Source organism: Vigna unguiculata, chromosome 7 (assembly GCF_004118075.2).
Source record: "Vigna unguiculata cultivar IT97K-499-35 chromosome 7, ASM411807v1, whole genome shotgun sequence".
Taxonomy (NCBI): Eukaryota; Viridiplantae; Streptophyta; class Magnoliopsida; order Fabales; family Fabaceae; genus Vigna; species Vigna unguiculata.
Window position 1 is genome coordinate 13,650,485 of NC_040285.1, and position 72,089 is coordinate 13,722,573.

The window sequence follows — 72,089 nt, forward strand, 5'->3', positions numbered from 1 at the left end:
ATGATATGTGTGGGCCATTTGAGAAGCCTTTGCTAGGAAGAATAAATACTTTGTGACTTTTGTTGATCAATTCGGCAGAATGGTCTATTTATGTTTGATTAAGGCTAAAAGTGATGTATTTCTTGTCTTTAAGAAGTTCAAGGAGATGGTTGAAAGACAATGTGGAAAGAAGTTGCAGATCCTCATAATTGATGGAGGAGGAGAGTATATGTCCAAAGAATTCAGAGAGTATTGCACAAAATTTAGCATACAACACGAATCGGCAACACCCTATACATAACAACACAATGGACTGGCTGAGAGGAGAAACATGACCATACTTGACATGGCCTGAAGTATGTTGAAACAAAAAAGTTTGCCTCAGTCTCTAGGGTGAAGCAGTGTCAACTGTTGTGTATATTCTTAATAAGTGTCCTACAAAGAAGCTTGAAACTAAGGTTCCATAAGAGATATGGTCTGACATGAAACTAGTGGTGAGTAATTTAAAATTTTTTGGGTCTGACCATGTGCCTTATGTAACATCATGGTCGGATATTACTAATTTAAATAAAATAAAATAGAAATAAATACAAATTTGCATTTATTATTATTGTCTTTCCCAAAATCGCAGGAAATTTTAAACATTTATTAAACTCATCCAATTAAACCACAGTGTGCCAATAATCCATACTAGTTCATTTCTAGTAAAAATACGGTTTACAAAAATCTGAAAATAAAATGATAGTAAATTTCCATAAAAAGCTTTCCCACGCTAGCCACTCTCTGGCTCTATGCCTCACTAGTTGCACGTAGAACATCATCTACTCCCGTGTGACTAGTCACACGAGCATCGTCAAACACACACAAAAAGGGTGACCTCATAACAATACAAATATATAATTAATAAAAATAGAGATTCATCCCAAACTACTTTATTTTCTCTAAATTTCTTAATCTTAACAATCAATACCCAAGGATTTCAGATCATTGTCTCATTATACAAATGAAACTACTAATTCATTTACCCATACAATTACTTGGCCATGGACTCATGATATATCATGCTTCCACAAACCTACCCGCTTGTGGTCCAACCTTTACGAACATCGCCGCCCGTAGTCCAACACACGTGCTCCAACAGCTACGAACATTCTCGCTTGTTACAGTCCTCAAGTATGAGCACAGAACATACGAACATCCCTGCTCGTATCCTCACACGAGAGCATCATAATATGAACCACCTCACTCATATTATCACATGTTCAATACCAGTCATGAACCTACCCACTCATGACACTATTAAGCATCTCCTGGTCCAAGTCCACATCTCAACACATCAACACAAAATTAAGAAAAGTACACTACACTACACAAGATACATACTCAAGCCAATCTTAGGGATTCCAATGCTTTCACGAACCTGTCCGTTCGTGGTCCAACTCTATGAACCTCCATGCTCGTAGTCCAACTCTACGGACCTCCCTGCTTGTAGTCCAACACGCATGATCCATCTAGCTACGAACCTCCCCGCTCGCAGCAACACTCAAGTGTGAGCATGAAACATATGAACCTCCCCGCTCGTATCCTCACATGAGAGTATCATTAATATGAACCTCCCCGCTCATATTAAGCACGTGTTCCATCAACAATCACGAACCTACCTATTCGTGATACAATCAAGCATATCCCATACCAGGACCAACACAATAAGCCATGCAAGACACAATAAAAATAACCATTGTCCCTACGTTATCTCGCTTGGCGCTGCCTAAGCACCGTCAGGCAAATTTCGTTGTAGACCGCCTAACAGTCACCTTTCGCTGCCAAGTGCCAAGCAATTCCATACCCAATGATTTAGTGGTTGTCGTCTGGCGGTTCACTACTCACCACCAGGCACTACGTGCTCCAAGGACTTCCCTGGTTACTTCTATGGCCTGACGGTCCAATCTGTGCCGCCAAACGCTACGCTAGTAGCGTGATCAGTTCTAGTTTAGCACTTCCCCATAGGTATTAAAATCCTGTGAATTGCATGCGCAATCTCGTTAGCCCCGACGTTATTTCTACACCTCTTGTTAGCCATAGCCTACGCACGCCACATATTTCAATTGTTCACATTAAACAACTTAAGTTAAGACTTAGAAATTCAAATGCTAGCAATCAATAACATACAATAATTTCACAAAGGAAACACGATAAGCTCACTCCCCATAGTCCCCAAAAATCTTAAAACATTTGCTCTGATACCAAATGTAACGTCCCTACTAGAAATTACTTAATTAAAATAAATATATAAAATCTGAAAATCAAAACATCGTAATTTTATTATTCCCATACGCGGGAAAATTTAAAACATTCATCAGTGCATCATAATTCATTTAACAAAAGTAATATAGTTATTACAAATTCCAAAATCCAATAAAGATAGTAGAAAACATGAATAATTTCCTAGCTTAAAGTCTCCAAGCTAGCCCTATCTTCGTCACTGTGTGTCAATAGCATCACCTGTAATATCATCTGCTCTCATGTGACAAGTCACACGATCATTGACAAACAAAAACAGAAAGGGTGAGCTTATAAGTAATTAACAAAAATAAGTTAATAAAATTAACAATACACCCAACTGTTTGATTCTAATTAGTTCTTGGCCAAGACCTTAAAACTCCAAGGCTTTTCAACCTTCAATTCAAATAAGTAGTTAGCCATGGACTCAGTATTTATAATGCTCACACGAACATGCCCGCTCGTGGTCCTGCCTCTACGAACCTCCCTGTTCGTAGTTCTGCTCTACGAACCTCCTCACTCGTAGTCCTGCTCTACGAACCTCCCCGCTCGTAGTCTTACTCTACGAACCTACTCGCCCGTAGTCCAACACATATGATCCACCAACTACGTACCTCCCCGCACGCAGCATCTTTCAAGTGTGAGCACGGAATATACGAACCTACCTCGCTCATATCCCCACACGAGAGTAACAGGATATGAACCTCCCCGCTCATATCATCATGTGTTTACCACCATCCATGAACCTACCTGCTCATGGCACAACATCTCTTGATCCACGTTCGCATCACTGTGTACAAATAACACACGTGGCCCAATACCTACAACATTATCGCTTGGCGCAGCCTAAGCGTCGCCAGGCAAAATTTCTGTACAGACCGCCTGGCAGAACACCATTGCTGCCAGGCGCCAAGCCTCTCCTAGACCATTGTTTCAGTGACTATTGGCTAGCGGAGTATACCGTACCGCTAGGTGCCATGCAGTGTAGGGATACCCCTGGTGATCCTATCGCCTGGCGCACACACCTGTGCCGCCAAGTGCTATATCAACAGCACATTTCTGCTAGTTTTGGTCCCTAAACAGACCATATTCCACCCTGAAGTGTCCTCAACCTACACTTCTAATTCTCATTAATTATCTAAGTCTATATACTTTGCCTTCACATCCATACTTCAATACTTTAGCTTGATTACTCAACTCCTGATTGAAATCTTATTACTCATTAGTCACTCTAGCCCACCCTTGTCAACTTATCGATAAGACCTCCACTCCATCATTCCTTCATTCAACAACTGATAACCCATTTTGGACACAACATACACTTACCATGAATAATCCCTTACCTCTTCTGCCACTATAGCTCACTCATTCCTCAATCTTATACTTAAGCAATTTAATATCTTATCTCTTCATTCAATTATTATTCATTGACTTCCAAATCCATGGTCATGGAAACCCACCATTTCCATTTAGTGATTCTCTATTCCTACTGTTCCTTGATATTAGGTTTTTAATCACCACTAGAGGTTCATTACCCATTTTGGCATCAAATCATTCCAAGTACACCCTTCCGATCAATACTTTGCCAATATCATCACTAACCCCCTGTTTTCTTTATCTTTATCATTTAGTAACACTAAATTTTCTCTCAACTCATTATTATAGTAATCACTCTCACAGCCAATATGCTAATTTTTCCAAAAACAACCCTCACCCACTGCTATCGCCTAGCGGCCAATGAGATGCCGCCATGTGGCGTATCAGTTCCTGGAAAATTCCAGGTTTCTCTACGCCTTGGGTCACTATTTTGTTTTAACCTTCAAAGTCCAGTCATTCATGCACGAACCAATGACTCACAATCAAATTATTTCTAGTTGTGTACTCAACCAATCACATTATACTAAACACACCAAATTCGTAATTGACCCCTATCTCTCTAATCCTGATTCATTCATCACTTTAACACAATTGCTTCATGTTTAAATTCCCAATTCAGTTCCCACACATCATAATTATAACAATACGATGGCATAATGAATTTCCCAGAATTAGAAACCCAACTAGGAAGTCCAGTACCACGAAAATTCGTGAAACACACAAAACAGGGATAACCATCACGCGTCGCCTAGTGGGTCCACCTTCACCATCAGGCGGTTCATAGTAGAACCTAGAAAACTGGACAGAAAATGATGCATCCCCTGGCGGCATACTCATGACCGCCAAACGGTTTTTGGGCAGAAACCCATAAACTATGAAAAACAGCATAATTGATAAGTGAATTTCATGCAATTGATCAGAGTAGAATACAATCTATCAAACAAGAATAAAACATACAACAATAGCTCCCCTTACCTGGATTCCTTGCTCAAATTTGAATTTGAAGTGTGTGTCCTTCAACCAAAACTCTCTTAACCTTTGTTTCCACTCCAATAACAACTTTCATCCTCAATTCTCTCTACAAGCCAGCACGAATCCTCTAGATAACCTTTGCTCAATGCTCATACGAAAATACACAGTGCTTAATTCCCCCTCTAATTCTCTTCTCTCTCAAAGTTAATGTTCCCATTAATCACCCCTTACTACTAAAATGAAAATTTACTTAAAATTGGTATTCAAGGATCATTATTTGGTTGTCTCCAACCCATTAGGCTGCCTCTCTTGGCAGCTAGGATTACTCTGCCTTTTCATCTCCATGCAAAAAGAAATTTTGGCAAAAATAAAGTTAAATTCGTTCTTAACAAGGTTTGAACACACAACCACTTAATTACAAAGCCAATGTACAACCAATTCAACTAATACATGTTTCGTGATAATTCTTATAATTTTAGGATTAAATTATCACTAATCACATTCCAACATATCATTAAAATAATACACATTTTAAAATAACATACAAATGGCATACATAGGACTCAAACCCAAGTCCTTTCACACAATGAAGTACTCTCAACCACATGAGCGAGGACTTATTAAATAATTCTTTACTTAATTATTTAAATTTCTCAGGTCTTGAGCTAGTATTGTTCTTTATCTTCTCTTTCCACATTAATTACCTTACGCATTCCTGCCCTCACATTTATTAAATAAATATTTATTTATTTAATTTTTCGGGTCTTACACCTTATGCAAGGAGAAGGAAGTTACAAGATGAAAGTTCAATTATGATAATGGTGGGATCCTACTAGAGCTTATAGGCTATATAATCCAGCAATAAATGAAATTTGTATAAGTAAACATGTAGTGATGGATGAGAAAAATTTATGGGACTCGACAAATCTGAATGGTGGTTTGGGAAGTCAGAATGTCTTAGTGGTCATTGGAAATGGAGAAGAAAACTCTAGTGTTTGTCAAGAAAATCTTGGTGGTAGTCAAAGTAATGAAACAATGTATGTGCAACAACAAGTGTAGAGAGAGACGAGACAACTAAGACAAAGAAGCTTGCTAAGGTCGTTGGTTGATTTTGAAGTATATCCTGATAATGCAGTAAATGATAATGGTGATTTGGTTGATTTTACTTTACTCGTAGAAGTTGAACCTATTTGTTATGAAGAGTTAGTAAAGCATGAACTATTTAAGATTGTTAGAGGAACTACATTCAATTGAGAAAAGTCAAACCTAGATGTTGACTGGTTTGCCATTAAATAAAAGCCCCATTAATGTTAAGTGAGTGTATAAATTGAAGCTAAATCTGAATGGAATCCTTAACAAGAGAAAATCAAGACTGGTGGCACGTGGTTTTTTGTGGAAAGAAGGTCAAGACTACATAAAGGTGTTTGCTCATGTAGCTAGAGAAACTATAAGTGATACGATCCTATTCAGGAAAGAGTACAATCATTTTTTAATTTGAATCCTCAAGAGGCACGACATGAATAAATCATAGAAGAACGCAGAATAAGACAAAGATGGAGGACGTCACAATCTAACAGATTGGTAAGTCAAGTGAAGATTCACCACAAAGATGTTAATCTTCGATAAGAATCAGTATAATTCAAGAACCAAGAGAATCCTCTCTCAAATAATGCAAATGCATATAATATAACTCAAAAGTGTCTACATCAATTTTTGGTACCTTTATATATAGGCACCTAAGTTTAAGAAAACCTGAAAACCATACAAGAAGGCCCGAGCTCAAAAACATAAAAACATAAACTAATTTACAAAAGAAAGCCCAAAACCCAAAAACATATAAACATGACTGTCAACATATAAACATATAAACATGACTGTCAACACACATATATGGTTAATTAATTTGTTTCTGTTCTTTTAAATAAGTTAATCAAAAATAATTTTGGTGAAAATTGCGGAATTTATTTTCAAAGAAAAAAATAATAAATAGAAAATAGAAAATAACAAAAAAAAAACACAAAAAGAAAGAGAAAAAAATGAGAGAGAAGAGAATGAGCTGAGGCGTTTTCAAATTGGTCCAACTTTCTAATATATATATATATATATATATATATATATGTGTGTGTGTGTGTGTGTGTTGTTTGCCGCCATATTTTACTTTTTTTTTTTAAATTTCATCATTCAGTTTTCTATTTTCACCCCTCCTTTCAACTAAGTCCAGTTAGTTTGCCTATCCACACTATCCCACTTTGTTCATAACCTTTTTTACATTAAGATTAGAGAATAACTCATTCAATGGCCCATCTCACCAATATTCCACCCTAAAACTCGTTCTACTCATTTGATGACATCTATCACTGACTTTCTCTCTTTCTACACGCCAACTCCATTTGCACGCGCAAGGCCGAAGGGGAAGTAATTAACTATTGCCATCACCACCTTCATTCGGCCAATCCACTAAATTTCTTTCCATTTCTACTAAAAAGTTGCAGAACCCATCATTATGGTTTTGCACCCTTTCCCATGGTATCATGATTACAAGATTCCAACTTCATTTTCTTCCAGGAGGGATAAAAGGGGAGGGGGCAACGGGACTAGGGGTTACTCTCATCTTCATGATCTAGGTTTTTTTCATTTCATAGTGCCTCTGTTTGTTATGATCCACATCCAATCTGCCACAAAAAAAAAACAATGGTGTTGTCCCTTCATCAGCTCACGCCTCAACCAACATAGGGAACCTTCATGTTCATTAGCTTAAACTTTTCCATCTATCCATCTTCTTCTGAAATCCCTAATAACCAACTTCTAGTTTCGGTTCAGGCTAACCATTACCACTTGCGTTAATAGCTAAGCCTCCACCATGGGAATCCCGCTGCTCCAGAAATCGTGATGGTGTTGTGACAAATCTAAAACACTTAAGCGGTTAGGAGCTGCTATGAAAAGCCTTATATTAAATCCCTTCCAGGAGCGATTGGAACTAGTGGGGATTGTTCAAAGAGAAGAAGAAAAAGTGTAACAAGAGGTTAGAAACATACAAGCTAATCCGAGGGAAAAGGGGAGTGACACTGAAAGCACTATAGCCATACTAGCAGTGGGTATGCTTCATGCACTAAGTTTTGCTATGTTCCTGCATATGTGGGTTTATTGTTTTACTTTCACATGATGATCAATGCATGATCTTGGATTTCATACATTTTATTAAAGGGACAAGAGAAGAAAAAGGAGAAGAATTTAGTTGGGTGGTGTCAGGCACGGGTACATCTCATGATATTCATTGCATGTGATTGTTTATCTAAAAACTGCATTTGAATGGTGTTTTCTGGGACATACTTAGAACATGTTGGGTTTGCAAAGCTTTTATGCCATGTGAAAATCAATGCTTAACCGTGGGCTTTAACTTTTACATGATGGTTTTGATTGCATGCATCAAAGAAATATATGTATGTACCCCTTTGCCTTTTCGGTATTTGTATATGCTTAAATGGGATTCATTTGCTTTTCTTTAAAATGGGATGATATAGCCATACGGGTTCACGTTTTGAGTTCGAGTTGGCGAGTATGGTGCAGCACATTATGCAAGGTTTCTCATTCATATGTATGTGTAGTAAAGTGTCATTTGAATCATATGTGAAGTGCGTAGCCCACCTTAATATTTAATGCATTAAAACACTTTTGTGTGCATTATGGCAATCACGTAAATGTATATGTATATAAACTGAAGGTGCATGGTAATTGGAGGTTCCTTTTTTCCATGTCAAATCAATGAGTATGATGCGGGCCCCATCTTGAATTTGATATTTGGATTCAATATAATATGTGTACATTGATGTCTTTGTCTATAACGTTTCCCAGTTTTGTTTTTAGGTGTTTTTAATTTATTTTATATTTCAGTTTAAATTATATCTGAAAACTAGTAGTAAAAATAAAAATAATTGTGCATATCACTTTTATGTAAATATCCTTTTTCTAGAAAAAATAAAAATCTAAAATAATATTTTTCATAAGCTTTTTCTCATTTCGGGGTATTTGAAAGGCTGCTCACGTCCTCTAATATCTCACAAATAAAGGTATAAGTACTCGTGTGGCCGCTCGCGTCCTCCTAGTACTTAATACCTTTCTTTTTCTAAAAAGTTTCATTTCAAAAAAAATTCCAAAAAATACGTCTTTCTTCCGGATGTTTCTTTGGTGATTTGTCGTTTGACACTTTATAATAAAGGTTTAAGTACTTGTGTGACCGTTTGTGTCGTCCTAGTACAAAGCATCCTTTCTTTTAAAAATAATACAAAAGATTTCATATTCTAAAGTTAAAACATCGATGTTTTCAAACAAACAGTTTTTTTAAAGGACTATGTAACCCTGATTTCTCATTTTGAATGAGAATACGTAGGACTAAGGTCAATCCTTGTCGGGCCCAAAAAATTAAAAAGTATTTTTGTTTCTTTTTAGCATTTTTGTCTTATTATTTTTGGAGAAAATTAACATTTTGAAAATCACATCAACTTTGCATGTTTAATTAAAGGTATCGCCTTTGGGTAGGCGTTGAAGGGTTTTTTGCATGTTCGCTATATTTTTATGGTTTTCCATAGTTTTCCAGAAATAACTATGGTGGCGACTCCAAATCTCTTTTCAAACCCGTCTTTTTTTTTGGTTCGTCGTCTCGTCGCGATTTCGGTTGTGACATATGGCGACTCCACTAGGGATGCTAGAAATTCATGCCTATTTAATTTAATGTGCAAAAGTTTATTGGTTCTTGTTAAATGTTTTCTTTCCCTTTTGTTGTTATGTATATTTTTCTTATCTCTTTTGATGTTTGTCATTGTAGTTTGAATATGTTCCTATTTATTTTTGAAGATTATATTTGTGTGTCTATTTTATGTGTGGAATAATTGTCCGATTCGATGATGAAACCTATGGTAGACAACATTATTTTATATCTGCTTGGGATTTTTTTGTCTATTTTGCAAGTGAGGGCTTGTGGTATGCATTGCATTTTCCCTTCACACATACACATCTCATGCATATCATGAGTGAGGCCCTATACCCAAGTCTGAGTGAAATTTAGAACTAGAGGGGTTGTGTAGCGGTTCCACTTGGGACATACTTCTTGTTTGGCTATCGTAAGAACCCCACCCAGAGTTTGTTCTCTTCATTAGTATTTTCACACCTAATTGCACCTCAATTGTTGTGGAAATGCTATGAGGAGGGTCATAGCTCTGGTGACTTTGGTCTTTAGGTTTTGGGAACCATCCTTATGAGATTACATATACTTAACCTTAGATCCTTGTAGGTATGAAACCTTCGTTAAGGCACAAAGGGAGATGTGTGTATTTTTATGACTCTAATCCTATTTTGAATTTTTATGATGTCATTTTATTTGGTATATGCATTTTGGTAATTATGTTATGTCCCCACATCTACATGCATTGCACCCATTCATGTCAAGTGTTGATTTGTTTTAGGGGAAAATCACACAGTCATTGGATTGATCCAATAAAAGATGGAAATTAACATGGGACTTAAGACTGTACAACAATTTAATTTTGTCATGTTGAGAAAGAAGCCGCGTTTAAAGATTAAGGGAGAGAATCTAGCAGGTCTGATAGAGTTGGGGAGAAAATTGAAGACTATTAAGATAGAAGCTTTTGGGAAGAGGTACGAAAACTTACTGAACTTAATGGAGGTTAAGGTACAACGGCCTTCTATCACTTCTCTTGCCCAATATTACGACTCTCCACTTAGATGTTTTACATTTCAAGATTTCCAGCTAGCACCGATTGTTGATGAGTTTGAAATATATTGGGTTTACCGTTACAAGGAACGACTCCTTATCGACATTTGGAGCATCATACATTTGTTTCCACTATTGTTGCCATTATGAAATTACATCCAAAAGAATTAGAAGATAGGCTAGTGACAAGGAACCAAGTTCGAGGGCTTACACAAGGGTATTTGGAACAATATCTACATCATTTGGCTGGTAAAGAAGAATGGGAGACCTTTATGGATGTGCTAGCCCTTACCTTGTATGGCATTATGTTGTTTCCCAAGATAGATGATTTTGTGGACTATGCTGCAATGGACGTCTTTATAGCAAGTAAAACAAGATCAGAGAATCCTGTAACCGCATTCCTTGCTGATGTTTATGGGACTATGAGTTTCTGCCATGAAAGGAAAGGAAAGAAGATTCTTTGTTGTTTGCCAGCAGTCTATGTGTGGTTATTCACTCGTGTATTTAAAGGGTCAGTTGATGTCAGGTGCTCGGTAGAGCAAATGTCGCAGCATAAGCCTAAGGTCAAGGGGGGAAATGAATGGGCTCAATTCTTTGCTGGTTTGAATGGAGGAAAGGTAAGGTGGCGTCCTTCTTGGCTTAAGAGCAATCATTTCATCCATTATTGTGGCAATTTCCCTAATGTGCCACTCATAGGTGCTCGATGCTGTATCAATTATAATCCTATCTTGGTCCAAAGACAATTTGGACATCCTATGAAAGGGGCACCTTTGCCAGATTTTTTCACCCCATTATTCGTTCATTATGAAGACGGACATTTCATTAAAGTGCTAAGAGAGATTAGAACTGCTTGGGAGAATGTTGTGCGACTAGAAATGGATCCTAGAGTAGGAGTGGTGGATGGGAGAGTCAGTTATTACACTTGGATAGCATAAAGGGTAAAGGAAATTAAATTACCTTTCAAACCAACTATTGCTCGGCCGACAAATGAAGGACAATCCCAATATGTAGAGACCGATGAGGTAAGGCAATTGAAGGCAAAAATGAAAGAAATGAAAGAGAAAAAAATGTTAGATTAATGAAGGAATTACAAAGCTCACGTAATGATTTTGTAGACATAAGGAAAGAAAAAGAGGAAAAGGCACAAGCGTATGAGGAGCTCATTATAAGCCAAAGGGCCGAGAGAAATCATGCATTACGAGTAAAACAAGATCTTGTAGCTGCGAACACGGAGTTATCCATGAGGGGAAAGGAAAAAAACGCACCATTGGAAGCAGAAAAATATTGGAAGCATCTTTACGAGGAAGCCAAGAGGGAGAAATAAGAGGCTTGGAAGAGGCTGAGGGAAGTACAAATTCAAGTCAAGGAGATGAGACATCAGATGAAAGAAAGGGCTACGTCATTTTAAGTGGAAATGAGTCAAGAGCGATGGCGGTTGACTGAAGCTGAAGAAAGGCATCAAGCTATGGAGAAGCAAATGAAGGACTATATTATGGAGCAAGAGGAGGTTGTGAGACACTGGAAGATAACTTTTTCCCAATTGGCCGCTTTAGCTAATGAAGCCATTGTGAATGTCCCAAGAATGGTGTATGATGCTGATATGATGGCACAATTTTGCAACCCCCCTGAAGAGATCAGAATTTTTATTAATCATTGTAAATGGCTAGTGGGCGAAATGAAAACATTGATTGCATGTGCTAGGGATTGATGTAAAAATGGGATGCCTTTATCTGCTCCCAAATCTTTGATATTACGTTGTGAAACTATGTCTCTTTGAATGAAAAGATTTGGATTGTTGTGGTTGGTATCAATATGTATTAATTTCCATCGATGAATTTCCCAATAACGCTATTATGACCCTGTGATTTCCATCATTATTAGCATGCATCATTATTTTTTTTCTTTCTTCTTTTATTTTTTATATTTTATATTTTTTTTTCTTTCTCTTTTATTCTTTTCTACATGTTCATTTCATCTAATTTAGGTTAATTAAAATAATAAAACAATGTGAAAGAAATAAAAAATACAACGATAAGACTTCCACGACACTTTTATAGGACTCGTGCCACTGTAAAGAAGATGGAGAATCTAGAGCAATCTCACGAGGTTCTAAAGGCTGATATGAATTCTATGAAGGAGCAAGTGGTTGCTATGATGGAAGCTCTTAATGCGATAAAGAACAAGTTGGAAAGTTTGAATTCTATGACGGAACAAGGGGTTCCTTCCTATCCCCTGATTTTTCACAAGGTGGAATGAGAGTGCAAAACAGTAACACACAGGGGAATGTGGTGCCTCTAGTGTTTCCATAGTATGGTCTTCCTCCAGGATATACTCCCCCGACAGAAGAATATTAAGAAGGAGTTCCAATAATGTCTGGTACTGTTCACGCCAATGTTGTTACGACACAAGAAAATATTAACGGAGAACCGATTGGTGTCTGGTACTGCAAGTCATAGATCGTTGGCACATAATATGGATGGAAATGTGGTAGGGGTGAACACTATGGCAAACCCGCAAGCAACTATCCTGTCAAAAGCATTACATACAATAACTACAAATGGAGCTCAAATAAAACCATCTTCTCATATTGTAAAGCCTGAAGGATCAGTTGAAGATACCAAGGCAAGGGATAAGTTGGAGATCTTAGAAGAAAGGGTAAGAGAGTTTGAGGGAGTGAGGAATTATGGCCTGAGTAATGCTGCTGGATTATGCTTAGCCCTAGATGTGGTAGGAAAATGGCAGCTAATGCTCATGATGATAGAATGTTGATTCATTTCTTCCAGGATAACTTGGCTGGAATGGCATGGAATTGGTACATACACCTTGAGCCTACTCGTATTCGCTCTTGGAAAGATCTAGTGGATGCATTTGTAAAGCAGTACTAGTACAATCTTGATATGGCACTAGACAGATTATAGTTGCAAAATATGGCCAAGAGGGAGGATGAAACCTTTAAGGGGTACGCACAGAGATGGAGAGAGGTAGCTGCCCAGGTGGAACAGCCTTTGTATCACAAGTAGATGGTGGCTATGTTTATAGACACTCTATCATCTCCTTTCTATGATCATATGATAGGCAATGTCTCATCAAATTTTGCAGATATCATTGTGATTGGAGAGAGGGTTGAAGTAGGTCTGAAGCATGGGAAGATTACTCATGGCCCGTCTGTAGGCTCGCAAGTGAAAAAGCCTTATAGAAAGAAGAAAGAAGGAGAAACTTATGCAACATCATCTGCGCCTTTGTGGGAAACTCATGATCAACCTCGTTATAAGAATCATCAACAACACACCACTCAATTGCCATATGTTGCTAATACTATGCCAACTTATCAGGCTCTGAATTCTTATCAAGCACGACCTGTTCGTGATAATACTTATCAACCCAAGCAGATTTGGAAGAATGATGTTAGCCAAGGTCAAAATGCAAAGAAGAATTTCGTTCATTTTACTCCCCTTCTAGTAACTTACACAGAGTTGTTGTCGGATCTTCTCCACCATAAGTTAGTAGCAATTTGTCCTGCAACCTCCTTATCCCAAAAATTATGATGTCGATGCTAAATGTGATTATCACGGAGGGGCAATGGGCATTCAACTAAGAGATGTTTGGCCCTCAAATACAAGGTACAATCCTTGCTTGATTCAGGATGGTTGACTTTTCAAGAGGATAAACCTAGTATCGAGAGCAACTTTATGTAAAGCTTTAATGTTGGAATCTGAAGCAAAGTCCAATGATAAGTGTGGTATCCATCCAGGTGTTGAGCATTCTATTGATAATTGTCTAGAATTCAAGCAAGTGCTGCAATGGTTGATAGACAGACATATAATGCATGTGTGTTGTCAAGATTGAGAAGAATAAGTATTTGCTCAAACAAATGAAGAACGAAATATAACTGGACCAAGATCTTTGGTGGTTCATTTCTCCAAAACTTTGCATCGACCGCAAGAGAGACAACCTGTGGTGATACAAACTCTTACCCCCTTTCGTTACAAAAATGACAAAGCGGTTCCCTGGAAATATGGTGTTCATGTTGTGAAAGGAGTAGAACAATTTGTCGTGGCTTCGACACCAACAATTGATAATATTGTTGGAATTGGAGGCATGACAAGAAGTGGTCGTATATTTGCACCATAAGACTTGAGGAAAGAAGAAAATCATCAAGAAAAGCAAAGAAATGAAGAGGTTATGGTAGAAAAGACAAAAGAGTTTTTGAAAGGGAAGGTGGTGCAAGCTGAGGGAAAGCCCAAGAAGGATGAAAATATAGGAAAGAAAGAGAAGAATGAGATATCTGATAAAGAAGCAAGCGAGTTTTTGAAATTCATTCGACAAAGTGAGTATAAGGTGGTAGACCAGTGGAATCGTATGCCAGCTAGGATTTCTTTGTTGGAATTGCTAATGCATTCAAACACACACCGAAAACTATTGATGAAGATTTTAAGTGGTGCACATGTAGAGAAGGACATATCGTTGGATAATTTCGAGGGAATTGTTAGCCACATTACTGCTAATAATTACCTTGTCTTCACTGATGATGAAATCCCGGCTGAGGGAAGGGGTCATAATAAAGCTTTGCATGTCTCTGTGAAATGCATGGATTATGCTATAGCACGTGTGCTAATTGATAATGGATCATCTTTGAATGTGATGCCAAAGTCCACCTTGGATAAGTTGCCCTATGATAAGAATCACAAGCGCGCAAGTGCCATGGTCGTAAGGGCTTTTGATGGAAGTAGGAGAGAAGTCATAGGAGAAATAGAATTGCTAGTCCAAGTTGGGCCCTGCACGTTTCAAGTGGTGTTTCAAGTAATGGATATATTTCCAACATACAGTTGTTTGCTAGGAAGACCTTGGATACACTCAGCTGGTGTGGTACCCTCTATTTTACATCAGAAACTAAAATTCATAATAGAAGATAAGTTAGTTATAGTTTTTGGAGAAGAAGATTTATTGGTGAGTGGGCCATCATCTACCTGTTACGTTGAGGCTACTGAAGAGGCTCTGGAAACTTCTTTCCAATCTCTAGAAACTGTGGGGACTGCTTATGTCGAATCATTCCCTATAAACCTTTACTTGTCAAGTGCGTCCTTAATGTTAGCAAAAGTTTTGTTAAGAGAAGGATATAAATATGGGAATGAACTAGGTACGAGTGGACAAGGGTTGTTTTTTCCGCTGGAGATTGTTGAGAATAAGAGTAGATATGGTTTGGGGTACAAGCCAACTAGGGAGGACAAAAGAAGGCTAATGAAAGAAAAGAAGGAACAAAGTCTGGCTCGCATGCAAGGACGAGAACTGAGGGTAGGAAGGATTCACATTTGTGACATCAAGGAGAGCTTTCGTAGTGCTAGGTGGATCGACACCAATTAGATAGCAACCATCAAGGAAGTGTGTGGGACTGAATGCTCAAATTTTGTGTGGCCCTGTCCTCCAAACGCACAACTCAACAACTCGAAGTTAGTGGATTTGCCTATGATGTTTGATTTGAATAAAATGTAATGTTTTTTAGTTAATCCTATTATTTTGCCCAAAGCGTTAGGATCAATGACTTTATGGGTTGATGCTTTTTTCTTTTATGCTCAGTGTGATAATCAAATCGTGTTTTCTTCTCTTCGTGTCTTAGCTTTAATATTGTGGTTTATTTATCCTTTTTAAACTCGAATAATGCAGACACGATAATGAATGTTTTTAAAATAATAATGTTGATATCCCTAGATTTGAGCACCCTATCGATAATACGGAAAATGATTGTGAAGATGATTGGGAACCCTCCCCTGAACTTTTGAGATTGGTAGAACAAGAATCTAAAGAAATAAAACCCTATCAGGAAGAGGTTGAAATACTTGACTTCGGAGATGGAGATGAGAAAAGAAAGGTAAAAATCGGTACCAGTGTGAATAAAGAAACACGAGAAAAGTTGTTTGATCTACTGAAGGAGTTTAGAGATGTGTTCGCTTGGTCATATAGTGATATGCCCGATTTGGATACTGATATAGTACAACATAAGCTCCCACTCAAGCTGGAGTGTCCCCCAGTTAGACAAAAGTTAAGAAGAATGAAACCTGAAATGTCCTTGAAGATTAAAGATGAAGTGAAAAGGCAGTTTGACGCGGGATTTTTAGCCGTGGCAAGATATCCCTAATGGGTAACGAACATTGTACTACTACCTAAGAAGGATGGTAAAGTTTGAATGTGTGTTGATTATTGATTATCGGGACTTGAATCGCGCGAGTCCAAAAGACAATTTTCCATTGCCACACATTGACACTTTAGTGGACAATACACCTAGATTCTCACTATTTTCATTTATGGATGGCTTCTCGGGATATAACCAAATCAAGATGGCACCGGAGGATATGGAAAAGACCACCTTTATCACATTGTGGGGCACATTTTGCTATAAAGTTATGTCTTTTGGGCTTAAGAACGCTGGGGCAACCTACCAAAGGGCGATGGTGGCTCTTTTTCACGATATGATGCACAAAGAGATTGAAGTTTATGTGGAAGACATGATTGCTAAATCAAAATCTGAAGAAGAACACATCATTAACTTGAGAAAACTATTTGAGAGATTGAGAAAATTTAAACTCAGACTAAACCCAGCTAAGTGCACTTTCGGTGTGAAATCTGGAAAATTGTTAGGTTTTGTTGTCAGCCAAAAGGGGATAGAAGTTGATCCTGAGAAGATTCGTGCGATAGTAGAAATGCCTACTCCAGTATAGAAAAATAGGTGTGAGTTTTTCTGGGCAGACTGAACTACATTGCTAGATTCATCTCCCAATTAACCGCAACCTGTGAACCAATTTTCAAGTTGTTGCGCAAGAATCATGTTGTTGAGTGGGATGAGGATTGTCAAATCACTTTTGATAAAAATCAAGCAATATTTACAAGATCCTCTGATACTGCGCCCACCTGAGCCTATGAGACACCTAATTTTATATTTGATTGTGCTAAATGATTCAATGGGTTGTGTGTTGGGTCAGCATGACGAGACTGGTAAAAGAGAGAGCGCCATATATTACCTTAGTAAGAAATTCACAGAGTGTGAACGAAGATATTCTTTGCTAGAACGAACCTGTTGTGCACTAGCATGGACTACTCATCGTCTAAGACAATACATGCTGAATCATACCACCTGGTTGATATCTAAGATGGACCCAATCAAGTATGTTTTTGAAAAGCCTGCTCTCATCGGAAGGATAGCACGGTGGCAAATGCTATTATCAGAATATGATATGGTATATGTAACTCAGAAATCTATTAAGGGAAGTGCTTTAGCTGAATATTTGGCTCAACAACCATTGAAGATTATCAACCAATGCATCCTGAATTTCCCGATGAAGATATCATGGCTCTATTTGGGGAGGATAAGGAGGGTCGAGATGAAAGGGCGTGGACCTTATTGTTTGATGGAGCCTCCAATGCACTAGGGCGTGGAATAGGGGCGGTGCTTATCTCTCCAGAGAATCAATACATACCAATAATAGCGAGGTTGTGTTTTAATTGCACGAACAATATCGTAGAGTATGAAGCGTGTGCTATGGGCGTTCGAGCAATAATTCAGTCAAAGGTGAAATTTTTGGATGTGTATGGAGATTCAACTCTAGTTATCCATCAGATGAAGGGGGAATGGGAGACTAGGGATTAAAAACTGATTTCCTACCAAGCTTACATTAAGGGATTGTGGAAGCATTTCGATTTTATTGTGTTTCATCACATCCCACGAGAGGATAATCAACTGGCAGATGCCTTAGCTACCCTATCATCAATGTTTGAGATTGATCAGGATGGAGAATTGCCAATGATCAAAATGAAGAGTTATGAGGAGCCAACATATTGCAATTTCATTGAGTAAGAGTCAGATGACAAACCTTGGTATTTTGATATTAAACATTATCTCACAACTCGAGAATATCTAGAAAATGCGACCAAGAATGACAAAAGAACATTAAGGAGATTGGCGGCTAGTTTTATCTTAAACGGGGATGTCTTGTACAAAAGGAATCATGACATGGTTCTCCTTAGATGTGTGGATGCAAAAGAGGTCAAGTGGATATCGAAGGAAGTCCATGAGGGTACCTTCGGCACATACATGAACGGGTACTCAATGGCCAGAAAGATTTTAAGGGCTGGTTACTTTTGGTCGACCGTGAAAAATGATTGTTGTATACATGTAAAAAATTACGAGAAATGTCAGACGTACGCAGATAATATTAATGTGGCACCCACGACTTTAAATGTATTAATCGCACCATGGCCATTTTCAATGTGGGGAATAGATGTCATTGGAGCTATAGAGCCGAAAGCGTCAAATGGGCATCGTTTCATTATAGTCGCAATTGATTACTTAACTAAGTGGGTGGAAGCGGCTTCTTATGCTAATGTGACTAGAAAGGTGGTGACAAGATTCATAAAGAGAGAGTTGATATATAGATATGGGCTACCTAGCAAGATCATTACCGATAACACCACTAACCTGAACAATCAAATGATGGTTGAGCTATGTGAAGAGTTCAAAATTCAGCATCATAACTTTTCTCCTTATCGCCCAAAGATGAATGAAGCAGTCGAGGCCGCTAAAAAAAATATCAAGAAGATCGTACAAAAGATGGTGGTCACATATAAAGATTAGCATGAAATGCTTCCTTATGCTTTACATGGATATCGTACGTCAATACGTACATCAACTAGGGCAATGCCTTTTTCTTTGGTATACGGAATGGAGGCAGTACTTCCCTTCGAGGTGGAGATCCCATCTTTGTGGGTATTAATGGAAACCCAATTAGACAAAGCAGAATGGGTTCAAGCTAGGTTTGATCAGCTTAATCTCATTGAAGAAAAGAGGCTAGCAGCGACATGCCATGGAAAACTTTATCAAAGGAGAATGAAAAAAGCCTTTGACAAAAGGGTGCACCCTAGGGAGTTCCACGAAGGGGAGATGGTCTTGAAAAAGATTTTGCATATTCAGAAAGATTATAAAGGGAAGTGGACTCCAAATTATGAAGGCTCGTTTATGGTGAAGAGAGCATTTTCTAGTGGAGCATTAATTCTCACGAGGATGGATGGGGAGGAGTTACCTTTGCCAGTTAATTCTGATGTAGTCTAAAAGTTTTATGCATGATGATTCCATGATAGGGGATGCTACTAAGGGATATCAGCGTTGTTTCCAAAAATTTGTTGTATTTTGCTTTATTTCATTCAATAAAAATCATTTGGGTTTTTCATAAATTTCATTTTTTTTGAAGCACTTTGGGCCATGCTATGCTTGTAATTAAAAAATAAAAAGAAAAAATATAACAGAAATGAAAGAAAGGCGCGTGCAAGACAAAGAAACATCACAGGTATATTCGCTAAACACAGACTCGTTCCTGAGGGGTGTCGTGGAAGCAAAAAAAAAAAGCAAAGTAAAAGATAGTGAAAATGAGAATACAAAGGTCTAACAAAAATTTCATCCATGCATACATTCATTCATGCACCCTCATTTGCTTACACCATCCATCATACTTCACAAAAAGCAATAAAAATCAATTCAAAGAAAATCTTCCAAAAAGAAAAATATAGAGGCCAACAAGGTTAAACATAACATTTCATATGCGTCCCACTTGGGCACTCTAAGTTCAACTAGGCATTCAAGTTGTATTTGCTTGCATCAAAATCAAACTTCAGGTTCTCCTTTTGAATAACGATCCTCTCCTTGCGATTGGTCTAATCCTTCTATTAAAAAGGTTTAAGTTTCAAAAAGAAAAAGTTTTTGCGATCGGAACCCTCTACTTGGTAATGGTCATTGAATCTTTTCAAATATAGGCCCTCTCCATGGGAATGGTCTAATTTTTTTTTCATAAAGGTTAAAATTCCAAAAAAAAAGGGTTTTTTTTTGGATCGGGATCCTCTACTTGGTAATGGTCACTGAATCCTTCCAAATATAGGCTCTCTCCTAAGGAAAGGTCTAATTTGTCCTTCATAAAGGTTAAAATTTAAAAAAAAAAATAAAAAATTTTATCGGGATCCTCTACTTGGTAATGGTCACTGAATCCTTCCAAATATATGCCCTCTCCAAAGGAAAGGTCTAATTTGTCCTTCATAAAAGTTAAAATTTCAAAAAGAAAGGTTTTTCAGATTGGGACCCTCCACTTAGTAATGGTCACCAAATCCTTTCAAATATAGGCCTTCTCCTTGGGAACATTTTAATTTGTCTTTCAAAAAGGTTAAAGTTTCAAATAAAAAAAAAAGTTTTTTGATTGGGACCCTCTACTTGGTAATTGTCACCGTATCCTCTTAAATATCATTATTCCTTACTCATCTTCCTCGATCTTTATTTCTTTTTGCAATCTAGACAAAATTAGTGTTTTTATCTTTACTTATCTTTTACTCTAATAATACGAAATTATAATATTATCATATTATCCAGTAAAATCTAAGTAAAGAGTGACAGCTGTCAACCCCCAATTTCGTCCCAGGACAATAAATTTTAATTAAAAAAAGTGCTTGAAGAATATATGGTTAATTAATTTGTTTCTTTTCTTTTAAATAAGTTAATCAAATATAATTTTGGTGAAAATTACGGAATTTCTTTTCGAAGAAAAAAAATGATAAATAGAAAATAACAAAAAAAATAACAAAAAAAGAACACAAAAAGAAAAAGAAAAAAAGGAGAGAAAAGAGAATCAACTGAGGCCTTTTCAAATTGGTCTAACTTTCTAATATATATATATATATATATATATATATATATATATATATATATATATATATATATATATATATATATATATATATTTGTTATTTGCCGCCCTATTTTACGTTTTTTTTAAATTTCATCATTCAGTTTTCTATTTTCACCCCTCCTTTCAACTAAGTCCAGTTTGTTTGCCTATCCACACTACCCCACCTTGCTCATAACCTTTTATACATTTAGATTAGAGAATAACTCATTCAATGGCCCATCTCACCAATAATCCACCTAAACCTCGTTCCACTCATTTGATGACACCTATCACTAACTTTCTCTCTTTCTACACGCCAACTCCATTTTCATGCGCAAGGCCGAAGGAGAAGTAATTAACTACTGCCATCACCACCTTCATTCGGCCAATCCTCTAAATTTCTTTCCATTTCTACTAAAAAATGGCAGAACCCATCATTATGGTTTTGCACCCTTTCCCACGGTATCATGATTACAAGATTCAAACTTCATTTTCTTCCAAGAGGGATAAAAGGGGAGGGGGCAACGGGACTAGGGGTTACTCTCATCTTCATGATCTAGGATTTTTTTCATTTCACAGTGCCTCTGTTTTTTATGATCCCCATCCAATGCGCCAGCCAAAAAAAAAGAAATGGTGTTGTCCCTTCATCAGCTCACACCTCAACCAACATAGGGAACCTTCATGTTCATTAGCTTAAACTTTTCAATCTATCCATCTTCTTCCAAAATCCCTAATAACCAACTTCTATTTTCGGTTCAGGCCAACCATTACTACTTGCATTAATAGCTAAGCCTTCACCGTGGGAATCCCGCTGCTCCAGAAATCGTGATAGTGTTGTGACAAATCTAAAACACTTAAGCGGATAGGAGTTGTTCCGAAAAGCCTTATATTAAATCTCTTCCAGGAGCGATTGGAACCAATGGGGATTGTTCAAAGAGAAGAAGAAAAAGTGTAACAAGAGGTTAGAAACATACAAGTTAATCCGAGGGAAAAGGTGAGTGACACTGAAAGCATTGCAGCCATACCAGGTAAGTCCACGAAAATATGCAAGTTATTTGGTCTTAAGAGTATTAGTAATGAACTTGTATGCTTCGTGCACTAACTTTTGCTATGTTCCTACATATGTGGGTTTATTGTTTTACTTTCACATAATGATCAACGCATGATCTTGGATTTCATACATTTACTTAAAGGGACAAGAGAAGAAAAAGGAGAAGAATTTAGTTGGGTGGTGTCAGGCACGGGTACATCTCATGATATTCATTGCATGCGATTGTTTATCTAAAAACTGCATTTGAATGGTGTTTTCTAGGACATACTTAGAACATGCAGGGTTTCAAAGCTTTTAGGCCATGTGAAAATCAATGCTTAACCGTGGGCTTTAACTTTTGCATGATGGTTTTGATTGCATGCATCAAAGAAATATATGTATGTACCCCTTTGCCTTTTCGGCATCTATATATATATATATATATATATATATATATATATATATATATATATATATATATATATATGCTTAAATGGGATTCATTTACTTTTCTTTAAAATGGGATGATATAGCCATACGAGTTCATGTTTTGAGTTCGGGTTGGCGAGTATGGTGCAGCACATTATGCAAGGTTTCTTATTCATATGTATGTGTAGTAATGTGTCATTTGAAGCATATGTGAAGTGCGAAGCCCACCTTAATATTTAATGCATTAAAACACTTTTGTGTACATTATGGCATTCACGTAAATGTATATGTATATAAACTGAAGGTGCATGGTATTTGTGTGTTCTTTTTTCCATGTCAAATTGATGAGTATGATGTGGGCCCATCTTAAATTTGATATTTGGATTCAATATAATATGTGTACATTGATTTGTCTTTAACGTTTCCTAGTTTTGTTTTTAGGTGTTTTTAATTTATTTTATATTTCATTTTAAATTATATTTGAAAACTAGTAGTAACAATAAAAATAATTGTGCATATCGATTTTTAGTAAATATCCTTTTTTTAGAAAAAATAAAAATCTAAAAGAATATTTTTCATAAGCTTTTTCTCATTTCGGGGTATTTGTACGGCCACTCGCATTGTCTAATATCTCACAAATAAAGGTATAAGTACTCGTGTGGTCGCTTGCGTTGTCCTAGTACTTAATACCTTTCTTTTTTTCTAAAAAGTTTTATTTCAAAAAAAATTCCAAAAAATACATTTTTCTTCCGGATATTTCTTTGGTCATTTGTCGTTTGACACTTTATAATAAAGGTTTAAGTACTCGTGTGACCGTTTGCATCGTCCTAGTACTTAACATCCTTTCTTGTTTTAAAAAAAATAAAAATAAAATAAATACAAAAGATTTCATATTCTAAAGTTAAAAACATCGACATTTTCAAACAAACAGTTTTTTTTAAAGAACCACGTAACCTTGATTTCTCATTTTGAATGAGAATATGTAGGACCAAGGTCAATCCTTGTCAGGCCTAAAAAATTACAAAATATTTTTGTTTCTTTTTGGCATTTTTGTCTCATTATTTTTGGGGAAAATCAACATTTTGAAAATCACATCAACTTTGCATGTTTAATTAAAGGTTGCCACCTTTGTGCGGGTGTTGTAGGGTGTTAAAACTTTCCCTACGCGTAACTGACTCATGGATCCAAAAATTTGGTTTTTTGCATGCTTGCTCTATTTTTATGGTTTTTCATAGTTTTTCAGAAATAACTATTGTGGCGACTCCAAATCTCTTTTCAAACCTGTCTCTTTCTTTGGTTCGTCATCCCGTCACGATTTCGGTTGCGACAATGACTAATTTCTAAAAGAAAACCCAAAGTCCAAGAACATAAACTAATTTTCCTAAAAATTATCCTTCAAATATGCTTCAAACCATAATCTTCATAATCTTTTGAATTTCTAGTTGCTTGTGGCATCAAGAGCCTTTGAATAGATTTGATCTTCCAATCTCTTGCTCCTTACCCATGTCATAAGTTCTTTGAATTGTAAAGGTTCATCTTCAAGTTCTTCATGCATAGAATCTAGGTATAGTCCTCTATCAATAAGGCTTGTTGTTTCATTCGCACATGGAAGAGGATGGCCCTTGTATCAATTGGATGTGAAATCTGCATTTCTAAATAATCCTTTTGAAGAGGAAGTGTATGTCACTCAACACCCTGGCTTCCTGATTAAAGGGAGTGAAAGCAAAGTCTATAGATTAAGGAAGGCATTGTATGGTTTGAAGCAGACCCTGAGAGCCTGAAGTTTATGTCAGAACTCTAAATGCAACTGATTTGTTGTTAATGTTTATATATATATGGACAATTTGCTTACTGTAGAAAGCAATCAAACAAAAATTGACAAATTTAAGGAGTTATTGATGGTTGAGTTTGAAATGATTGATCTTGGCAAATTGAGATACTACTTCCTTGGAATGGAGTTTGTGGAAAACAACTAAGGAATCATTCTACACCAGAGAAAGTATGCAACAAACATGTTGAGGAGATTTTGTATGGAGAACTACAACATTGTAGTAACACCAGCCAAGGTAAAAGTTTTAGCATAAAAAAACGATGAAGAAGAAATCCATTGCACTCTCTATAAGCAGATGGTCGGATCACTTAGATACTTATGCAACAATAGACCTAATATTTCCTTCTCAATTGGAGTTCTTAGTAAATTTATTCACCAGCCAAGGAAGAAGCATGTGCTGGCTACAAAGAGGGTGTTAAGATACATCAAAGGAACTTTGGATTTTGGAATTTTATTTCCTAAAACTGATCAGATGTAGGGGAAGTAACTTGGCTTTTCTTATGCATATTGGTGTGGTGATAGTAATGATAGAAGAAATACTACTGGTTATATTTTTAAGTTCATGGGTGCATCAATCTCTTGGTTTAGTAAGAAGCAATCAATTGTTGCGTTATCTACATGTGAAGCTGAACATATTGCAAGTTCAATGTTGCATGTCTGGTTATTTGGCTTGATTCTCTTATGGCTGAAATAAGAGTGAAGATTAAGAGACCAATTCAGTTGATTATTGATAACAAATCAACAATAAATCTGAAAAATAATTCATTATCACATGGAAGAAGTAAACATATAGAAACCATATTTCATTTTCTAAGAGAGCAAGTTAATAATGGGAAGATGAAATTGATCTATTGTTCTATAAAACTACAAGTGGCTGAAATTTATCCAAGCCTTTGAAGAAGGAAATGTTTGAGATGCTGAGAGCTGAACTAGGTGTTGTTAATTCACGATATTGAAGGGGAATGTTGTGTATGTTGTAATTCAATAGTTAGTTTTTGTTAGTATATTGGTTAACTCTATATAAAGAGTTACCTATCTTCTGTATGCTAGAATTGGGAAATAAAAATACATTGACCTTGTGTTTGGATGGAGCATTTCAACAATGCTTTGAAATTGAAATGCATTGCATTTGAATTGTTTGCAATTAAATTCCATTCATTTTCTAAATAACTTGTTTGGATAAGGAAATTAAAATACCTTACATTTAAATTTCTTGTTTGGAAAAAAAAATGAATTTATTGTGAGATAAAATTTAATTTTAACAATATTTATTTTAGGCTTAATTATGTTTTGAGTTCATGATAAATTTGGAAACCCTACGATCAAGAAGGGCTCGTCGACCCAGATGGGTCTGACGACCTGGACGAGCCCAACAACCCAAACGGGCCTTCCAAACCGTTTGGTCCGTCCGGGTCATCGGACACGTCCGGTCATCAGGCCCGTCTGGGTTGTCGGGCCCGTCTAGGTCGTCGGGTTCGTCGGGTCGTTGGTCCCATCTGGGTCGTTTGGCCTGTCTGGATATTTTGACTTGTCCGAGTCGTTGGGTCCGTCCGTGTCGTTGGGACTGTCCGTGTTGTCGGGCTCGTCCGTGTCATCGGGCCCATCTGGATCATCGGGCTTGACAGTTTGGAAGGGCCCGTCAGACCCGTCCGGGTTGTCGACCTCGTCCAATTTGTCGAGCCCATTCGACTCATCGGACCCGTCCAAGTTGTCGGGCCCGTCGAGGTCGTCGGGCCCGTCCAATTCGTAGGAACCTTCTGGCTCGTCCAATTCGTCGAGCCCATTCGGGTCATCAAACCCGTCTGGATTGTCGGGCCCGTCTAGGTCTTCGGGTTCATTTGGGTCGTTTGGCCCGTTTGAATCATCGCACCCTTTCAAGTCGTCAAACCCGTCTGGATCGTCGACCTCGTTTGTGTCGTCGGGTCTGCCCTACCAGTTTGTGTCATTGGGTTGGCCCGACCCAGCTAGGTCTTTGGATTTGTCGGCCATGCCTAAGTCATTTGGGTCAGGCATACCTAAGTCGTCTGGGATCATTGAGTCTGCCCGCACATCTAGGTCGTTTGGCCTGCCCGACCCGTGTGGATCGTCAAGTCCACCCGACCTGGTTGGGTCATCAGGTTCGCTTGTCCCGTCTTGGTTGTCGAACCTGCCCGATCCTTCTTGGTCGTCGAGCCCGCCCGTCCCATCTATGTCGTCGTACCCATTTGACAACTCTACCAGAGAGTCTAGAATGTGAGGTTGAGTGAGAAGAATTTCAAATTCCACCACCTATTTTGAGGGTATTTGAATTTCTACTAATTTAACTAATTGAAATCCTTCAAAAAAATGCTTGCATTTGAAATGCTTTTTAATTTCTGTATCCAAACAAAGCATTTCATTACAAAAAAATCTAAATTCTTCAAAAAAATGAATTACTTCATTAAAATACCCTATCCAAACACACCTTTTACAAAATACCCTATGTGCATAATTTTTTTCTCCTTATTTTTGTCCTTCCCTGACAACAAGATAAAGAGTTACCTATCTTTTGTATGTTGTAATTGAGAAATAAAAATTCATTGAGTCCTTTTAGAGAATATGTGCTATAATTGAAAAATAAAAACACAATGAGACTTTTACAGAATAAAAATAACTGATGTGCATAATTCTTTCTCTTCATTTTTTTCCTTCCCTGTCAACCGTTAAAACAAATTTATTCTGAGAAACAAACAATGCACTAAAAGTTAGGAAAATAAGTAAGTTAGAGTGTGAGAAAAAGAAAAATTGAAAAATAATTTTGAAAAGATAAAGAGGACAAAGGAAAACTATTACAAAAGCACAAATAAGAGGAGAGTGAAATTGAACTTTCACTAAGATTGAAAGATGAAGTGAAATTTGAAGAGAACTTCGAATATTTTTCTAAAGCACAAACAATTTTAAAAAAAAAAAGACAAAACCAATATACAAAAATCAAGGAAAGCAAGAAAGTAAACAATAAAAAATTACCAAATTTTATTGTAATTTTCTAAAAACACCGTCGAGATTTGTAAAACTCCAATACACACGTTTATCAGAAAAGATTATTACAACCTCTTTCAATAAGTCCATCAAAATAATATTTCTTTTTTCTTTTAGTGAATCATTGCCACGCCAGTTACTATTGATGAATCCATTGATTGATGAATAAGATATGTATAATTGAATTGGTCATGCCAATTTTTTATTTTTATTGACTTTTATATATTTTAATTAACGTTGACCAAAAGAAATCATATTTATTTTCATTAAATTGATACGTAGGTAAGGGAATGTAAAAGTTTTCTACTCCCTTGATCCGTATTATTCACTCAAGGGACCATGAATTTTATTATTCTAAAAAATAAATTGAAATTGGTTTGAATTTTTTCTTAAATTTAAAAAAAAAAAGATAATTGTATTTTTTTAAAAGCTAATTTCTATAAATTTTATAAATATAAAAGATTAGTTATATTAATTGGACCAACAGTGATGGAATGGTTTTATTTAATGTTTAATTATTGGAAAATAATTTTTTTGACAAACATTGGTCGACAAAGTTGACAAATTTATAAAATGGAATAATTTTTTATTTTTTTTAAAAGTAAAGAAAATAAAATAGTAAAGTTTTAAAATTTATTTTACCAAAAAAAATTATTTGTCAAAGTTTGTAAAAAAAAATTGTAAAAATATCATTTCTCTTAATTATAAAATAAAATTGTTTCATAAATAATAAAAGACAGAGAGACGGAGAGAGATTATGAACAAAGTAGAAGGCAGCTATGAATTGTGAGACAATTCCTCTGAATTAAAGATCAACACCAACCATTGTGAGTCAATGTTTTTCAATTTTTATTTGAAGTATGAACTAGATTAGCCTGTTATAAATGTATGCAATATTGAAATTTGATGCCATATGATTGATGATATCATGTCTATGAGCTTCTCTTGCAAGGTTTGTAAAGATCTTTGGCTAGTCCATAAGTAAACATTTTATGCTTTCTTGTTATACTCTCAGGGTTCAGGAAGTGATAGTTATGTTATTGAATTAATGAAAAGGTTCGAAGTTTCACCAGCAGTTTTTCAAATCTGTAGAATTTGGTTCGAGTTCGCTTGTGTCATCCTATTTTTCTTTCTTTCAGCTTCAATTTCCTTTGGATTTCTTGAGAGGAGAAACGAGGGAAAGAAAATCAGCTCCTCAGTCCTCACATACAGCAAAAATTGTATTTGAAAAAACACATCTATTCAATGCTTATTCTTTTTTAAGTAATTTAATACATTCAACCTTCAAGACAGAAAAGGAGGGGATAGAAAATGGAAGGAAACGTTGCTCTTTGTGTTTTTGATAATTCCTACCATGCCAAACTAGATCTTGACCATTTGTACTGTTTTTTTGTGTATATCTTTCAATTTAATCGTATGTTTTCAATTTTTTTATAACTATTTTAAAAGTCGAAGTATGATATGTAGTTAATTGACAGTGTATAGAAAATCAATTTAATACTTCATAATATGAGAAGTGAGGTTTTGTGAAACTGGCAAAATTGTGCAACCATCGTATTTTAACTTCTCTAACAATCACAGTAGCAGTCTGCAGTTACAGTAGTAGAATGGGAGAACTGAAGCTTCTGGGAGTTTGGCCTAGTCCATACGTTTACAGGATCATATGGGCGTTAGAACTGAAGGGCATAAAGTATGAGCATGTACAAGGAGAATTTCATAACCCTGAATTCAGAGATTTGCTACTGAAGTATAACCCAGTTTACAAAAAGGTTCCTGTCCTTGTTGTTGATGGAAAGCCAATTGCAGAATCCACTGTCATTCTTGAATACATAGAGGAAACATGGCCACAGCCACACTTGCTTCCACAGGACCCATATGAGAGGGCTGTGGCACGGTTTTGGGTGAGTTTTGCTGAAGAAAAGGTAACAAGGTTATTTGTTAAACAGTTGAGATTTTAATTCTCTCTTGTTGTTCTCTCGTTTATATATCTAGTTGCAATCCCAATTGCAGAGTACTTCGTTTATGTCATTCTTTGTGGCTGTTGGAGAAGAGTTTCAGAAGGCAACAAAGGAAGTAAGAGAAGTGCTTAAAGTATTAGAAGAAACCATTGGGGACAAAAAGTATTTTGGCGGTGAAGAAATTGGAGTTTTGGACATAACCTTGGGATGGATACCCTTGATCTTTGGAGTCATTGAAGATATGGTTGGCGTGAAGTTGTTGGTGGTTAATGATTTTCCTCGCTTGTCTACTTGGATTCGGAACTTCAGGGAGCACCCCTCTATCAGAACGAACTTTCCAAGTCACCATGAGTTGTTTGGTTATTTCAAGCAAAAGAGAGAGACTATTATTCCACCCAATACAGCATGAAGTGATTTGTATCTATACGATATATTATATCAATAAACTTCCTTGTGCTTGGATGATTGAATTAGACTGAGAATATTTTTATTTCTAGGATCCAACTTCACATTTCAACCTCATTCAATGCATAAAATATGTTCACTATAATTTGGGTTTTAATGGTGGGCGTTCCTTCTTGATTGATTAGATACTCAGCATGTGTCCTTCGAATAATGGTTTAGATTGTTCCTTATTTATATTATTAAGAATTTAATTGCATTTTGGCTTGAGACCAATAAACAAAATGGCCAAGTAGAACAATAACTGAGAAGAAATTTAGAAATATATCCACTAAAATTATTTCAGGTACAATCCAAAGTTGCGACTTCTAGTTCTGCAAACCATTAAACAGCAGATTTGTAACAGGAAGGGCCTGACTAAAAAGGTCAGTGTTTAAGAGTTATCAGTGCGCTACGATGTCTTTCAACCAACATTTGTGACAAACATAACATTGAGAGAACTGCATTGACCAACAAAATGACAAATTGGTGGCAGATCAGGTTTTCTCTATGACGCTTAGCTCTCTGGAGTTTTAGCTTTAGCTTCTGACAGCAAAGGTTCAAGTTCTCCTTTCCGGTACAGCTTCAGGGTATCTGCATCAGTTAAAAACTATGTTGGACAAAAAGGGAGAAAACAGAGAAATTGCACTTCTATATATTTATTAAACTGTATAGTGTTAAACTTCTTGAAACTTCCAGAATACTAACTTCATATATGCAGACAATATACATTGGCATTTATAGATATTTTGCAACAAAAACAGAATGGTAATTAATAAGAATGTCTTCCACTTTGACAATCAAGAATATAAAAGACAATTTGAACTGTGGATATATCACCACTCAGACAATCAATTATCTAAAAGACGAGAAAACAAAGAAAGATACCTGAACAGCCGCCAATGTGTTTGCCACCTGCAATGAAGAACAATTTTAGGATGGGTTATAAACTATTCCGTTCAAAAGGTGGACTTAAAATAAAGGTAATAGAATTTAGTGCTTTTATTTTAGATAATATAAGGATGCAAAAGTTCACGCATGAAAAGAAATGAAATAGTAAATCGGCACCTGCTTGCATTCAGGGGACGTGAAATGTCGCCTGGTTTTAAAGCTGGGTTTCAGGTTTAGGTTGAATGATGTGGCTGAACAACAATAATAACAAAATTCCTTTCTTCAACAAAAATTAATTTTAGTTTATTTCATAAAAATCATGACCAGGACAGTAGGTTATACAATATATCGTGATTTTTTGAGTCAAAAGTGAGATTTCAAGAAATTGTGGATCCATTTATTCCATCAATAACCAAGCGAGATCTAGTGTAACATAAGGGATTTTCCATTTCTATTGACTCCTCATGAAACTAGAATAGATCAACAACAAATATTGCATATGGTATTCAAAACTGGGATGAATTTAAAACAAATATTTATCGGCTCTAATCTAACTCTTCTTTTTATGAAGAGAATGAATCCTGTTATTGAGGTATCATCATAAACACAATCCCTTCTGCAGGTACTTGGATCTGCTCATTTTTCTCCTCCATTACCCATTTGGAAGTCCATGTTTGTTTTAAGGTAGTTTGTATCTCACATTTACAGAGAGATTGGGCAGCTTGGTGGATTATTTCTAAGTTTCTCCTTACCTTAATCCCCTCCTTTGTCGTTTTGTCATCTGTGTACATTATTGCAGGATAAACACTCTGGTGGTTTTGAATCTCCTCAGTTTATCGTTTATTATTGCAGGATAAACACTCTGAAAGTCCACTGTTGGTAGGGAGTTTCTGAGAATGGGCAACCCCGGGGCATAACTGGTTTTCACTCACCTTCAAGATACCTTATTCAAGTACAATTGTTAAAATTCTTCTTCTCTCAAATGATTTTATTTAAGAAACAGTGAACACTTTCTCATCTGAACTTTCCATTCTTTCTGTCTCTCTCTTAAGGCGCATAGACCCTTACTCTCCTAAATCATTAGATTTTAAGCATGCCCGCCAAGTCCTCAACCTATAAGGCCCTATCATATGTCCTATTTAATATCATACAATTTTCAATTTTCAATATAGCAGCAGAAGTTGAACATACACGTATGCAGAAGATTTTGTCATATCAATTACGTCTTCATAACCTAACGAGCATGAGAGGAATATAGTAGCAGAAACGCCATAATAAAATATTTTTAGCATCTTCCCTTGGATAAGTCAGAGTTGATATTTCATGAAAGGATCAAAAATATTGTTACACTCAAAATTGAAGTTTTAACAGTTTTCATTTTATAAAATTATCTAGATCGTTGATAAGAAATTTGGAAGCTGAGAAGCGTAACCACATTGGTACCCCACTCAAGATTATTTTATAGCCTCGAGACAGCAGCTACCCAGCAGTCAATAATACGTGGATCCATAAAATCACCAATTTCTAGTTTCAATTAAAATTGTATGAAATGGCAGTAACATAGGTGCCTAAGTTGAAAGCGGAACATGACACAAACTGATACAGCAAACTGAAAGTTTGATATGCAAGTCTTAGGACTGAAATCTACAACTGAACTGCATGGTATCATTGACCAAGCATTTAATCCCTTACTTCACTATTAAGCTCTCTTAGGATTATTTTATTACATGAAATCAGCCCATAAAAAAATCTTATAGGAATAAGGTACTTGTATCAAATTGAATAAAATCTTAGAAATCCCTTTCCTCGCTCAATCTCTCGTGCATAGCCATGTGTGCAAGTATGAGAGAAATATTTCCATTTCTGCTCCATTTATTTTCTACATTCTACTCTTTAAGCACAAGGTTTTTAGGATGTACCAAGGGGAAATGATTCAAAGGGGAGGACATGTCAAATAAGTAGCTTATCAACATTAAAAGAAATATCCACCACCAGTCAGGCAGTTTCTCTTAGCATCCAATCAACCAACAGTAACAACAATTCAAAATCCATAGATGCCAATGGCATAAATATTCTACTAACAATGAGTCACCAAATATTTATACAAGTATGATTAAGCAAGAATAGTGCATCCAAGATGGGTACTGCTTACCAATAAATACATTTGGCACAGTGTGTTGCCCCGTAATCCTCTCCAACACCTTTTGCAACTGTGGCCCTTGAGGACCTAAACAGAAATACAAAATTTAAGACACAAAAAAAAGTGCCCAAATGCACAATTGACAAGGCAAATTGCATAGAGAGAATCCCCATTATGTTAAAAACAACATTGACAAAATCCGCAAATTTCTATCATCAGTGAAACTATTTACTGGCAATACAGTAACCAAGAGAAAGGCAAATCACATTTATAGAAAAGACTAAACGTTTATGTAGGATACATGAAACGGTTAAAATTCAAAACCTGAGCTGTGGCAATTTCGTTGCCATTCATTCAAGTAACCATACTGAAATCATTTTAATTTTTCAACAAGAAGAAGGCAGTCCAGGAATAAGCACACTATATTATGAAGGAACGAACTTGGATTGAAGACCACTATGACTAGGCGCGTGTATAAATTTGATGGAAATGAACAATACGAGAAAGGAAAGTTAGGGCTAAGAGAAAGATGAAAACATAAATGAACAATTCAGAAGCAGAGATGAATCGAAAAAAAAAAATACCCATTTCGTCTAATTCGAAGACCAAGGGGCTGACACCGAGTTTGTTGAAAAGGGATTTGACCTCAGAAGAATAGGAGCACCAGGTCTTGGAATAAACGACAACAGGGTTTTCTGCAACGGTTTTCTTAATGGAGTCTTCGAGGCGAGAGCCGAAGGAGGAAGAGGAAGAGGAAGAGGAGGTGGCTCGAACGGAGGGGAAGTTGCGGTTTGGCGATGGAGAAGCATTGATGGAGGAAATGGGAAGAGAGTGAGAGAAGAAGTGTTTAGTTACAAAGAAGGAAGAAGAAGAAGATGAAGAAGAAGGAAGCTTTGGAGAAGGTTTCAAGTTTGAGAGAGAAAGAAGAGCAACGTTTCCCAAAGCCGAAGCCATACTATATTCTTCAATTCTGTTCTTTTCTTTTCTTCCCTTCTCCTTACATACCCCGTCTTTTCCTTCTTTTTATTTTTCACACTCATTCTACCCTTTTTAATTCTTTTCCTTTTACCCATAATTTAATATACTAATAGAATAAATTTTTAAATACCTTTTTAATCCTCATTTTCGTGGTGTTTGTTGCGGATGGTCCTTATTTTGACATAATGTTTAAAATAGTCATCATTTTGACCAAATATTTAAAATGGTCCTCATTTTCGCAATTCGTGTTTTATTTGGTCCTTTTCTGTAACGCCGTTTAAATCATTAACAGAGCATTGTACATGTGGCACGGTTTGTATTAGGGTGTGTTACGTGTGTTGTACAAGTGTGTGATAATTAGATATTGGAGATAAATAAGTGAGCTAAGGTTTTAGTAAGGAATGTTTGGGCAGTTGGTGAGTTTTGGCAATCTTGTTCCTCCATTCCCAATTGGTATTGCTGCAATCTTCTTCTTCCTGCAATCCCATTATATAGGTATGTTACGGTCCCAATCTTCTTCCTTTACCTCTGATTGTAATCGTTGGAGACAACCGTGTTGTATCACTTTGTGCACGGTTGGTGGTTCAACGAGAAATGGATTAACCCCGATTTATAACTGCGGAGAGATGGTAGTTTTGAGAATGCCAAGAACTCCAAAGAATATTGGTAAAAAAAAATTGGTACAATCTGTTTTTATTTTTGTGTTAATAATAAATTGGTTTTAATTTGTTGTTTATTGATTTACAGAGTGGTGGTTCTAATAATGTGGGATGCAACTTTTTCAAATGGTGGTGTTGATGAAAAGGATGTCATCATCATGACACAAATGAGGCAGATAATGATTTGGAGAAGTCATTGAAGGTTATTGAGAAGAGGCTGCAATTAGTAATAGGGTTCACTTGTGTTGTTATTGTATTATTCGTACTGTTATTGTGTGTAATATTTTAAAGTCCAATCTGTTTTGTACTATTGTTAAATGAAGAAATGAATTAGTTTGATTATGTTGATATTAGTCCCAACATGTTCAAAATGACATCTTAATCTGAGCATTGAAATAAGTGATATTCATCTAAGCTTGGAAAAAATTAAATTGATCTAAGTATGGAAGAAGTTAAATTCATAACATTAATTCATCCTCATCAAAATGCACTACATCAATGTTTGGCAAAAGTGAAATTGAACGAAGTTTAAGGAAAGTCAAAATGCAGTACATCAATAATGAATTCTACATCAGAAATTCCAAAAAATAACTAAGACGTTTGTAGCTGCTATCATGGCCTCCTCCTAATCTGTAATTTCATCCTAAGCTGCAACTGCAATCCAATGATGAAATGACAAGTATTAATTGCTTCCTCTGCAAATCCGAGCTCAAGAAAGACGAAGATGAAGAAATTTCTCTAATTGTAAAATTTCTCCTAAATTGAAAAATTAACGTTAATTAGCCATATGTACAGTACACGTAACACACCCTAATACAAACTGTGTCACATGTACAATGTTCCGTTAATGATTTAAACGGCGTTACAGAAAAAGACCAAATAAAACACGAATTACGAAAATGAGGACCATTTTAAACATTCGATAAAAATAAAGACCATTTTAAACATTATGTCAAAATGAGAATCATCCGCAACAAACACTACAAAAATGAGGACAAAAAAGGTATTTAAGCCTTTTTATTTTCACCGCTCTATTTTATATTACAATTTAACTAACTTTCATGTTATAGTAGTAATGTTATTCATTTATATGAAAGTTATAGATATCTAATTTTAAAGTGTCATTGTTACATTATAGTCCATTATATGGCAATAACAATTTTAACACAATTTAAAAAAATAAAAACACTCACTTTGTTATAAGGTTTTAAAGTGTTTTTTATTATAAGAAAAACGTCTTTACATGGTTGGATAATGTAGCCACTCGCAGATCTAAAATTTTAAGTAAGTGAGGATAATTAGAAATTATTTAAGATTCAATCTAATAGCTTTTAAAAGTTCAAATAAAGAATTAGGAGGGGCAAAATAATTTTTTTTCCAGATATTTCGTAATAATTTAAAAAATTCAGGAGTGCGCTTGGCCACCCTCATGTACACTTAGGTGTGCCATTGCGTGTAGGAATAAATTATACTACATTTACCGTGTGTTTATATGAAACATCTATATAAACACAAAGAGGATGAGATTGATAAAATAAATGAAGTCAAAATATATAATAGTTAAAGTTGAGAAAAGAAATTGGTATGAAGTTGATTTTAAGTCTATCTCGATCGACCTTATAAAACTGACATATAAAGTAATGTTTGCATCTAATTATATATTTTAAATTGACCATCTCTAATTCATGTGGACCGTCGTACTCACCCCCTCACATTGAAACATATATATAAGGATGACAACGAGTTAGGTCGGGCACAAATAGTGTCTACATGTAACCCGACCTGCAACAAAAAAAAAATCTGTCCGCTACCCGCCTCGCTACCCGCATGGGTACCCGTTAAAAAATACTCGCAGGTATTTTAAAACCTGCAAATACCCATAGATACCTACAAACATTTAAAAAATATATTTTATAAATATTTGCAATTAAATTTAAATAAAATTACAAAAAAATGTAAAATTAAATATAAATTAAATTAAATTTTAATTAAATTAAATTTAATTTTAATTAAATTTAACTTAATAAAACATAATTTTAATTTTAATTTTTTTACGGGGAATGGGTACCCACGGGTACGGATAGTATGATACCTACACCCGACCCATTTATATACAGGTATTAAAATACCAGCTACCCGCCGGTACCAACTATCTGTTACGAATTTAATTTGTAAATACTCACGGATACGAATATTTTTGCCATCTCTCTCTCTCTCTCTCTCTCTCTATATATATATATATATATATATATATATATATATTGACTGTGAGACTATAGATTAATGAGCGATTCGTTAGCACGTGGGACAACATACCCAACTAAAAACAAATTTCGTTAAGATATACTTTAACTCATGATTTTGATATCATGTTAAGAATTATATTTTAAATCTAACACACAAAATTGACTAATAAATTGCACACACTTATATACTATAAATTAGAATTTTCTTTAATTAATGTGAAACTTCCAATAATAACAATTACACCATAGTATGATAAATTTTGGTTCATGTTTAAATTATTCTTTCTCTTCCATCAAATAACAACACTTTATTTGTTCGACTATAAAATATAATCAATATTGATATTTTTTTTTAATTTTAATATTTATTTAATATGTAAATAATTTTTGGTTTTGGTGATAATTGAAATACTTTATCTAAACAAGAAAAATAAAATTCACTAAGAATTGTCTTATGTAAACGATACATTGAAAAATATAAAAAAAAGTTGAAATAAAATCAATTCAAATTTAATGTATTTGAATGTCTTGAAATTTAAAAAATTCTAAATAACCAAACACAAGAGAAGAAATCATCCCAGAGACTTTTAGTTAAAATAAGGTTAAATTACTCTTTTGGTCCCTCTATTTGTTAAGTAATATCACTTTGGTTCTCAAATTTTTTGTTGTCTCAATTTGGTCCTCATTTTCTTAAAAATGATTCAAGTTAGTCCTTATCGTTAGTTTTACCAAACGGTGTTGAATTCAACGCCACGTGTCAATTTCTAGTTTTTTTGAATTTTTTTTGAATGTTTTTTGAATTTTTTGATTTTTTTACACGTGTCACTTCACTGTTGTGTCATGTGTCAAAACTCAATTTGGTTCCTATATTTGTTTTTAGTTTCAATTTAGTTCTATTTTTTTTTAAAAATGAAATAATATTGTCCCTCCTTAAATTGACACTTAATTTACATTTTTATAAATCTTATGGTGATATCCTTACTAAAATTAACGTTTTTATTAAATATTTCTATAAATATTTTAAATTAATTTTAAATTCTATACAAAACATTAGACTTTGGTTTTGTTTTGAACTTGAAATTTATTTCCTAAACTTATGTGTAACAAGTTATTTGATTTTTAATCTTCATTAAGTTTGTATAATATGATATACTTGATGCCATTATATATGATGACAAAATTGTTAATTTTTGAAATTAAGTTTGGGGTTTAACTTTGTTTAATAATAAAACTAAAAAAAAAATTGTTTAAAAATATTTCTACAAATATTTAATAAAAATGTCAATTTTATTAAGAATATCATCATAAGTTGTATACAAAAAATTAAATTGAGTGTCAATTTAAGGAGGAACAATATTGCTTCATTTTTACAAAAGTTTGGACTAAATTGAAACTAAAAACAAATATAGCGACCAAATTGAGTCATTTTGACACGTGGTACAACTGTGAAGTGACAAGTGTAAAAAATTCAAAAAAAAATTCAAAAAAAAATTCAAAAAAAATTCAAAAAAAATTCAAAAAATTTTAAAAAAAAAACCAAAAATTGACACGTGATGAAGAGAGAGAAATTTACTTTTTATTTTAATTATTATTTACATGTGTTGCAACTGAAATCGCGACGGGACGACGAACAAAAAATAAAATTTGTAAAAACAGAGTTTGGAGTCACCACCATAGTCTATTTTAGAAAACTAAGGAAAAACCAAAAAAGATAAAACAAGGTCTGCGAAAAAAACCATATTTTGGGTCCGAGAGTCAGTTATGTGTGTGCAAGATATTAACACTCCAGAACGCCCGTCCTAAGACGGTACCTTTAATTAAATGTGCAAAAGTTATGTTGTTTTCAAAATATTTAATTTTTCCCAAAAGTAACAATAAAAGGATGTACAAAAGAAACAAAAATATTTTTTTGGGCTCGACAAGTATTAATCTTCGCTCCTACATATCTCCATTTACAATGAAGAATTAAGGTTACATAGTTCTTTTACAAAAACTATTTGGAAAATGATTTGAATTTTTTTGATATTTTTGAAAACCTTTTTATTTATGTTTTTCGTATTTTGAATTATTTTAAAATTGGTGTCACGCGATGCGAGTGGCCGGACAAACACTTGAAATAAATTCCTTTTTTTTTATCTTTTATTTTTTTCAGTTTTTGATCATTTATAAATTTTTAATATTTTTTTATAGTTATTTAAAAGTGGATGTGGATGTTAATGCGACGTGAGCAACTAGATAGATATTAAAGAGTAAACAAAGAAAGCTATCTTTTAATTCTTATATTGGTATATATTTTTTAGAAAAAAAAAAAGAACGAAAGTCTGAAATGGGTGTCATGCAACGCGAGCGGTCAAACAAACTCCAAAGAAATGGGAAAAAAACAACTTTTTATGATTTTAAAAAAATAATGAAAATTAAAAAAATAAATCAAAAGAAGAAGAAACTAACAATGACATACCTTCTGTCTTTTCTTTTTCTTGCCTCCTTTTATAATATTTTTGTGTTTTTTTTTTCTAAGAGGGATAAAATGAGATGCGTTTGTGTGCGTGGTAATGATAGAGAAAAAAAGAGTATAGAGAATGCCTTTTTTTTTATTCTTATCTCCTTCAATATGTTTTTTTTTTGTTTGGAGAGAGAGATAAAAAAATGAGGTGTATAGGTGGGAATGGTGATGGGAAAGAATTAGAGAAGTGTGGGGAATATTTTTTCCGATCCCTGTTCACATAATAGAGTGCCTATTTATACTCACACCTTGCAATATCAATGCAATCTCAGCCTTAATTGTAATGAACAATATAAGGAAGGAATTGGTCATGATAGCAGCACATTATGAGATCAAATCATAGCAAATCAGAACACAAAATCAATCAAGATCAATAATATTTATTCTAACTCTTAACAAATCAGAGCACAAAAATCAATCCCAATTAGTAATATTGATTCTTATTATATGAAGAGATATTGCTTTTAATTTAGAATCATATCACTAATTTCTCTATTAGAACAAAGGTAAAAGATATGTTGAGTTGTTGGGCTCATGAAGATGAGTGTGATAACAAATTAGGTTCTTCCTTCTTCTTTTTTCCTTTTTTCATCTCTCTTTTTTCTTTTTTTTCATCTCTTTTTTTTGTTGCTAAAATTAAAGTTTGAAAATCTTGGAAGAAAATAATGTTTCACATTTTTTATTTTTATTTTTTTGAAAAAGAAAAATTTATTCACTCGAACGAAATTGGGCATTGACAGCTGTCCCTCTTTGCTTAGATTTTGCTAGATAATATGAAAATTTGACTTTTTCATATTATCGTAATAAAAGATAAGTAAAGATAAAAACACTAATTTCGTTCTGGTTTCAAAAGAAGACAAATTTGAAGACAAACTTGCCCATTCCAGAGGAGATGGTCTATATCTGAAAGAAAAGAACTAGGTGGTCATTACCAAGTCGAGGGTCTTAATTTGACACACTAATTTTTTTGTTTTTTTTTTTACTTTTTGAAAAAACTAAATTAGACGAATCTCGTCGAGGGGGTCTATTCAAAAGATTTGGTGACCATTACCATGTAAAGGGTACCGATCCGAAATTTTTCTTTTTTTGACTTTTTGAGAAAAGATTAGACCAATTCCGAGGGGAGAGTCTATATCCAAAAGATTCAGTGACCATTACCATGTAGAGGGTCACGATCTGACAAATCACTTTGTTTTATTATTTTCTTTTTTTGACTTTTTGAAAAAAACATATTAGACAAATCCCGAGGAGAGGGTTTATATCAAAAGGAAAGAAATCAATGACCATTGTCTCGCAGAGGACCTTGATGTAAAGAAATCGATGACCATTGCATCCTAGAGGGCCTCGATGTGACAAAGAAAAAATGACCATGCCTTGCAGAGGGTCTTGATGTGAAGAAATCGATGACCATTGCCTCGTAGGGGGCCTCAATGATGAGAAAATCCATTAGGGGCTAGTGTGGAAATTGGGCTTGAGGGCCAATGTGGAAACTGGGTTTGGAGGCCAATGTAGAAACAGGGCTTGGGGATCAATGTGAAAACTGGGCTTGGGGGCCAGTGTGGAAACTGGGCTTAGGGTATATTGGTCATTCATATGAATGAAGAAGACCATAAATTTGAGAAACATCATAGAAACAAAATTATGTTTTATTTTTAATTTCTTCTTTCTAAAACGAAAGGATTCAATAATCATTCATATGAGTGAATAGGGTTTTGATTGGAAAGGTGGAAACTATTTTATTCGAAAAGATGAATGACTCATGTATGCATGACTTGGTATGATGTATGAATTTTTCTTTTGCATTTTTTTGAAAACAAATTTGAATTGATTCCCATTTCATTATTATTTTGAATTCATGGAATCATTCAACTTTGATATTTTTTTACTTTTTCAAATCATTTCTTTGGTCTAATCAATTTACTAACAAACACTTTTTTTAATCATTTCTTTTGAAACACTATTTGAATGACATGCATGAAATTACCAAGGGCTTGAAAAGGTTTGAATGAGGTGATGAAGATTAACTAGGGAGTTCTCCCAATTTGAATTGGTCTCGAGGCACAAAATGTGTTTGGGCTTTCCCCAATTATTGATGGTATTAAGGAAAAGATTGGGACTTCAAAAGTTTGCCCTTAGTGTGAGAGCCTATGATGGTCTTAGGGTGCAAAAGCATGTTTCCCTAAACCCTAAACCCTAAACCCTAAAGATAAAAACCTTCGAAAGGCTTGTATCATTGCCAAAACTATGGGTATGAATGTAAATGATATTAAAGGCCCAAAAAGTGATGTGATGGTTGTTTCAAACAAGGATCTTTGAATAATGTTTCATTCAGAATTTGTTTGACTTCTTCTTGTTCACCTTTTTTTTTTATATTTTGACCTTTTATTCTTATTCTCTAAACTTTTGCTTCTCTTTTTTCTTTCTTGATATGACCATATTATTTTGTTTCTTTTTTTTTTGATATTTTTGTATTGGTGAACTATCATTTGGATGAAACAAATGCAAACATTATATTAATTCTCCTCAATGTGAGGGTGACCCTTGTTTAGGGTAATTTGAAAGAAATTTTTTTGAAAGTTCAAATGGGGTAGCAAAGGATAGTTACTTTTTTTTTGGATAAAGAAACATGGTCACACATCATTTCAAATCATAATTGTTTTTCTCAAACAATTTAATTCACAGAAAAATAATTTATTTCATATGACAAGATGCCTTTTGTTTTGTTCTCTTTTTTTGTCTTATTTTTGTCTAGACTGTCCTTCAAAATTTTCAGTCTATCTGATTTTTTTTTTTGTGTTCAGAGAATTTATGGTAATCCTTTTTAAGGTATTTGTCCCCTTTATGATAATCCTCCATGAAAATGAAAACAAGGTTTATGGTGGAAGAGAGATGGAAAGGAAGATGGATTTGAGCAATTTCATGTATGCAAGACTATATGATGCTTCAAAAGACATGATAACAAACAAATTTTATTTGTTTATTCAATCCACTGATTTGACCAAAGAATGTTTTATTATTTTCTCATTTTTCATAAGAAAGATTCCAAGAATTTGGTGATAAAAAAAAGTGGAAAATAATTGAATTTATTGCAGTGCAAACATTTTGGATTTTTTTTTAATTATGCATATACATGCTATGTGTTTGAAGCTATGGATAGGGTACCGTGAATGACCACAGAATGGGAATGCAATGCATGGTTGTGCCTCGCTGGACACTTATTCACATGATATGCCAATGAAATGTATGTTTATGCCTTAGGAGGCATTTTGCCTTTTTTTTTCTTATAATGGTGTGATTGTGATGAATTTATTATTATATACAAGGGAATGTTAGGGTAAATGATGCAAATAGTCTCCCTTTAGTACCTTAATTTGACATAGGTTCGACACTTAAAGTTCTAGGGCAAAGTATATGTGCTCACAAGGATAATTTTCTAATACCTAAAGATCAAGGTCACTAGAGCTATGACCCACTTCATGGCATTTCCCCGACAATTGGTAAACAACAAGAAGTGGGAGTACCAATGAAACAAATAAACTCTAGCTGAGGTTCTCAAAATGACCACTTGGGAAGTACATTCACTATGATAATGCTACACAATCCCCTCTAATTCTAAGCAACTCAGACTTGGGTATAGGGCCCCACTCATGTAATGAACAAAATGTGTGTGTGTGAAGGGAGAATACAATGTATATCCAAACCCCCCACCTAACAAACATTCCAAATACCAAAATAAAGAAGAATATACACATACAATTATTCTAAATATAAAAAGAGATAAAAATACACATACCCAAAAAGAAAAAAAAAATGAGAAAGAAAAAATATGAAGAAAAACCACATCAATTTTGCACATCCAAATAAATGGTCTGACTCTCTAGCATCCCAAGTGGAGTTGCCATCTGTCCAAACCGAAATTGCAACGGGACAACGAACCAAAAATAAAATTTGTAAAAACAGAGTTTGGAGTCGCCACCATACTTTATTTTGGAAAACTAAGGAAAAACCAAAAAAGATAAAACAAGGTATGCGAAAAACTAGATTTTGGGTCCGGGAGTCGATTACGTGTGGGGAAGATATTAGCACCCTATAACGCCCGTCTTAAGACGATACCTTTAATTAAATATGCAAAAGTTATGTTGTTTTCAAAATATTTAATTTTCTCCAAAAGTAACAATAAAAGGATGTATAAAAGAAACAAAAATATTTTTTTGGGTCCAACAAGAATTAATCCTCGCTCCTACGTATAGGGATGTCAACGAGGCGGGTAGGGTACGGGTCGTAGCTCCCCCGTACCCTACCCGCTGGATAAATATTCGCCCCGTACCTGTACCCATATTCGTCGGGTATCTGTTATGCGGATACCCGTTTATTTTTTTCATATCCGCGGGTATCCACGGGTACCCGTGGGTATTTACAAAATTATTCAAAAATAAATATTTAATCATAAATTTAAATAAAATAAAATAAAATAAAATACATCACTGTCATAAATTTTAAATAAAGTTCAAACAAACTCAAGTTCATACAAGTTTAAATAATTATAAAAATAAATATAAAATGACATTCAACACAATGGAAATTTTTTAATTAGTGTTTTGATCAACAAGCTCACTTTCTCCGATTGATTCCTGAAAAATAATCAAATAATAAACCTCAACTGTCACGTGTCAATTATTCTTATTTTGATTCCATCATTTGACAATAAGCATACCATAAACAAACGTCACTGTCTTTATAGGATTTGATGTATATGTTTAATTTCAAAGAAGGGAAAGAGAAAAGTGTTAAGGAATGTACTTGGAAGAAGACAATGTACCAATACTTGAAGCTGGAAGAATGAAGACAGAAAAAGATAAGATGTGCAACTTAGAAAATATTAGATCATAATGTTTTTTACTAATATGTATATATATATATAAAGGTATTTTTGTGAATTAAAATTTAGCGGGTACGAGTATCCACGGGTACGAATATTATGATACCTGTACCCGCCCCGTTAACATGCGGGTATAAAAAATATTCGTAGCCGCGGGTAGCGGGTATCCATTTTTAATATTTGTTTCCTACCCACTGTGGGTACGGATTTTTTTGACATCCCTACCTACGTATCTCCATTTACAATGAAGAATCAAGGTTACGTAGTTCTTTTACAAAAACTATTTGGAAAATAATTTGAATTTTTTGATATTTTTGAAAACCTTTTTATTTAATTTTTTTGTATTTTGAATTATTTTAAAATTGGTGTCACGTGACGCGAGTGGCCAGACAGACACTTGAAATAAATTTTTTTTTATCTTTTATTTTTTTTCATTTTTTAATTATTTATAAATTTTTAATATTTTTTTAAAGTTATTTAAAAGTGGATGTGGATGTTACTGCGACGTGAGCAACTAGATATATATTAAAGAGTAAAAAAAGAAAGCTATTTTTTTATTCTTAGATTGGTATATATTTTTTAGAAAAAAAAAGGAACGAAAGTCTGAAATGGGTGTCATGCAACGCGAGCGGACGAATAGACACCAAAGAAATGAAAAAAAAAAAACAATTTTTTATGATTCCAAAAATATAATGAAAATTAAAAAAATAAATGAAAATAAAAAGAAACTAACAATGACATATCTTCTGTCTCTTCTTTTTCTTACCTCTCTTTATAATATTTTTGTGTGTTTTTTTTCTAAGAGGGATAAAAATGAGATGCGTTTGTGTGCGTGGTAATGAGAGAGAAAGAGAGAGTATAGAGAATGTCTTTTTCTTTTCTTTTTTTTCGATTCTTATCTCCTTCAATATGTTTTTTTTAGAGAGAGATAAAAAAATGAGGTGTATATGTGGGAGTGGTGATTGGAAAGAATTAGAAAAGTGTAGGAAATATTTTTTTCGGTCCCTGATTTTCACATGATAAAGTGTGCATTTATACTCACATCTTGCAATATCAATGCAATCTCAGTCTTAATTGTAATGAACAATATAAGGAGAAGGAATTGGTCATGATAGCAGCACATTATGAGATCAAATCATAGCAAATCAGAGCACAAAATCAATCAAGATCAATAATATTGATTCTAACTCTTGACAAATCAGAGCACAAAAATCAATCCCAATTAGTAATATTGATTCTTATTATATAAAGAGATATTGCTTTTAAGGCTTAATTATCATTTTGGTCCCCTAATTTGTTGGTTTGGTTCATTTTGGTCCCCTTATTTTTTGTTGGTTCAATTTGGTCATCTAATTCTTTAAAATAATTCAATTTGGTCCCTACCGTTAAGTTGATGTAACACCGTTTCCGTACATGCCACGTGTCATTTTATGGAATTTTGTATTTTTTAAAAAAAAAAATTTTAATTTTTATAAATTTTTTTAAAAAAAATATTAAACTGCCACGTGTCACTTTATGGTTGTGACACACGTCAAATTGAGATTTTTTTATTTAAAAATAATAATAATGCCACGTGGCAGGTCACGATTGTGCCATGTGTCAAGCTAACATTGGTTGTTTTCAATTTAGTCCCTCTATTTACAATTTTGATTCAATTTAGTTCCCAATTTTTTTAAATGATTCAATTTTGTCCTCTCCAATTCGATACCAAATTAATAATTAAACTTAATTACAATTTATACATTCATATTAAAATAATTTGTTATCATTTATACATCAAATCTCTCCCTAAATACTCATGTTTTTTTTTTTACATTTTTTACTTGTAATTTTTCACACTTCAAATTTTGTACACATGTAAAAAAAAATAATTTCAATAGTTAGAAGGAGTAATTTGATCTATAAATATAATAAAAATGATTTTAACATGTATATATAAGTTGTAATTAAGCTTAATTACTAATTTAGTCTCAAATTAGAGAAGACAAAATTGTATCATTTTAAAAAATTGGAGGACTAAATTGAATCAAAATTGTAAATAGAGGGACTAAATTGAAAACAACTAATGATAGTTTGACACGTGACACAATTGTGATGTGCCACCTGGCATTTTTTTTAAATTAAAAAATTAAAATTAAAAAAATTATCAAGTTGACACGTGTCACAACCATAAAGTGACACGTGGCAGTTTAATTTTTTTCAAAAAAATTTAAAAACAAATTTTAAAAAATTTAAAAGAATTTTAAAAAAAAAATTACAAAATTCCACAAAATGACACGTGGCATGTACAGAAACAGTGTTAACGTCATTTTAACGGCAGAGACCAAATTGAACAATTTTAAAGAATTAGAGGACCATATTGAACCAACAAAAAATAAGGGAACCAAAATGAACAAAACCAACAAATTAGGGACCAAAATGATAATTAAGCTTGCTTTTAATTATTAGAATCATATCACTAATATCCGAAAAAGGTAAAAGATATGTTGAGTTGTTGGGCTCAGGTAGGGGAGTGTGATAACAAATTATGCTCTTCCTTCTTTTTTTCATTTTTTTCCTTTTTTTCATCTCTCTTTTTTCTTTTCTTTATCTTTTTTTTTGCTAAAATTAAAGTTTGAAAATCTTGGAAGAGAATAATATTTCACATTTTTTTTTTAGAAAAAATTATTCACTCGTATGAAATTGGGTATTCACAACATGTGTTTATTTTCTTTAACCATTTATTATTTTATGTTTATGGTGTGTTTGTTAGAAAATAAATCGAGTTAAAAAGGGTTAAATAATTTTTTAAAGAATTTAAAAATAAATCGAGTTAAAAAGGGGTTAAATAATTTTTTAAAGAATTTAAAAGCTTTTTATATGTGAACGGAGAATTAACTTTGAGTGAATGAATATTTTTTAATGTGAAATTAATTTTAACTCTTGATAAATATTATTTTTAAAGTTTTTAATCTCTTTTAATTTCTTTCTTTAATTGTCAAGAGAGTTTACTAATTAAACACATCCAACTTGATGTTGTTACCTATTCCTCATAGATGATTTTGTGGACGAGGAATCATACTAGATTTCAACAAGTTATTAACATTATTATATCATTCAATATATCAAATGGTACATTAGAATGTTAGGTAATGTTTCTACCAAATTCATGTGTAATGATATCACTGACTTTTGTGTTTTGAAATTATTTGACGTCAACATGAGTGTTTGGGACACTCAGTTTGGGTCAGTCTCTAGATGTGGGTTGTGTCAACATTAACACTAATAACTTTGTTGAAAAAATTCATCTTTATCCTCATATTTAAAATTTAAATATCAAATTTTTGTCTCATCTTCATTTTTACTGGATAACGGGTATAATTTCGTACACATACCCGTATTCATTTTCTTACTACTTCAATATTAGGAGGATGATTATTTTTTCGATATCAAATACTTTGAAATAAATTATAATTATTTACATTTTAGATTATAATACCAAATAAAATTTCATGAGATAGAAAAGAAAAAAAATGTTTTTTTAACTTGATTGTTTTTTATTGCCTACTAAATTACTGATTAGAATAGAAAAGATAAATAGAAGTACACTACAATAATATATGAAGATAAAAATCACATATTCATTCATGAAAATAAACTCTTAAAGAACTTTGGTTTCATTATTTATGTTAGCTATAAATAAAGGTGAAAAAGAAAAAACAAAAAAAATTGATATGGGTCATAGGCTAGCCGGTAGTCAACTTGTCCTGCAACCCAACAGGCTGGACCAAACGAATCAAGTTAATATGTGTTGACGGACCAAAATTCTTGGCATAATCCACGTTTTTTTCTACAGGTTGACCCGTTGGGCCCAACTTATTTTGCCATAATTTTAAATATGTTTTTTCTCTCTTTTGAGTCGAAGTATAAAACTTTCAAATGAAAAGAAGTTATTTAGTCTAAAGTTTCTTTCATTTTATGTTTGTTTTGCATGATATTGCTTTATCTAAATTTGTTTTATTTCTAAAAAGATTATGATATTTTAACACTTTTTCTTTTGACAAAGTTTGTAAGCAAAATTTTGTCAAAAAATAATTTTTAAGAACCACTATGATATATAATTAAAAGTTTGTCAACAAAAAATTTTGTTAAAAATAATTTTCCTTCATAAAAAAACATATATATTTTTAAGATGTTGAAGTGTCAGTTCATTTCACATTTACTTCTTACTTTCAGAATCATCTTTAAGAAAAAAAAATCAACTTTCTGCTTTCTTTTTAATTAAATAAATGGAAAGTAGAAATAATTTTGTATGATTCTAATGCGTCTTGATGGAGTATTTAAATATTAAATAATAAATTTATATTATCTTCTTCTTTTTTATTCAGAAATTCTCCGGCTTTCTCAACCACTATTAAACTGTCACATGCTATCAGTGAATATGGTCGTAGATTTAGTCCTAGTTCATTCAACTCTACCCCATATACAACTCGTAATTTTAGTGGCACATTTGTTGTTTTTTTAAGAAAGAATTATTATTATTATTATTATTATTATTATTATTATTATTATTATTTGGCCCTTTCTTTCCAATTAAGTGTTTACGATTACAAAAAAAACAATATTTAAAACAATCAAATAAGACAAAATATGACTCCCTTTCTTAGTTTTTTATTCACATTCTTTCTCATTTTTCTTTTTATTTTCTCGAATTTCTTTTCTTCACCAAAGGGTAAATGTTCCATTGGGTTTCCCCACCGTTAGTTGTAGTGACATATGCCATCCGTGAACAATGAATACAGCCACGGATCAGTCGATCTCCTGTTAATTACTTTATATAACCTTTTATATATATATATATATATATATATATATATATATATATATATATATATATATATATATATATATATATTTTTTACTAGAATCTAGGACATTCAACTTCTGACAAACAGCAAGATCTATGTAGCTCGATCACTCCTGGTAAATACTCTTGGAGACTAAAGCACAACAGAAGATCCATCCGCAAAATATTCTTTGACGCTCAAGTCAATAAAAGAGTTTGAATCTATTTGAGTGCATAAATGAATATGATGGGATGTGTCATTTCTCAAGTTTGTTGAAAGGAAAAACAGGTCACTTGAGGAACTAGCTAGAACTATGTTGAATGAAAACTCACTACCTAAGTATTTTTGGGTTGATGCAGTCAACACTGCTTGCTATGTTTTAAATAGAGAGTTGATTAGGTCAATTTTGAAGAAAACCCCCTATGATCTTTTCAAAGGGAGGATGCCTATTTTAAGTCACCTAAAAGTATTTGGATGTAAGTGCTTCATCTTAAATAATGACAAAGAAAGTTTTGGCAAATTTGATGCAAAAGTGGATGATGGTGTTTTTCTAGGCTATGCTACACAAATTCGTGCATATATAGTCTATAATAAGAGATTGATGACTGTTGAAGAGTCTATGCATGTTGTATTTGATGAAACTAACCCAAAGTTGCAAGATCAAGTGTCAAAGAATGCAGATGAGGAAGATCTACTACAGGAACAGATTTCTGCTGCAAAAAAAACCTCTACTGCAGGAAATCAATCGACTGAAAAGGAAAAATAGTCGTCTGAAAAAGCTGCAGACAACAACTTGCCCAAGGATTGGATTCAGCCTAGATGTTTATCAAAGGACAACATCATAGGTGATATCAAACAGGGAGTATCTACTAGACATATGATTGTATTTTGTGAACATGTTGCTTTTGTATCTCAAATTGAACCTAAGAATGTGAATGATGTTTTGAATGATAGTAATTGGATTGTTGCTATGCAAGATGAACTCAATCAATTCATAAGAAATGATGTGTGGTTTCTAGTGCGTAAAACTGATCATATGAATATAATTGGAACCAAATGGGTTTTTTAGAAACAAAATGGATGAAGATTGTACTATAGTAAGAAAAAAAACTAGATTAGTTGCTAAAGGATATAATGAAGAAGAAGACATTGATTTTGGTGAAACTTATGCACTTGTAGCTAGGCTAGAAGCTGTGAGATTACTCTTAGCATCTACTTGCATATGTAACTTTAAATTGCATCAAATGGATGTGAAAATTGCATTCTTGAATGATTTCCTAAATGAAAAAGTGTATGTATCACAACATCCTGGATTTAAGGATCATCTCTATCCTAACCATGTTTTCAAATTGAAAAAGGCCTTATATGGTTTGAAACAAGCATCAAGACAATGGTGATAATTTAAATTTACCTTAGATCTTTCATCTTTTGAACTTCAATCTATATTCAATTGTGATAAATAAGATTCGTGACAATCACTTTAAATTATTATATTATAGTAAATAAAATGTCTTTATATAATTCCAGTGATATAAAATTACAAATATTATCAAAATGAGTTAGAAAATAAAAATACTAATATAAAAAATCATCAAAAACAAAATTTCACATGATAAAAATAAATAACAAATAAGAATATTAAAAAGAAGTAAAAATAATCAAATATATTTCTTAGAAATATTTTTACACCATTAAATGAAACCGCACAAAGAAAAATAGGTCAAATGTATAATTAAGATTATCATAAGATAGAAATACCTTGGATATTTAAAAAAAAAAATTCATATATTGAATAGTAAAACCATTGAATGAAAATTGTTTTAGCAAAACAAAAAGTTTTCAGTAAAACAAAAATTAAGGATTTATGCAATTGAACACTCAAAATCAAACATTCTCATTATAAAATATAAAACAATAAATAAAAATATTAAAAAGGAGTAGAAATAATCAAATGTGAGACCTAAATATTATTTGATTCGCTATAATTGATAATACACATTTGAAAACACATAAGAAGAAAAAGACCTCGGAGATATGAATAGGTGTGTGTGTGTGTGTAGGTTACCTAATAAACTAGGGGTACTTGAGAAATCAAGTATTACCCATACTCATAACTAGGGGATGTCAAAAAAATCCGTACACGGGTATTCGTGGATAAAATCCATAACGGGTAAGAAATAGATATTGTAAATGGATACTCGCGGGTAACAGGTACGTTTATTTTTAATACTCGCATGTTAACGGGATGGGTACGAGTATCATAGTATTTGTACCCATGGATACTCGTACCCGCTATACTCTAATTTAAATTAAAATAAAAAAAAACATGATTAAAATACTAACATATTAATTTTGAATGAGTTATTTTTTTATCAATTAGTTTTAAAAAAGTTCACTTCTTTGTAAACTGTCATTTAACACTATTTAAATGAGTTTTTGGACTTTGTTTAAATTTATGAATGTTATGTATTGTATTTTATTTGAATTTACGATTAAAATATATTGTTAAATATTTTTTTTTTTTTAAATATCCACGGGTACCCGTGGATATTAAAAATTATGCGATTACCCGCATAACGGATACCCGACGAATTTGGGTACAAGTACGGGGAGAATATTTATCCAGCAGATAGGGTATGGGGGAGCTACTACCCGTACCCTATCCACCTCGTTGACATCCCTACTCATAACAATACTCAGTCAATGCGAAGATTTTCCGTTAAAACGAGGACGAGTTCAAACAATACCTATGAACAATGGCGGATCTTGACTAATAATGTTGGGGGAGCCAAAATAATATACTCAAAATTCAAAATTTATATATTTAATTATTGTCATTAACACAATAAAAATGTATAAATAATTTAGTATAATCGTGTATCTACAAAAGAAATCACACATATACAAAGAATTGTCCTTTGTTTTTCAGATTTTTGAACTCATCCATAATTGAGTCAAAACTAAAATTTTTAACTATTTCTTTTTCAATGTAAAGATAAACATGTTCCAAAATATTAATATAAAACATGTTTCTCTAATAGAACAATATGATTATTTGTATCATGATTCAGGATACATAAAGCTAAGATATTGAATTTGTATTGATTTCATCTTCACCAATAGCTTTCTTTTTATCACTTTTAAGAAATAAATCCATTTTTTTATTCTTCATCAATATACCTATTTCCTTTTTAAGTTTAAGATTAAAAAATAATTTATCATAATTTAATTAAAAAAATAAAAATTAAGTTACTAAAAGAAAAAAATCAATGACAATCAATTACCATTAAAAGCTGATTATGAAAAAACACATAGTACAATCATTTTTTTCCTATAATCATAAAAAATAAATATAAGGCTCATGAGGTAAAAAATAATATTAACTATTAAACAAATATTTCACTATCAAGTAATGCGAGAGAGTTACCTTTTGTCTTCACAAATGAAAGAGAACAAATGATAAATGAAAGGAAAAAGAATAAGTTTGTATTTAACTATTTTTTCTTCTCAAAACGAAAAGAAAACATGTGAAAATGTGAAATTAATATAACTTGTGAAAAAATGAAAAATACAATGAGAAAGAAAATAAAAAATATCTTAATAAATATTTTTATTATTTATTACATTTGATTTTATATTTTAATATTTATTAACATTAAATATTATGCCTTATAAAATAAATAAAAATATATCTCATTTAATTTTTATCAATTTTTATATGTTATATATAATAAAAAATTAAAAAATTGAAAATAATTAATATATATAATATAAAAAATTAAAAATTGTGGGGAAGGGGAGGGACCATGGCCACCCCTGTCCCAATGATCCTCCGCCACTGCCTATGAATATTGATTTATTTTTTATCCCTTGAGTTCATGATAATTGAGTGAACTGAGATCATAAATGAATATATTTTAATTAGATTAATGATTAATTGTGTTTTATTGACTCTTTTAATTTTGAGATGTCAAAATTTTAGCCATTATAATGCCAAAATTTTGTAGACGTTTTGATGGAAAAATATTATGTGATTAATTTTAGTGCATGCAAACTTTCGAATGTAATATTTTGATTATATATAGAGATAAAGATTATGATAGCATTAAAGTTATATATATATATATATATATATATATATATATATATATATATATATATATATATATATATATATATATATTTCGAAAAGTTTATTGCTACGAGCTACTTGAGATAGAGAATTTCTAATTATGAAAATTTTGTCTTATAGACAATTTGTTGGTATGGAGTGTGGATAGTTACATAGATATTGGAGTATGGAAGGTGAAAGACGGTTTTGGTAATCTCATGAAAAATTAGGGTGGTAAACATTGTTCTTCGGTTGTTGTATAGGTTAGTTGAAAACGGAAAAAATCACATGACCTCACTTTTTTTTTTTCTCGACTAAACTATTGATAGAGGTTATATTGGACACACATTGTGTTCATTGATGCGTAAGACCAATCGACAACTATCTACATGGCGTAACACCTTCATGATTAACCAACTTAAATATGGTTTAACAAAAATAGATCTTAATCAATTAAATAACAACATTAAAATGTAATTAGACTATGATTAAGTCAATAGTAAGAACAAATTCATTATGAATAATATAAATAAAAGGTTAAGATAAGATAATTGAATTCTATAATTATAACATTCAATATAATATGTACTTGGTTACATACAAGAAGAATAACTGTTTAAAAGAAAATCAAATTATAAAATATTTACATATTCAACAACACATTGGAAACATTTCAGGAATAAATTTGATTGCTTATGCACGATTGATTGCCAATGAATTTCTTCAATTTGACATTTTTATATTTTTATTCAATTTGACATTTTTTTTTTGTATTTCTTTTTCTTTCAACATCATCTTCTTTTTTCTTTTTTTTTGTCTAAGTATGGATTTCATGGTATTAGCATTGAACCTTTGATGAATATTAGAATGTGGACCTTCATCTACTTTCTTCACTTGGACATCAAATTTCTTCAAGAGATATTTATTTTTTTCTGATTTTAATCCTTCTTTTATATTCTCTTTATTTGTAGTCAATTTCTCTTTCATCAAATCCAACACAAATCTTTTGTCTTTTATATGAACTTTGAATACTTCTAAGTTATTAGCATATTTGATCACACAAACTTTATTTTCAAGTTCCATATAAAAATCCATCATTGCCCAAAAGAGGGTATTTTAAATGTGTAGCAATGGTAAGGGTATATGTTACTTTTGAATGTAATGAAGGGAGGGGGTTTAGATAACATTTACGGGGGTTGCATTAATGGACCTAAAATTAGTTTAGTATATTTATTGCAATTCTCGGTGCCTCATTTCTTTCCACACCTCTATAATTTCAGCTTGCACCGCTATAAACTTTACTATTTTAGAATGTACAATGTGAAGTACAATTGATTGTATTCTGAATTATACACCTACAATACAAAACAAAATATGTATTTTGAATTGCATAATTCAATATATATTTTTGCATTTTGGCTCATGCATCCAAATATAAAAAGTTATATTCTAAATTATATATTTTAAAATACAAAAAATAAAAAGCACATTCTTGTTTATATAATTCAAAATGTAAATTCTATGTTTATTTAGATAGAATTTACATTTTGAATTATATAATTTAAAATACAAAAAATTATTAGGGTACGGTATATATGGAGGGTGAAGGAAGAAATTGGCTCCATAGTGTAGTGCATGTAGTATAAAGACCCTCACGTACTAAATCTAAAAGCTCGAGTGTACCATGTATCTTTTATATCTCCTTTCTGTGCACCCAAATGATTTCTCCTATATTTTGTAAATGTATTTAAGACTTTATAATCCAAATTTCATAATTATATTTGCAAGTTAGGTCTATAAAACATTATTATTTATAAACTAGTGTGATAAACCTAATATTTAAGAAAAGCATCCATAGTTTAGAAACTAATTTTGTAATGATGAGTTAAACTGATTTTTGAATAAAATTCAATGTTGAAATATGAGGTTAGAAGTATGGATATTTTGGAGGATGAATGAATTATAGAATAGAAAAAGAGTAAAATGAAAATTTTTGAGAAATTGAGGGAGCAGGAGGAAAACATGGGGTGTAAGAAGAAGGGCGAATTCTGTATCTCTGTTTCTCTTCTGTGTCTCATATCTCCTTGTGTTGTTACCTCACAGGGATCGCTCTTACGAGATCCACTCTTATCTTAACACTAGCTTTTGTCCAGAAAGTTAAAAAAAGTAAGCTTGAAATGATACACTTGTGGATGAGATGTATGCATCAGAAGTAAGTATTTTTGTATGCAGAATCTAGATTTGTTGGTCCAAATTGTGATGCATTCACCCACTGAAATAGGAAGGTCTAGACCTGTATAGTCATGTCAAAGGAGCTGGTGTTTCACATGCCACTGTTTTGGTGGTTTCACAATTCTTTGGTGTTTTGGGCTCAATCATGAAGTCTCATTGGAGATAACAATTCACAGTGATGATGGTAATGTGGTATCATTGTCCAGTAGTGAACATGAGGGTGGACTCACAACTAGGCCTGCTTCATTAGAGGTGGCAGCCTTGGCATCAGGATACTGCCATTGTCTACCCAACACCCCATGAGACCATGCCTTTCTTTCTTCCACTGTCTCTTCTCATATTTAAGGATGTTTCGTTTCATCTCCCACATGAAGAATCAACTCATACGAAGAATCAATTTTTAAGTGGTGGTCGTGAATCAAATACTTTCTTTATGCAGTACTCCAACAGTACTAAATAAATAGTACATGACAGGAATGTAGACTTACAGTTACTTAAAAATTGTAGATCATAATGTGCTTCGATGTTCTTTCACCAAATTGAATTTTTGTAATGCCTATGATTTTCCATAGGAGTATGTTTTTGTGGATTTTCTTAGGTCCACCTTGTGGACATTTGCATGTGAATAGAAGAACAAGTTCTGTTTCGAACATTAGCAGGTGAATGATGGGCCCTTGTGGTGAACAGGTATTGTAATCATCCCATGTGTTTATTTTCAATGCTATTCTCAGTGATTGTCTCCAATTACAAGAGGTTAGAAACATGCAATAAAGCCAATAGAAACAAGACAAATCGGAGCTGTTAAATGCAGTCGGGTTTGGAGAAAACTGAATGTCCATCTTATTTAGGGTTGGTGAGGTCAAGAATTTATATGGGCCATTCACTTCAAAACCTTGTGAAATTATTTTGAATCACTTAGTATGGGCACTCATATGGGCTGTTTCTTCTACTTGTTCAGTCCTGTTTCAGAAGCTGAACTAGGTCATATATCACCATTGTCAAGCTTCTACACTCAATTGGATTTTGTTTGTGGGGACAAATATTTGTACCATTTTGTGTGTTTATTTACCACTCCTATAAACTTTATTCATGTATCCACCATACTCCATACCAATGTTTTAGTCATTCTCTATTTTGTGGTGTCAATGTTGGTTACTAAACCATTTTCTAGTTTAATGAGTTCATCATACAATTGTCTAAGGAAACTTGAGTTATCAACATTTTCATATTTGACAAAGTAGCAACTTGTTGACAAGAAAGATTTTCTAGTTGTTGTTTACAAGAAATAAATCCTCGGAGTGTTTGGTCACTTGCTGTAATAGAAATGTCAAGTGAATTCTCAACAAGCATGGACAGCACAAGGAGCCCTTAAGCTTGAGGGACCCTTGGCCTCCAATTAATTATATTATTTCTCTTTGGCCTCTAGACACCATTGTTAACTGTCCTTGTTATCAAAGTGGATATGTGTGAGTTAATCACTTAAAAGCTTGGTGATTAATTTGATAAGTAATTTAGTACAGTGGTTATTATCTGATGCAACACCAGAAGAGTTTCTAAAGACTCACATTCGAGTCCACAATAGTAGAAAGAAGTGTTATTAGATTCCACACTGTGAAGTAGGATTGTTAAATTTGCACAGTTATCTTTTCTCTTCCATCTGATTTTTCTTCTTATCAGTTTCTTTTGCATCAAAATTTCCTTTCTTTTCTCTCTCAATTTCTTTCTTCCTTTCATCCATATACTCCAAAATTGTGATTTATGTTTAACTTTTGTCTAAAAAGTAATGCCTGGTATAAGTACAATTGTTTAGAGAAATAATGTTGCTTTAGTTAGAACAAGGCCATGTAGCGAAGATAAGAAAAGACAAAGCTCAAATGAGACTCGTTCATTATAAGATGAGACCTATTGCAGTAGTTAGAGAGACCAAGGGTTTCGATATACTTTTTATTTGTCTGGAGGAGGTTCGTTGTAGGATAAAAATCAACATTTTAAGGATAAAATACTTGTAAAGTTTCTCCGAGATATACTTCAATTTTTACAAGTTATTTTTACCTCACATCTTAAATATAAGAGTTTTGATATGCTCCAGAACCCGGAATCTGGAAAACTTGTTTGATTTGTGTAAAATCCAAGTTTTGATTGTTGGTAATGTGTTACTGTGATTGGTAATATTTTAGAAAAAATGCTTTACTAACTCTTCTTACAAATTTTTGTTTTCAATGTGTGGTAATCAACTTATGTTTCTCGCAATTTGATAGTTACAAAGGTCATATGAAAACTATAATTATTTTATTTTTAAAACAAGCTCAATAATTGAATAGGGTTGTGTAATTAATTACCAGTTCTGTCATCTTCACTCCAATAATAAACTTATTTTGTGACGAGTAATCTCTGTTGACAAACAAGTCTTTCTGGATAAACACTCTTTGTATTCAGATTTGTTGTATTTGAAATGAAGCACTACATGGTCCTTTTATAGGCCTTTGGACATGACCCTTCAACTACATTCATTAAATATAACTACTACCTAATTCACAATTAATGAACTCTATTGCATGCTTAATCATAGTTAGACCCACTCTCAACCTTTTGCAATCTCCTAGACAATTAATATAGCAACTTCCAACTACCCACATTTAAGTTTACCTAACAAAATTCCCCTGTAAACTTAAATGTTCTTCTTGTCCTTCATTCCGAGGATCATCTTATTGTTCTCGAACAGAGAGAATGGCAGCGACTTTGTAAACATATATGCAGCTTGTGCTCGACTTTCAACGTGCTCCAACTCTACATTTCCTTCTTTCTCTTGTTCTCGGATGAAGTGAAATCGAACATCAATGTGCTTGCTTCTCTCATGATTGATCGGGTTCTTTGCCAATTCAATGGTCGACTTGTTATCAACTCGGATCACAGTCCCCTTTTCTTGCTTCAATTCCAGCTTGCTTAGAAGGTTTCTAAGCCAAACTGCATGGCAAACACTCCAGGATGCTGCAACGTACTCTACTTCACATGTTGACAGTGTTACAATGGGTTGTTTCTTTGAAAGCTAGGTGAACATCGTGCACCACATGAAGAATACATATCCAGACGTGCTTTTCAGGTCATCAACATCTCTACACCAATCACTGTCTGAGTAGCCGACTAGTCGGTAATCATCCGTCCTAGTATACATCAGACCAAGTGACACAATTTCTCTCACATACCTTAAAATTCTCTTTAGGGCCTTCCAATGAGTATACCTTGGTTCCTCCATATACCAACTTACTATTCCAACAGTCAGCATTAAATCTGGTCTGGTATTTGTAAGATACCTGAGACTTCCAATCAGACTTCGGTATTTGCTCGCATAAACTCGGTCTCCATCTGCATACTTAGAAAGTTTTGTGCCCGGTTCCATAAGGGTGGAAACCGGGTTGCAACTCGTCATCTTGAACTTCTTTAAGACATCCTCAGCATACCTTTCATGCGACACAAAGATACCGTCCTTCCCTTGAATGACTTCCAAACCAAGGAAATACTTCATAAGACCTAAGTCGGTCATCTCAAACTCCTTCTTCATCACTTCTTTAAATGCTTCAATTAGCTCAGCATTATTCCTCGTGAAGATAAGATCATCGACATAGAGGGCAATGAACATCACATTTTCTCCTTTCTTCTTTATGTAAAGAGCATGTTCATAAGGGCACTACTCATACCCATTCTTCTTGAAGTAAGTATCAATTCTTTCATTCCACGCTCGTGGAGCTTGCTTCAAGCCATAAAGTGCCTTCTTCAATCTCAGGACTTTCTTTTCTTCACCTCTTCGCATGTATCCAAGTGGTTGTTCAACATATACTTCCTCCTCCAAGACTCCATTCAGAAATGCTGACTTCACATCCATCTGCAAGATTGTCCATCTGTGTTGAGCTGCTAAGGAAATCAGCAATTTGATTGTTTCCATCCTCGTTACTGGAGTGAATACTTCATCATAGTCTATTCTTTCCTTCTGCTTGTACCCCTTCACTACGAGTCGAGTTTTATATCGCTCAACTTCTCCTTCAGCGTTTGTTTTCTTCTTGTACACCCACTTTACACCAATAGGCCGACCTCTTTGGGAAGATCGGTTAGCTCCCACATGTTGTTGCGTTTGATTGCTTCGATCTCTTCATTCATTGCCATTTGCCACTTTTCCTCCTGCACGACCTCTTCAAAGCTCAAGTCTTTTGAATCTGCCAAGAAACATACAACATGTACTTCGTCAGTCGAGTTGTATATGTCTTGCAAGCTTCGCGCTCTAGGTTGTAGAGGTTCATCTTCTTCATCAGAAGTCTCATGATCTCTCACAACTGGTGGTGTATCTACTTCCAAGCTTCTAGACTCCTTCTCCGAGTTGTTCCACTTCCACTCGCTCTCTTCATCAACTTGAACATCTCGGCTCATAATCACCTTCTTTGTTATTGGGTTGAACAACCTATACGCCTTGGTTTTTTCATCGTACCCAATAAACATGTACTTCTTGCTCCGATCTTCTAGTTTGGTCTTTTGTTGAGCTTGAACATGACCATAAGCAATGCTACCAAACACTTTGAGGTGAGACACACTCAACTTTCTTCCACTCCAGACTTCTTGCGGTGTTTTCTCGTTCAGCTTAGCATATGGACATCTATTTTTCACATAGATGGCACATTGCACTGCTTTCGCCCAGAACTCCTTAGGCACGTTATTGCTTTTCAACATTGTACGAACCAAGTCAAGTATGGTTCGATTTTTCCTCTCAGCTACTCCATTCTGTTGGGTGAGTATGGTGCTGTCAGAAATCTCCTTGTTCCTTTTCACAATACTTCATGAGCTCGGATGAGATGAACTCGCCTCCTCAGTCAGACCTAACAGATTTGATAGGCATGCCGATCTCCTTTTCAACCATTGCTTTGAACCTTTTAAACACTTGGAACACCTCGTATTTCTCCTTCAAAAATACACCCATGTTTTTTTTGAAAAATCATCTATGAAAGAAATGAAATACCTTTTCCCACTGAAAGATTCAGGGGTAATTGGTCCGCAAATGTCTGTGTGAATTAATATGAGTTGTTCCTTTGCCCGGTACTAGGCAGTCCTCGGAAATGAGGTCCTTGGATGCTTCCCGAGCACACACTCTTCACAAAATTTCTTTTCAAACTTCATAGTCGGGAGTCCTCGCACCATCTCCTTTTTCACCAACTCGGCTAACCCACCAAAATGCAAGTGGCCAAACCGGAAATGCCACATCATAGCCTCATCCTTCACGTCAAGTTTCAAGCACCTTTCTTGGACTATTTTTAGGTTCAGCTTGTACATCCTGTTCTTCTTCATCTCTACTCGAGTAATCAATCAATCTGACTTATCTTTCAAGTATAGTACTCGGTCTTTCATCATAACCGAGTAGTCTTTCTCCAACAGCTGGCCCATGCTCAATATGTTGCTCTTGAGATCGGGTACATAGTACACATCTCTGATTTCTCCAACTCGGTTGTTCTTCTACAGGTACCAGATTGTACCCCGGCCTTTTATTGCCACCTTTGATGCATCTCCAAATGATACGTGTCCAGCGTCAACTTTGGTGAGCTCCTTAAAAAGATTCTCGTCCCCGCACATGTGGTTGCTTGCTCCTGTATCAAGGTACTAAACTGAGTTGTCAGAACAACTCAGACTTAGCTCGACATGTGATCTCCTAGACATCATCAATATTCCTTCTTCCTCAGCATCCTAAAAAAGGAAGTTCGTTTCCTTCTTGCTTTCAGATCGACAATCCTTCGCGAAATGTCCAACCTTTCCACAATTGTATCATTTGACTCCTGAGTAGCAGTCTTTAGCAAAATGATCGTACTTACCACATTTGAAGCACTCAACTCCTGAGTTGTTCGACTGACCTCCTCGACCTCTACCACCACGACCTCCACCTTGTCCTCGGCCACGCCAGTTTTGTTGGCTGACCTGTTCTTGACTTCTTCCATATCCTCCTCTGCCTCTACCACCTCGACCTTGAGTGTTTTGAGTATAAGGAACATTTTTCTCCCAAATGGTTGCCTTTGCTTGGAGTGTTTGATCAAGGGGCTCCTCCTTCTTCTTCCTTCTCCGCTGCTCATGCGCTTCAAGCGAACCAGCTAGCTCTTCCGCCGAGAACTCTGTTAAGTCCTTTGATTCCTCTATTGCGCAAACTATATTCTCGAAGTCGTCGGTTAACGACCTCAAGATTTTCTCCACCACTCGGCAAGTGGGCAACGTCTCTCCATTTCTATCGAGCTGATTCGCTATGGTCTCAACTCGGGAGACGTACTCGGCAACCCCTTCATCTTCCTTCATCCTTATCCTTTCAAGCTCGCTTCTGAGAGTTTGAAGTCGAACTTGCTTCACACGGTTATCCCCTTTGTATGCCTTCTCCAGAATATTCCACGCTTCTTTTGAAGACATAGCATTTGCTATCTTCTCAAAGTCGGACTCATCAACAGCTCGGTACAGCACGTACAAAGCCGTTTTGTCCTTTGCTCGTGTTGCTTTTAACGTAGCAATCTGGGCTATCGTCATTTCTCCAACATCCTCTGGTTCTTGGTGCCCATTTTCGACCACCTCCCATACTTCTTGGGAACCAATGAGAGCCTTCATTTGCAGACTCCAGTTATCATAGCTGACGCCTTTTGATAACTTCGGCAGAGGCATGCTGTTAACTAAGTTGGCCATCTCGATCAAACTCTCTAACTCACTCAAACACTCAGGCTCTCAAGTTCTGATGCTAATTTGTTGACAAACAAGTCTCTCTGGATAAACACTCTTTGTATTCAGATTTGTTGTGTTTGAAATGAAGCACTACATGGTCCTTTTATAGGCCTTTGGACATGACCCTTCAACTACATTCATTAAATATAACTATTACCTAACTCACTATTAATGAACTCTATTGCATGCTTAATCATAACTAGACCCACTCTAAACCTTTTACAATTTCCTAGACAATTAATATAGAAACTTCCAACTACCCACGTTTAAGTTTACCTAATACTCTCTTCCAGAGTCAATCTTTTATTGTTTATCAATTTGGGTGCTTGTTTTTATTTATTTCTAAATATAAATTGCTTTATGAATTAAAGAAGTATTAATTATTACTTCCTTTTTAATTGGGAAAATTTTGGTAAGAAAAAACTTTATCATAACAATTTATGTATTTAATAATTATGTCAGAAGCTGACCTTTAAAAGTTGATACTATAAGATGAAAAGAGTAGCTTTCTGCCCGAATAATCATTAATATGACCACCATTAACCTTATAACAAAACTGTGTACTTGCCCCTCAGAAATATTAATTATTCGTCTGAAACTTTTTCTGGTCTTTGATAGAAACACATTTTATGTAGAGCTGGTAAAATGTAGTTGTTAGGAGTGTTGAAACCATGTTAAAATTATATCAGAAAATAAAAGGAATAAAATGGATAAAAACTATTTTTTTATTAAAAAGAACAATTAGAGAAAAATCAAAAGATGTTTTTTTAATATTTCTTTCGATTAAAATAATAAAAGAGAAGAAAAAGAAATTTCGATATGTCTTCATAAGAAAATAATGTCCTTTTATAGCATAAAAAGTAATACGAAACTTCTTTCTCACATGTTATACATCAAGTATTTGATTTTCTGATTTAAGCATGTGAAGTGGTACAATTGTTTGAATGATAGTTAAGTTCTATATGTGTGTCAAACTGAAGATAACAATGTAATGTATAGTTTTATTATAACTGGAATATTGTTATGTAACCTCTTGGATTTGGCTTTGATTCTTAAGGCATAGGAGAGAGATGTGATGGGGGAATGGAGTTCAACCCTACCAGTTGTCACATAAATGGAAACTAAGGGCCACTAATTATAGGATATGACCTTTTTACTATTCACACAAAAGGACAAAGTAAGTTAGAACATCTTATTCTCAAAGTGTTAATATCATCATAATAATGAACCTTACATCACATGGACATCCCTCGTAACATACTCCATTTGTGAAGAGCAAAATTGCTTCAAATTTGTTGCCTAGCTGCTTTAAATCTATACCAAAAAGTTGAGAAAGTCTATCATGAAAATTCTTCACTTAGATTAGCCCTAGTCTCAATCTTATCAAACAAAGTCTAATCGATGCAAGTAGAGAGGAAAGGACTCAAAAATCTAAGATGAAGCCTAAAATGGAAACATTTTAGTGACCTTTTTCTCCTTTCTTTTCATCAAGCTTTTGGGATTTTTATGTTTGACCGATAACTGTTGGATGCAACCAACCCTTGTATTTGTCCTTCTTTACGAAGCTTGTGATTGAGAGAAAAAGAAAGCAATCACTTCTAATCACGAGCACAATCTTCTTTAGGTAAAAGAAAGGGAGAAACAGATATGAAAATAAAAAGAATAGAGACAAGGATGAGATTGCAGATGAAGTTGAAATTGTATCGTTAGACTTAATGAATGAGATATGGTACACGTATAAGCCGTATGAATATAAGAGAAGAAATTGTAAAAACCAGAAAGCCTCATCATCCTTGGTTTCCTAAAGAAAATCCCAAAAGACGGTTGAAAACTTGGGCCATGGGAGAGGGCTAAGAACCTAAATATTCTACCATGTTCTTACAGAAGATATTGTTAATTTGTTTATACAACAACAAATTCCTATCTAAAACAAATAACATTGCTTGCATGCTTGTATGTGACTTGAAGAGTTAATTCAGAACTGGGAAGTGCAACGTTTGTGACAAATAGTGATACAATGTTTCTTTGGCTTAGTCTCTTGTTTCCAAAGATGGGCAATGTCTTGACCGATTTTGACAGCATCGAAGGAGGCACCGGAGAGCCCTCTCCTTGTAAACCCAACAGCATAAAGTCCAACTTTTCCTTTCCAACCATTTGGGAATGGACACTTTGGGAAACCATTTTCCGAGAAAAATTCACCTTCCTGCAACAACAACAACAACATTAACAAAATCACATCATTTTCCATTCCCACAACACTCAACAAACATTTCACACTTAGTGGAAACAAATTCTCACACCTGAAGCCAAGAAGGGACGTTGCTACGGTACCCTGTCGCAAGCACCACTGCATCAACATCTTGCTTTTCACCATTAACAAGCTCCACGCAGCCATTGCCGAACCTCTTTACCGCAGGAACAACTTTTATCTCACCGGATCTAATTTTCTCCAATGTTCCAATGTCCAAAACAGGAGTCTTTCCCTTTGTGTTCTTCCACGATAAAGGACCCTCCGAAGGCCTTTTCAGCCCAAACTTCTCCACGTTCCCCAACACCAACCATGCCAGCACCAATAGAATTTTGTCCACTACCCAAAGTGGCAACCATTGCAGCATCAAAGTCGCCAATTCAAACGTCGACTTCCCAAACACCTCTCTAGGCAACACATGAACCTGCCGTACCAAAATCAAAGCAACGTCCAAATTATTCAAAGAACAACTTGTAAAAATAAGCAATTTGAGTGGGTGATATTTTATACGTAGTTGATATCATAAGTTTATGAGAGAAGGACTAACCGGACTACGAACAACGATGGAAGGAGAAGCAGTGTGGTTAAACAAGTCAAGTGAGAGTTCCATGCCAGAGTTGCCACAACCAACAACAAGAACTTTCTTCCCCTTGAATCTTTCCCCACATTTATACTGGCATGCATGAATAACATCTCCTTTGAATTCCCTCAACCCTTGAATCTCAGGCATGACGCACTCCGCATTCTCTCCGGTGGCCACCACCAGCCACCTGCAAATGTACTCAAACTCATTCTTCACAGAGCCACAGGTGGCAACGGTTTTCAGCCTCCACAGGCCGGTGGTTTCATCGTACCTGGCGGACTGGACACACTGGTTGAATCGTGGGTTTATGTCGAAGTGTCGTGCGTAGGATTCGAGGTAGTCAATGAATTGATTCTTGGAGGGATATTTGGGGAAGTGTTGTGGGAATGGGAGGTTGGGAAGCTGACAGAACTGTTTGGGGAGATGGAGTTTTAATCTGTCGTAAGTGCGTTTTTGCCACAGTGAGGCTATGCATTCGGCTCGTTCTAGAAGCATGAAGGGTACCCCTTCTTGTTTCAGACACGCTGCTGTGGCCAGTCCCGAAGGACCTGCACCTACGATCACAGGACCGTTCACCCAAATGCAACGTTTTGATAACGTCTCCTCGTAATCAACTAGGCGAAACAAGTTTTCCATTTTCACACACTATATATATAGATAGTTCTTTTAGTTTTGGGCTCTTGGGTGTGTGATAGAAAAGAAGCAGTTTTGGAAGTTGGGAGAGAGAGAAAGAGGTGAAATTTTTGTAAGGTTTGAAAATGTGAATTTGGGTTGAGGGAAGAGAGGGGTTGGAGGGGCTTAAATAGGGATTTGAATCTGTGATGAAAGTGGATAGTTAAAACACATTTTTCACTTTCTTTTTATCGTAACTTTAGATTGTCTTGAGAATTTATTTATAATGATCCGAGTTTTAATGATTTATTTTTGAGATTTTAGTTTTTATTTAATATTATTTCTAAAGTTTAAGACACTACACTTATTTTTTTAAAGTTTATATTTCTATTTTAGAATTGAAAATTTTGTTAATATTTATTTAACACTTAAGAGAGGAAATAATTTTCAAAGTAGAAATATATTAGAAAAAAGTATTTCTTCTTTTTTATTATATATCTCAATTTTGGAAAAAGTTGTTTAATTTTATTAATTTCTTTAGAAGTTCAATAACATATTGTATACACACTTATTACATTAGATATATAGAATTGAATAACTTACGACATGATAGGATGTGAGGTTTATTATATTGCATCATATTAGGTTATGCATAAAAAAATGGTTACCATTAGCATAAAATTTGGTAAGGATTTAAAATTTATTCTTTCCTTGGAAAGTTTTCTTTCATCATAACCGTTACATCAACAAAGTGTTTTCTTTTTTATATTTGATAAAAAAAAATTCTAAAGTAATCAGATCTTATCATTCAACAAGAAATAAATAAAAGTATATAAATCTAGCCAAGAGGGCTGATGATGTGACGCAAGTGTGGTGGGCCCCAAAATAATTGGACACGCAAGTTGTAGGGTTGTTTCGGCCCACAAAGCCCATTCCGCCAGCCCAATGTTCACACCACGCTGGGTGCCATGTGTCAGCCCCACGTTGGCCAACTATATTTGTTCATTAACTTCCATGCTTGCTTTCTACCTTCCAACCAAATACAAAAACAACACTCTCCCTATCCCTTTACAGATCTTTACCTAAATCATGTACAATATATAATACAAACGTTATAATGTTTTCATGTTGCATACATTTATATTTCGCTTCAAATGGGAAAAATATTGAAAAATATAAGAAAGAGGATTGAAAATACCACACCAATTAACTATATATAAGTGGGTGTGAATATAATTAAAAGATGATGAAATTATATATCTTATAGAAAAGTAGCAAGATGGTTTCACCTTCTTGTAGGTTTAGTATGTGGAGGGTAGAGAAATTATTGAAGCAAGTATACTACTCTACTTTGGGTGTGTGTAGTACATAATTAAGATTATGTAGTTGAAAATGTATAGTATTATTATATGATATGATGAAGTATACCAAATTAATTAGGTAGGTGTTAATAGTTTTATTTGATGAGTTGATAATGACTTTTTGTCTAGGTGTTGTTATCTCTTAATTGGATCACACTACATATACATGCACTAGTACTTTGTAGATGATGTTTGAAAATTGAATGTGGTTAAAAGTTTATGGAAGGAGTCTCTCATTTTCATGAAAATATTGTAATCTAGGAGCTTGGCATTTGTTGAAGGGTTGTGTGTGTATATTATTAAATTTGATTTGGAATGAATGAATGAATGAGTGAATGATATTATTATGCATTGGTAGCCACTTCCATTTCTCAAATGCTCCAAAAACAATCTTCCAAATGCCTTCACCACAAAGATATATGAGAGAGGAATGCATAGACTTAGATATATGTTCCCTTTAGGTAGTCATGTCCAATGTTCATTATGTGATTGGATATATGTGTACATTATATTATATTTTATATATATATTGTGAAAAATAATGTGATTGATCTCTTATCTTTAAGCTTCTACCACCAGCCTTGCACCGCTCCACAGCCAGCTTGGGAATCATATTTTCACCATACAACTTTTTTACTTTTAGGATATGAATTCAATTCAATCTTCAAATACCACTTTCTTCTTCATGTGTGTGTCAATTAATTTAATGTCCGTGTCATCTTCTTGATATTCATTTAATTAGAAAACAAACACGTTTTTGGAGAATATATGTGTTAATTTATATATATATAGAGAGAGAGAAAGAAAGGGGGGAGAGAGAGAAAAAAAAAGAGAGACCTCAATATAATGGGTGGACACTTTTCTATTGTTAATATTTATGTTTATCTCTATTACGTTATATATTACCTATAGTTCTGAAACTAATCTTTAAAGAACAACTAACTCAGCTATGATACTAGATGATGAAGAATTATCTTGGACTTGGAAGTAAATTTGGGTCTTGGATAGAACTGACTATGAACCCTAAAATGAAATGGGAGAAAATGGAAGATGTTGATTTGGAATATTATTGAACAAAACAAAATCATGCTACATGAAGGAGATTCTAAGATAAGTGAGGAAGTTTCGTCACTTTGAATCAAAGATTCAATGATAAGAACCGATGGTTCGAATGAGAACATCAAGACTTGATAGAAAAACTCAAATTTTCATTACTCAAATTTGACTACAAATGTATCTCACAAAGACTTATATACTATGGGCATAAACACAAAAAGCCCAACACGACTAAGCCCAATAATGCCAAAACACCAAATTACAAAATTATAAACTAAGAAGTTCCTATTCTAGTTAGAGCCGTCAAAATAGGTAACCCGGTCCAACCCGGCTCAACCCACCACGGGTTGATCACTTAGTGAGCCAACCCAACTTGACTCACTTATTAGCAAACTAAAAAAATTTGAACCCTACTCGACCCACCACGGGTTGGTGGATTAAACAGGTTGGCTCACGGGCTCACTTAATTAAAAAAAATACTTTTTTATTTTTTTTAGTCAAAACTAAATTATAATTCTGATTAAAATCTAAATAAACTTTAATACAATCCAAATACAAATGAAAATCACAAAAATACAAATTATATATTTGTTGGCTAAAAAAATAACCTATGACCCAAATAAAAAATCCAACTTAACAAAAATTACTTATGTGACCTTTCATTTGCGGGTTGGTGAGCCAACCCAGCTTATCACGAGTTCAATCTGGGTGAACCGGGTCAAAAATCAACCCGTATTAAAATTTATAAAAAAATTCAACCCAACTCATCTTGAACCTGTGATAAACTGAATTGGCTCACTGATTCCAATCACCTATTTTGACAGTTCTACTATAAATCGAAGAAGTTCCTACTTTATAAATCGAAACTAGTTTAAGATTTCTTTTGAAAGTCCTGAATATGATCTCATTAACTGCTCCGAACTCACTTTGACGGCTCTGGTCACGCTTCCATCGGATCTTCACCTCCCTTCTCTTACAAAGTGTCGTGTGGAATTTGGAGTGGACATGTTTTGTGTTTTGTAAAACAATTAGTTTTTTTTTACGCTTGTAACATACAGAACTATTTTTAAGCTTACTCAATTTTGTTTTTCATAACAATTAAAAGTAAATTAATAAATTAAAAATAGATATTCTAATTTAGATAATAATAATAATAATAAATATTATTCAAAATAATAGATATTAACTTCATAACATTCACGTTAACATTCACTGTGTTTTAAAGTTAATATCTAAAATTAAATTTAGAACTATTATGTTTTATGTGAGGACTGAATATTAACTCTTTTACAAGTATGGGGAGAAAACATATGTTTTAAACATTTAAGATAAAGCTTAATTTTAAATTTTTTCATAGATTAATAATACTATTAACCCTTAATATATATATTAGGTTTAAATATATATATATATATATATATATATATATATATATATATATGGTCCCCATTTTTGTTACTTTTATTCAATTTATCTTCATTTTTGTTGTGTTCAATTAGATTCTCATTTTTATCAAATTTTGGTCAACTCGATCATTTTCACTAACATTGTTTAAATAGTTAACGTTTTTGTACGGTACATGCCACGTATCAGCTCCTGTTTTTTTTTATTTTCAAAAAATTTGTCTGCGTGTCAAGTCACAATTGTGCCACGTATCAATGCTAGTGTCACATGTTAGTTTGTGATTGTATTATTTCTTTTTGTTCAATTTAGACTGATATTAATTATCTTTGTTCAATTCAGTCCCTATATTCATTATTTTTGTTTAATTTAGTCCCAAATTTTGTTAAAATGGAACAATTTAATTTTTAAAATTGATATTATTATTAGTTATTTTTGAAATTCAATTATAAATTATAATATTTAATTATAAATTGAAAATAATTCTTAGATTCAATTGTTAAATAGAATATAATTATTTAAATATTATTAAAATATAATTATTAAAATTTTAAAAATATATATTAACATTTGTAAAATTGACATTTAAATCTAAAATGTTTAATATTATTATTGCATCTTAGATATTAAAATCTATAGTATTTTATATTTATATGTTAATTTTACAAATATTAGTTTACTTTTCTAAAATATTTTCAATATTTTTAAATATCAATTTTAAATGTATTTTAGAATAGAAATATTAGAAAAAAAAACATTTAATGATTATATTCTTATAATATTTTAAATAATATATTCTCTTTAGCAATTAAATATAAGAATTTTATTCAATTTATAATTAAATTTAATAATTTACAATTGAATTTAAAAAATTATAAATTCAAATGTAAATTTTAGAAAAAATATTAATATAATTTGTATAAAAGATATTAAATTTAGTGTAAATTTGAAAGGAACAAAATTGATTTATTTTAATAAAAATTGGTACTAAATTGAACAAAAATAACGATTATAAGGACTAAATTGAACAAAAAAAATAATACTACCACAAACTGACATGTGGCACTAGCTTTGACACGTAGCACAATTGTGACTTGATACGTGGACAACTTTTTTGAAATTAAAAAAAAATTAAAAAATTAAAAAAAAATCAAAAAAACCAGGAGCTGACACGTGGCATGTATTGTTCAAAAATGTTAACTATTTAAACACCGTTAGTGAAAAGGACCAAATTGACCAAAATTTGACGAAAATGAGAACCTAATTGAACACAAAACGAGAATGGGACCAAATTAAATAAAAATAACCAAAATAGGGACCAAATATATATTTAAGCCTAATATATATTAAGGGTTAATAGTATTATTAATCTATGAAAAAATTTAAAATTAAACTTTATCTTAAATGTTTAAAACATATGTTTTCTCCCCATACTTGTAAAATGTAAGGTCCCAATTAAAAAGATAAACCAATTTAATAAAACGTCGCATACTTAAAAGATTCAGAGTATAAAGAGTTTGGGATATAGGACATATGGCACACTATGCCCATTCATACCAAGAGGAATGAGACCACACAAGGCCATAACGAAATATAATAGCTAAAAGTAGTATAGAGTCTAATCCAAAACAAGAGAATCTTAATCTAATAACACTCCATCCGTCATGGGCTCCATAGTGAGCCCACTATCCTTCCATACCATCAAGCTGCAGCATTTCCATTATTGTTACCATTACCAGGGGCTCTCACATCTGCTCACATCAATAAGAATTGATGATCATTGCAATGGAGGAAACCACACACAATCATATAAACAAGCAAAAGGGTAAGTTAGAGTAAAAAGATTCTTATATCATAATACTCATCATACAGTTCAAGGTCAAGCATAATTAGCACACATCCACACAAGTAATACCAAACTATCTAAGACACCAAGACTTGACTATCCGGATACATATCATGAGACATCACCACGAAACCGTGGAATTATGTCATAGCAGTGAGGCATCACCGCGAGGCCTTAGCGGAATTACACCCTTACAAGAGGCACCACCACGTTACCCTCGTGAAATTACGTCCTGATCTTGAGGCACCACCATGAACTCCCACCTCGGGGTTCATGGAATTAGGTCCAATAGTTGAGGCACCACCGTGGACTCCCCTTAGGAGGGCCCATGGAATTATGTCCATATGATGAGGCACCACCACAAGCCCCTGCTACAATGGTCATGGGATTACGTCCTACTCATACCTTGTCTATGCTTCATCAAACAATCAGATAATTTCCATGCATATTAATCCCATGCCAATATTGATGCAAATGACCAACTATCCAAGCATATATCATACTAATCTCATGCCACGCAATAGATAAGCATTCAGGCCAAAATGACATTCAAACGGTTTCCAATCAATTAAATCATCAATCAAGTCAGGCCATCATGAAATGAAAACAAAATAAGCAACAAATCAAACAATACAAGCGAACCCTAACTTCCCTTACCTAGAATAAGCTAGCAAATTACTTTGACACCTAAGCCCACCACTGCAGCAGCTCCACGAGCAGATTTAAGAGCTGGAGATAGTGGCATAGAAGGAAGATTGGGTTTACTACAGTGAACCCCAACATAGAACACGAAAATAACTTAGAAAGGGTTTAAGGTTAGGGAGCAAACTTACGTGCAGGAGTAACGAGGTTGAACTAACTTGAACGGGACAGAGGGACAAACCCTAGAAGAGTCTCTGTGGAGAAAGAGAGAGAATAAGAGAAGGAACTGTTTGCCAATAAAAACTGAATGAAGGCTCTTGGCTGCTTTAGGGGTCTTGGCACCCTATGGGCTAACCCTTAAGTCCAAACAGATTTAAAACATAAGGCAAAAATAAAATTGGGCCTTACATAAAAAAAAGTTAATATTCAG

The 72,089-nt window shown here is 33.8% G+C and overlaps 5 protein-coding genes across 13 annotated transcripts; 2 read left to right on the top strand and 3 right to left on the bottom strand.

Moving 5' to 3' along the window:
- The first annotated feature begins 10,482 nt into the window (after nt 1-10,482).
- On the top strand, nt 10,483-11,271 carry LOC114191186. Its single transcript, XM_028080367.1, has one exon. It carries the CDS (start codon nt 10,483-10,485, stop codon nt 11,269-11,271), a length of 789 nt encoding a protein of 262 aa, XP_027936168.1.
- Nucleotides 11,272-25,781: 14,510 nt separating this feature from the next.
- LOC114191187 (sporozoite surface protein 2-like) lies at nt 25,782-26,506 on the bottom strand. The gene is made up of 2 exons (XM_028080368.1): nt 26,417-26,506; nt 25,782-26,249 (listed from the first exon to the last, which is right to left on the bottom strand). Exons 1-2 carry the CDS (start codon nt 26,504-26,506, stop codon nt 25,782-25,784), a joined length of 558 nt encoding a protein of 185 aa, XP_027936169.1.
- Nucleotides 26,507-28,054: 1,548 nt separating this feature from the next.
- Nucleotides 28,055-29,837, top strand: LOC114192027 (probable glutathione S-transferase). Of its 9 annotated transcripts, XM_028081575.1 has the most exons (4): nt 28,084-28,144; nt 28,457-28,537; nt 28,905-29,239; nt 29,328-29,797. In XM_028081575.1, the coding sequence occupies exons 3-4, from the start codon at nt 28,925-28,927 to the stop codon at nt 29,682-29,684; spliced, it is 672 nt and encodes a 223-aa protein (XP_027937376.1). In that variant the 5' UTR covers nt 28,084-28,144; nt 28,457-28,537; nt 28,905-28,924; the 3' UTR covers nt 29,685-29,797. The 9 variants fall into 9 exon arrangements, with proteins under 9 accessions (XP_027937372.1, XP_027937370.1, XP_027937371.1 ...); XM_028081571.1 differs by lacking the exon at nt 28,457-28,537 and having other exon boundaries at nt 28,055-28,144; nt 28,899-29,239; XM_028081569.1 differs by lacking the exon at nt 28,457-28,537 and having other exon boundaries at nt 28,055-28,144; nt 28,902-29,239.
- A 133-nt stretch (nt 29,838-29,970) lies between these two features.
- On the bottom strand, nt 29,971-33,737 carry LOC114192029 (glutaredoxin-C5, chloroplastic). Its single transcript, XM_028081576.1, has 4 exons — nt 33,332-33,737; nt 32,760-32,834; nt 30,605-30,631; nt 29,971-30,310 (listed from the first exon to the last, which is right to left on the bottom strand). The coding sequence occupies exons 1-4, from the start codon at nt 33,699-33,701 to the stop codon at nt 30,234-30,236; spliced, it is 549 nt and encodes a 182-aa protein (XP_027937377.1). The 5' UTR covers nt 33,702-33,737; the 3' UTR covers nt 29,971-30,233.
- A 29,885-nt stretch (nt 33,738-63,622) lies between these two features.
- LOC114192480 (probable indole-3-pyruvate monooxygenase YUCCA8) lies at nt 63,623-65,495 on the bottom strand. Its single transcript, XM_028082215.1, has 3 exons — nt 64,706-65,495; nt 64,211-64,582; nt 63,623-64,113 (listed from the first exon to the last, which is right to left on the bottom strand). Exons 1-3 carry the CDS (start codon nt 65,375-65,377, stop codon nt 63,886-63,888), a joined length of 1,272 nt encoding a protein of 423 aa, XP_027938016.1. The 5' UTR covers nt 65,378-65,495; the 3' UTR covers nt 63,623-63,885.
- Between the last annotated feature and the right edge of the window lie 6,594 nt (nt 65,496-72,089).

Coding starts and splice junctions, on each gene's coding strand:
- LOC114191186 (XM_028080367.1), top strand. CDS start 10,483: ATGAAATTACATCCAAAAGAATTAGAAGATAGGCTAGTGACAAGGAAC.
- LOC114191187 (XM_028080368.1), bottom strand. CDS start 26,506: ATGGGACGGGCGGGCTCGACGACCAAGAAGGATCGGGCAGGTTCGACA. Junction 26,250..26,416: donor TGATGACCCAACCAGGTCGG/GTGGACTTGACG, acceptor ACAAACTGGTAG/GGCAGACCCGACGACACAAA.
- LOC114192027 (XM_028081567.1), top strand. CDS start 28,366: ATGAAAAGGTTCGAAGTTTCACCAGCAGTTTTTCAAATCTGTAGAATT. Junction 28,538..28,904: donor CCTCACATACAGCAAAAATT/GTATTTGAAAAA, acceptor TCACAGTAGCAG/TCTGCAGTTACAGTAGTAGA. Junction 29,240..29,327: donor TGAGTTTTGCTGAAGAAAAG/GTAACAAGGTTA, acceptor TCCCAATTGCAG/AGTACTTCGTTTATGTCATT.
- LOC114192029 (XM_028081576.1), bottom strand. CDS start 33,701: ATGGCTTCGGCTTTGGGAAACGTTGCTCTTCTTTCTCTCTCAAACTTG. Junction 32,835..33,331: donor CTTCGAATTAGACGAAATGG/GTATTTTTTTTT, acceptor ATTTCTGTTTAG/GTCCTCAAGGGCCACAGTTG. Junction 30,632..32,759: donor TGTGCCAAATGTATTTATTG/GTAAGCAGTACC, acceptor TCTTCATTGCAG/GTGGCAAACACATTGGCGGC.
- LOC114192480 (XM_028082215.1), bottom strand. CDS start 65,377: ATGGAAAACTTGTTTCGCCTAGTTGATTACGAGGAGACGTTATCAAAA. Junction 64,583..64,705: donor CCATCGTTGTTCGTAGTCCG/GTTAGTCCTTCT, acceptor TTGGTACGGCAG/GTTCATGTGTTGCCTAGAGA. Junction 64,114..64,210: donor ACGTCCCTTCTTGGCTTCAG/GTGTGAGAATTT, acceptor TTGTTGTTGCAG/GAAGGTGAATTTTTCTCGGA.